The sequence below is a fragment of the Dermacentor variabilis genome, chromosome 3 (assembly GCF_050947875.1).
Source record: "Dermacentor variabilis isolate Ectoservices chromosome 3, ASM5094787v1, whole genome shotgun sequence".
Taxonomy (NCBI): domain Eukaryota; kingdom Metazoa; phylum Arthropoda; class Arachnida; order Ixodida; family Ixodidae; genus Dermacentor; species Dermacentor variabilis.
In genome coordinates, this window is record NC_134570.1 from 108,456,380 (window position 1) to 108,528,468 (window position 72,089).

At 46.5% G+C, this 72,089-nt stretch overlaps 2 protein-coding genes across 2 annotated transcripts; both read left to right on the forward strand.

The window, feature by feature from the left end:
- Window positions 1-4,248: 4,248 nt before the first annotated feature.
- Window positions 4,249-31,819, forward strand: LOC142576161 (uncharacterized). The gene is made up of 6 exons (XM_075686134.1): window positions 4,249-4,826; window positions 9,281-21,903; window positions 23,411-23,518; window positions 24,835-25,030; window positions 28,006-28,135; window positions 29,943-31,819. Exons 1-6 carry the CDS (start codon window positions 4,691-4,693, stop codon window positions 30,157-30,159), a joined length of 13,410 nt encoding a protein of 4,469 aa, XP_075542249.1. The 5' UTR covers window positions 4,249-4,690; the 3' UTR covers window positions 30,160-31,819.
- A 123-nt stretch (window positions 31,820-31,942) lies between these two features.
- LOC142576162 (uncharacterized) lies at window positions 31,943-52,764 on the forward strand. Its single transcript, XM_075686135.1, has 5 exons — window positions 31,943-34,438; window positions 43,903-43,981; window positions 48,609-48,717; window positions 49,813-49,916; window positions 50,394-52,764. Exons 1-5 carry the CDS (start codon window positions 34,416-34,418, stop codon window positions 50,790-50,792), a joined length of 714 nt encoding a protein of 237 aa, XP_075542250.1. The 5' UTR covers window positions 31,943-34,415; the 3' UTR covers window positions 50,793-52,764.
- The last annotated feature ends 19,325 nt before the right edge of the window (window positions 52,765-72,089 follow it).

A 72,089-nucleotide genomic window follows, 5' to 3' on the forward strand; every position in this document is an offset into this window, starting at 1 on the left:
GGCCGTTGGGCTAGCTATAAGAACTGCCAACGCTAAATTGCTTTCCCTAGGTGTGCACAACACCCTGGAGGAACTTGTGGAAGCACACCTTATATCTCAATACGAAAGGCTAGCTCAGAGTGCCGCCGAGCGAAACATCCTCCAGAATCTCGGCATCAACTACGAGTCGATGCAAAGCACTAAAGTAGACATTCCTCACGATCAGGGGCGCCATCTCAAGATTAATCCACTCCCTAAAGACATGCACTCCGAATTCCACTAGGAAAGGAGGGCCGAGCGGTCCAAAGCACTACATGAGAAATTCCACGCCTTCAAAGACGTAGTCTATGTCGACGCCGCAGAATACACAAAACGCAACTGTATGTCCACTGCAGTGGTGGAATACTCAGGTCAAATACGCGCTGGTGGTTCAATCCGCACCAGAAGCTCTGAAACAACGGAAGAGGCGGCTATCGCTCCGGCAATAGCCTCCACACGTTTTCATTACATTATTAGTGATTCCAGAGCAGCAGTACGCAATGCTGCGAAAGGTCGGGTCTCGGCTCCCGTAAAAAACATACTAGACACGAACCAACACCCACGACCAATCCAGATCATTTGGGCACCAGTACACTCCTCCCTACCCGGCAACGATGCTGCCCACACCACCGCTCGAGGACTCGCCAACCGAGCACCCGTGCGGCTCATGCTAGGATCAGAGAGGGATCGCATGGTCAGTTACCAGGAAATAACTGAGCACTACAGTTTAGCCAGGGCAGTGTATCCGCCAGCACACAAATCGCTTAACAAGCGACAAGAAGTAGCTTGGAGACGCCTTCAGACGAACACCTACCCCAACCTTGTAGCCTGTCACTACTACTACCCGGACCAATACCCTAATACATGTAACCATTGTAAGAAAAAAGCGGATTTGTTCCATATTATGTGATCGTGCCCAGCGGAAAATCACACAAATCACGAAATAAGTAATACTGAGCAGTGGGAGGCCGTGTTGCTCAGCTCCGACCCTGACCTTCAGGCCAAGGTCATCAAGAGAGCTTAAGAAGCCGCCCGGGCCCAGGGGCTCGTGGCTGCTTAACAACAAGGTCATCCGTCAATACCTTGTTTTCAAATAAAGTCTTTACTCACTCACTCACTCACTCCTATCCTAGCTTGGAATAATCCACGCAATTGTTGGCTCATCCACCATAGCGGGTACGAGACACATTTTCACTGGACAGCAACAATACCAATAGCTGACATTAGCGAAAGCCTTAAACGATAACATATAGGCGGAGGCAGGGACATTTGCCTACAGTCCATTGATTTTGCATTGCACGTAATCTTTTTATAGCGTGCACAATTTTTGTTCGGTTTTGGGGAGAACAAGTGGAGTAGGTGCATGTCTTCGTAAAATGTCGCTTTCGCTGCTTGCGAAATTCGTGCATATGGGCGAGGGTCAATTAAGTTTGGAATTGCGCCTCCCCCCCCCCCCCCCCCACCCCCGCAAAAAGAAAGAATTGTATCTCTCAAACAAGTCCAAAGCAAGCGTGCATGGGCGGAGAGCCCTATAATATTCCGAGAATTAGCAATGAAAAACAAAACAAAAAAGAAACGCAAGCTATCGCAAGTAAATCTAGAGATGTCCTCGAAACGGTTACCTTCGAAGCGGTGTTCATGGTTACTCTGACGGAAGCGAAAGGGACCGTCTTGCAGTTTTGTCGAAAGCCGATGTGCGAATCACAGAGCGAAGTTACCCGGACAGAGCTTTTTCGCATCTGGCTGATTATGCCGACCTGCGATGTCGTACGTGGAAGGTATGCTTACGAAAAGACAGTCTTCGCTTTCCGGATTATTCATTGTAACATGCACAATGACACCACGTTCTTCGGGCATCACCATATGGAGATACTAGTACGAATATGTGTAGCGATACTTCTGAATATCATAGTGCACTATCAGCCAGTCTGGAATAGGAATTAGGAAATAGATTCGTGTTATCACAATATCGTTCTTGTATACAGCGTTTCTGAATACAAAAATACAACGTTCTTCAATACGTACAACGTTAACGAACCAGAAGCAATTGTAGCGCGGAGGTATGGCTGGCTTGGCTGCTGCTTGCCTAGCGTTTGCTTTCCTACGTTTAAAATTAGGAACATATGCGCAATACAAAATTACCTACGCCCACGATGGATGAAGGGGCGCACAGATTTTATGAGCCATTAAAACTTCTTCTGCTTGTGCTTCTGCCGCGTCAGCCGTCAAGGTCCGTGGTTTGTGGCAACAAGCTATTTAATCCTTAGCCATTTTTGTACGCCAAGCCAAACCAGTATGATATTCAGCTCATTGACTGTTTTTTCCTACCAATGCGTTGCGCAACTCTCTAGCCATCTGTTGCCAGCACCCACTACAGATGTGTTAATGAATTTTTCCCACTGGGAAAATTTTCTCACTCGACTCTGCGTTCAAAAATTGACATAAAAGCGTGCACTGCAATTATACGCGCTTTGCTCGAGGTTTTAACTTCACCCAAATAAAGCCCGAGCACCATTCCACATCAAAGAAATTTAGAACTGTTTGACTGCCTTGATTTCCGGCCATGGAGAGTGCATTCGTACAAAAATAAGAAAGGTTATTTCAGTTGCAAATTATTTTGTGCGCTAATTGATTTGTCATTAATTTGTTGAAACTTCGTACTGGAGCGAAAATTTGTAGCATTTGTGACACACTGGAACGAAGCCTCCTATGCGTCAGAAATGCTACTGTGTCTATCCCGTTATGTTTCGCGTGATTAAATAAGGATGTTTGATGTGTCAAACTCTGCGCATCAAACATTATATGTCGGGCTGTGTGGGGCTAAAAGAAAGCTACAATTTTGTCCCAACGTACGGCTCTTATTATTCTATGCCGGCTGCGCTCTCCACACGGCGCCATCGCAGGTTTCTTCCGCGTCCTGTTTCCCTAGCCCCTATGCAAATAAGCAGGCAGTTTCGCGAATTGAGAAAAGAAAAACCAAAGGAAGCTGGATTTCCCTCCTCCTCGATACTTGTTTTTTATCTTAAAGCGATCGCGTCCAGTCACGTCCGGCACCGTTCTATGGTAGCACAGTTGCTTCGCCCAGTATAGCAACGCCACACTGCAGACGGGCAAAAAAAAAAAAAAAAAAAAGGGAAAAGAAAAGAAATCGCTGTTGCGGGAATTCTACACTCAGCGCGCAGAAAAAAGTGGCGCTGCCGCAAGGACGGCTTTCTCTCACATTCCGTAGTTGAATGAAGAGGACAACTGATCTCGGCGACTGTCGAAGGTTCCTTCGGTAGCTCTGGTGGCACTTACATTGTGCCTCCTCCCCCCCCCCCCCCCTTCTGCTATAGTGTTCTGGAGGCATAAAGGTTTGCTGGGAGGAGGGCAGGGAGGTAGGTGAGTGGGAAAGGTGCTCGTGGTGCGGAGGCCAACGCAGAAAAAGCGCACGCTTTGGTGGCGTTCAATTGCCGTGGGCTCAATTTTCGCCAGCACGGCGGCGTTGCGGCCGTGCTCTCGGCCAGAGACCGGCGTTTGCCCCCATTCCTGCGAGTGGACGTAAGACGACGACGAGGAGGTGGCGAGATCGCATTGTTCCCCGGAAGGAGGGGAATAGCGAGAAGGGGAGGGGGGAGGGGTCGATGTAGTGTGTAACCCGCCACGACGGTGGTGCGAATGAGGCGCGACCGAAACCGTGCAAGTCGCGAGACAATTTCCGAGTACCGCCGTCTGCAGCTCGGCGCGCGGTGTTGTTTCTTTTTTGTTTTCTCTCGCTAGAGCGCCGGGGTGGCAGTGGTGTAGCGAGAAACGGTACAGTGGCCCGTATAGCAGACGATACACGACGGCGGCGGCAGTGTTTTTCGTCTGCTACAGTGGCGAGTCGTGCAACTTCGGAGATTTCAGAAGACCGGCGGCAGTGTTGCTTTGCTGCGGTTACAGCAGCACCGCGGCGCTTGTAACGGACCATCTTCGACGGTCGCCGCAGCATTTGTCACTTGCTACAAAGTAAAACGGAGCAAACCGAGCAGGTTTCGGAGGATCTCCATACAATCTGCGCTCTGCAAGCTGCGTTCTTCTCCTCCGTCTGCTATATTCAATCTCAGCAGCAGTGCTTGTAGCGGACAGTACGTGCCCCACGGCGGCGGCGCAGCGACGGTGTCTGTCGTCTGCTACAGCGCGACAGCACAGCAGTGCGCGCTGGATTACAGCTCCTGTGTGCAGCTGTGCTCGAGGGGGGCGCCTCGTCATCGTCGACGCCGCCTGTTTGCATCGCGTGCGCTGCTTGAGTTTCGCCAGTTTCCACGCCAGTGGTCGCGGCAAAGAGGCGAGCAGTCGCTGCAGGAGAGGCAGGTGCCGTGAAAGGCCGCGTTTGTTTGCCTCTCTCTCGCCCTTTCTCGCGGACACTCGGGACCGCTGTTGCGTGCGTGTTGGTGGTGCCCGCGCAAAACCTCCACGACGTCTGCAACCGTCACACCGTCAAAGGACCTATATACATGCTGAAGTGGAACCCTGTGGAGATGCGCTACCATCCGGGAGTGTTCCGGGGGAGTACCGATTACTAGTATCAAATATCGCGTTAGAATCACGCAACGCGGCCAGCTGTGCTCTGCACGCGAGGTGTGAGTGTGTGTGCGTGTGTGTACGTTGAGCGGGTTGCCTCATCGCTACCTGTACAACTTGTTTCGCACGCATGGCGCTGAACCGGCTGAAGGCTGGTCGCGGTCTTCAGCCGGTTCCCGAGGAATCTGCGGCCAACGGTACGACGGCTGACGCCCACCCGGATGCTGCCGCCGTTCCGGTGAATCCATTGGAGCAGTGTGTCAAAAGTAAGTGCCTAATCTCTTCCCTGTTTACATCGAATGTAATCGAATCACTGCCTATTTCACTTTCCTCATTGCCATTTCGGAGTAGCACTAAATGATTATGTGAAGAAGACCTCGAATGTTGACGCCGCGTCTAGTAACTGCACGTTGGCCAATCTGACGTGAAGCTACAACGCTATGCATATGCGGTGCGTCTTTAGAGAGCGTCTATGGCATCTACGGTAACGCAGTGAGCTACTCCGCAATCTGCGGGCAGAAAAAGAAGGAAAGAAAGTATACGAAAGAAATCATTGACGGAAAGCTGGCTGGAAAGTCAGCCAACGTTGAGCTAAAGAACAGCTGGAGAGTTTTTTTTTTTTTTTTTTTTTTTTTTTGCAGCCTTATGAGTAGCGCGAGCGTTTCAAATCCCATTCGACGGTATATGGCGATCATCTGCTGCACAGCGGTCCGCAAACGCCGAACCTACACTTCTCGGATCGTTTCGTTTGTTCAGCGCGATTAGTCACACGCAGCCTTTCCCGAAGGTTTTTTTGTCTATATCTTTTGCACCGACAATAATGCCGAGTCGTGCTCCTCCACAATACAGCGGGAGCTTTCTTAGGCGCCTTGATAGAAAGAAACAGCAGCAACTGAAGAATAACAATAGTTCCCATTGCTTCGTGTTTCATTGTCTGGAAAACAAAAAAAAAATAAATAAATATATATGATATTGCGGGGATGCAGGCGCAGAAGAATAATCCGCAAATAAAAAAAATACTGTGAGGAACTCTGGTTCTGCGATCGTTTTGCTACCACAGGTACGACTATTAACATACGGATTTGATGTGGCTTCAAGCGTTCTTGCTGCGTTATGTATTACGCTTTACCTTTCTAAATTTCTGAGTATTGATATTTTTCTTTCTAAACGCTACAAGGCAGTAATTATCCGTGCTCATGTTCATTTATTGCGAATTGTCACATTTATAAAGCAATCTTTTGTCGAAAATGATCAGTTCGCAAAGCCACAAAGCAATTTCGAAGTCAGAAGGGCGAATTTCAGGCCAATACACGTATAGACTAATAAGCATTCACAAATTAAGTTTTTGATTATACAGGGTGCCCCACGTAACTTGAACCAAAATGCTACGTAGCTGGTCAGGACCAGGGTGATGTTGCTTGCTGCCGCTTGCAGATACTCAGATTATATTTTGCATTCCGCATAATTACATAGTTAGTCTTAATAAATCAGCTTGTCAAATATTATTTCTAATTATATTAAGCGTGTCAATCAGGAAATTGCAGAGAAACAGGAAGAACTCCCGATACAGCTTTCTCTTGCTTAATACGTGCTACATAAAAATCTTGGAGGACGCTTAATTAAGCTTCGACTCGACCGCGATAGCATTCAAAGATCCCTGAGTGCTTCTCACGCTTCCTGGGAACTGCAGCTTATGTAACCGTAATGTTTACCGGGAAACGCTGGCGGCGAACGCTATGCACGGAGGTGAGCTTTCTGGTAGAAACGCGGCCCCTTGGGTGGGCCTATCCCGGAGGTACCGCAAGCCGCGCCAGAAAAATTACGTCATTTTCAGGTTTCTGTTATTTTTTCGCACTTTCAATATTTAAGTCTGAGAACATTTAACATAAGAGGCATGCGCTTTCAATCTTTTGTTTCATGAGTTTTGTTTGTGGGCTGTCAGTCTCAAAATTCGGAGGAATAACTTTGTCGAGAATGTAAGACAAGGTAGGAGCAACTTTGGGGATAGAATGGTGTGGCAATACAACCTGCATGTACCGCGTGCCACATAGCAAGGCGTGGCATATACACGCACCTAAATACATATGAAAATTTTCGCTCGCGAAGAACTCCGCCGACGCCGATACCGGATTTTGTGGAACAAGGACCCTTAACGCTATCGCGTTAAGAGTGTTTTTCCCAGCATGAAAGAAGCCCGCGAATACACGTAAAGTGCTTCGAGCGGCCACTCGCGCGGCAAGTTTTCGTGTATTCGTGGGCTTCTTTCATGCTTGGAAAAAAACATTTATGTAGAACCTATTGAACAATAGAAAGCTGTATCAGGAGTTTTTCATGTTGCTCTACAATTTTCTCATATACACATTTAATATAATTATAATATTAGAGTTGTCAATTAGTTTAGACCAATTATGGAATTAGGCGGAACGCAAAAAATAATCTTAGTATCTCCAAGGGACCGCAAATAACATTACCTTGGTTCTGTCCAGATACGCAGCATTTAGATATTTTTAAAATTTCGGCTAAACTTACGAGGGACACCCTGTATATTTGATGGCACAAATTGCAGTTTACGAATTGTAGTGGGTAAGTTCGCAAGACGTATCCACTTAGAACGAATTTTCAGGAACCCACCGTGACCCGCCGTGGTTGTACATTGGCTATGATGTTGGGCTGCTGAGCACGAGGTCACGGGATCGAATACCGGCCACGATGGCCGCATTTCGATGGGGGCGAAAACACCAGTGTACTTAATTTAGGTGCACGCTAAACAGCCCCAGGTGGTCGAAATTTCCGGAGTCCTCCACTACGGCGTGCCTCATAACCAGAAAGTGTTTTCGGCACGTAAAACCCCGTAATTTAATTTTCAGGATGACACCAGTTTCGACATATTCATTCTCAAAGGTGTGACGAAATGAATGGACGTTCCATTTATTTCGCGCTTCAATGCATGAAACGGCGCTCATAAAATTAAAGCGGAACGATAGTTCAAATTTACCGCAAGTGTCACGCCGCGTATCTCTCAACACGTGCAATCCTTAGAAGTCGTTCTAAGTGAACGTGCCTTGTAAACTTGCCCGCTACAATTCGTAACATGGCAGTATGTACCGTAAGTTAACCATTTAAAAATGTTAGCGTTCCCTTTTTTTAATTTTTTTTGCGGTTAGTCCACCGCGCGTTTCGATGTCTCGTGTGAATAATGTCCGCCCCCTTCGAGTTGAATCCAGCCCAGAGGCCTACACTTTCGCCATCTGCCACATGCGACTTAATCTTTTTTTTTTTTGTAGGGTCTCAAAAAAGAAACATCCCGTACAGTTAGAAAGTCCCGCGAAGACGGCGATGACGCGTTCCGCGCTGCGTGCGTGAAATGCGGGCGCACACATTACAGGTTAGCGAACCGGTGTGCGAAGAAATCCGGGTTTTAAGTTCTCCACAGGTTAGCACCTTTTCTGCGCCACGAGCGGCGGAAGTTGGGGGTGGGGGGTGGAAGGGTTCGTGCGCAAACCCGATGACACGTGCCGTGTAAAACCGCGGTGCGTTGCAATGCTCGTCCGCTGCGTACCTTGTAAAAAAATATAAGGAGAGAGAGAGAGAGAGAGAGAGAGAGAGACCGAGATACAGAGAGCATGAAAGAATGGGGCTGTGAAAAATAACGGTCGTATAGCTTGTCGCATGTTACCCAGGTTTTCTGAGTCACTACTACGCGCAATGAAATTGATATTAACAAACTAGACGAGAAGGTATCTCTACTGCCACTTTATTAGTGCCGCCCGCTTGCGTTATTGAGCGTTCTATATTGCGCCATGCAATATTGTAATGTAGGAGCAGAGTGTATCATACCGACGTTAGAGAAAAAAAAGAAAGCTTGCGTTCTGTCTACACTTGTAAGCATCCAAACACGGCTTCCTGCCGCAGGACATAGGGCGGAAGAGTTGAACCTCTTGGAAAACTTAATTTTCACACTTGTATTCAGCATCTGTGCCTTCGTACTATAGCCACAAACTGTTCTATTCTTGGGAGCGTTTCCTGCTTTCTGTCTAATGCAATATTTGTTGCTTAGCTTCTCTTAAAGCAGCACGTGAGCGTATGTAAAGCTTTAACTGTCTCGAAACGTGTCCCGAGGCGTTTCGAAACACTTTTCTAGATTTAGCCGACAGTGGTTCTCGTTTCTGCTGACACGTGTTGGCAGTTTACTGTAACGGTCGAGTAGAACTTCCGCGCATTATCTCTTGATGTTGAATTCGTCGTCGTACACAATCATGCATATTATGTGAACGTGTTAGCACGCATAAGCACGCGTCAAACTCTAATTAGGTCTTTAACTCCACGTATCTGCAAGCTATACGGACGCTTCGCTCAAAACAGAAATACGCTGTGTTGCCTTACACAATGCAGGTATGAAGACGGCATTTTATTCCCGTCTTGATTCATGTAGACAAGAACATCGGCAGCGTTGCCTGTACTACTGCAATGCACCTACTTATTTTAGTGTAAGCTGTAGAGCAGGAAAACAATTTGTCTTAAAGTTGAGCGTAACTATATTTGCAGCTTCATCAAGTACTACATGCGATCTTTGTTAAATTGAGCCAGTACGCACGCTGCATCTGTGACGTATACCGTCTGGAGGGTACACAGTCAAGTTACTTTTTCATATTGCTTGCATGCAGTGCAGTTAAGCGAAATTTGTGGATAAGTCGTGTGTTTCTTTGCATTGCGCCCGCAGGTGCTGACGGCACCTTCAAGAACAATGGAAATGACATCGCGGACCGTCGCCTCCGAAGGTGGTTCTCTGAGGACGCAAGTGCAGAGCGGCATCCACCTGACGACGTCTCCGAGAAGGAGTACCGCATCTGGTTCCCTCGCGCCGAGGTCTCAGATGAAGACGTCGCAGGCCGTGCTTCGAGCGACTGGCGAACCTTCCGGGAGTACCGCTACACCGAGTGCTCCCAGGCCGGCCGGCTGGAGAAGACCCTGTCTGTGGATGAAGTCTTCAACAGCAAAGGCTCCCCCCGGACTGCCGCCGTTAATCCGCCCACGTTGGCATTCCACTGCGTCTCTTGCTCGAGCAGCGACGAGGACAAGGGAGGCCCGTTGGACGTGGCAGAAGAAGGACGCTGCAGGATGCTGTCATCGACCAAGAGCGAGCTGTACAGGGAGCACCGTAGCCAGCTACTCTCGCGGCTGGAAGATGACGACCCCACTCAGTGGGAAGCGTCGTCGCTGAAGACCGACAAGAAGCCAAAACTTTCCGAAGCCTCAGGGGATACGGGTTCGGAAAAGGAAGCACGGACGTCAGTGTGCCAAACGAGCTCCAAGAAGGTTGCCTTCGAGGACGAAAATGCCAAGAAAGGTAGCGCGAACATTCCGAGTTCGAGCGAGGAAGGACTGGCTTCGGCACCAGCGCCGAGGTCTCTACCAGGTAACGAGAGCAGCAACCGTGAGGCTGTAAGCGCCGGCCTACAGGATGCAAGCCTCGTGTCCGAGGACGACGACTTCGACGACTCGAAGTGTACTTACGTGAAGGTGGACAGCGTGGACTCGGAGGTGGAAGACGAAACCGGTGTGACTAGGGAAACTGTGATAGGGGCACCGTCGCTTGACGATTTGGGGTACATAGCAGAGGAACCGGAAGACGAAGTGGACGAGATCACTGGAGATCTTGGGAATCGAAACTCGTCTGCCATCACGACGCATGAAGCTGCTCAGTCTGAAAGGAGCTCTATGGTGTCTTCAACTGCAGAAGCCAGTCACCAGGCACCACTGTCTTCGAAGTTGGGCGTTAAAGAAGAATTGAGCGAAGCTGATGAAAGAGGAAACGATTTGCAATTTAACAAAGTCACTTTGGACAGAACTGTACCCTTTGCTGCCGACGTGGATGCGCTAGCAGGTGGAAAGTCTCTGAAGTGCCATAGTGATGAATCAAAAAGCTCTCGGGTCGAGGAGCAATATGCTAAGCAAATTAGCCATCATCACAATGAGCCAAAAAATACTGTTGAAGCAGCACCACATCACGCTGACTTGTCTGACACAGAAACGAATGAAAGTGATACCAAATCGGAGGAATCTGTTATCACAGTGAAAGGTGACGTAATATTTTTGCCAAGTACAAATGACCAAATCACTGACGAAGTGCTTGCAGACACTGTTAGTAGATCTGCGAATAAAAAAGAAAATGGTTTAGACACTCGCGAAACATTCATTACTGGCGAGAGACACAACCCAGAGCTGATTTCGGGCAAAACTGTCCATATACATGTGCCCAGTGACACTGTGAATTCGCAAAACATACTTGGCGAGGCTAATGGGAGTATCACATCTTTTTCGAATGTGACAGAAGAGCTACAGAAAACTTCGAAAAATGTTTCAGTCCTTGTAAGCGAAAGTTCCTCTAACAGTGGCGCATCTCAATTTGGAACATCCATTGTCGACAACAAAAGTGGACAACTGACAAATGACGCAATAGAATTTCAAGAAACTAAATATTCTCACAAAGACCTAAGTGAAAGTCTGGATCGCGCAGCACGCGAGAGCGGGCAAGTGTTCACTGAAGCAAATGCTTGGCATCAAGAAGAGATCGGAATGCTTCGAGAGAGTCAAGAGCTAACAAAAAATGCAGCTGCGCATATTCTTGATATCAGTGATCGTATGGAGGAAATGTTGGACACTGCTTCAGCAAATGTCACGAATTTACTATCATCGAAATGCACGTTTGACAGCGAAATGGAGGCTAATGATGAAGTTGGCAAGCGGCAGCACGCAGGAACCATAGACGAACGTGACCAAAACGATACCCAAGAAAGCATGAATGAAAGTCCGAAAGGTGCATCAAATAAAGTTTCTGGACTGAAAGAGAAAGACTTTTTGCAGTTTCTTAAAGGCGGAACATTGATGGATGAAGTATATGAGCTGGAATCAGTTACGTGTCTCAGCAAAGCGGACAATGTCACAGAGAACACACAGGAAAGTGTTACTGTCATCACGGACGACTCGCTCTTGAGTAGGGTATTTCCTAGTGACAAAAAGAGCGCTGCTGATAAACGCGAAGACCAGCAACAAAATTCAGACGTCTGCCAAGATGTCAAGAACAGCGCAGAAAACAATCTGCAGATTGGAGAACTACTAAAACAAGACACCTATCAAAGTGCCGAAATGTGCTTTCTAAAAAACACTGAAGTTAAGACACAAAATGTGTTCATGTGTTTTACAGGTGGCGAAGAGCACACGAAGGAAACATTGAAAACTGTTTCAAGCATTCTAAGTGATTCGCTGCCAAGAAAAGACATCCTGCAGCATGACGTAGCGCATGTCGTGGGAGGCGTTAAGAAAGGAGACAAACATTTAGCAGAGGGTGGACTGAAGGATCCCCGAGAAGACATGAGAGAACACTTCGATGACCTGGCGCTCAAGAATAGTCACGACTTTCGTGATGAAGGTGCCTCTCATCATCATCCAGCTGGGATGCCAAATGAAAATGTGAATACAATTCAAGATACCGGTGTAATTACAGAAAAAGGGAGAGTAACCGACCATGTTCCCATGATATTGCCAGACGATCATCATCTTTTTAAGGCACCAGAAATATCTTCGGTTCAAGGACAAGAAGGTACGGGAGTTACGAGAGAAAGTAACGATGGGCTACAAATTGACAGTACTGAACAAGGTGCTACCCAGCATTGTTTGGCGGAGCGCGCTGTTCCTCAGGAAAACTCGCTCTCGTCTTCAATAAAAACCAGCATGCTAAAAGATGTCATCGCCCTGAACAGGACTGATGACGCAACCAGTTTTGACGATGCGTCGCTTCAGGACGACAACGACCAAGGATTCGAGTCGCTTCCTTGTGACCAAACGCTTGACCAGGAAGATTTGAATGAGAAGCAAGTCAAGGATGAATTATACAATGTCGAAAAACACCTGCCCGCGGACAATAATGATAACAGAGGTGCGGATGAATTGACCGCTTTATTAGATGAACTTGTTGAGCATGGGAAAGAAACACCCGTTAGCCTCCAATATGACACTGGAGTACAAACTACGCCGACTGACGCCACTGGCCAAAACAATGAGCCGCTTTTCGAGCATAAGCTTCGAAGCTCGGCTAGCATCGACGGATGTGACAAGGAGGGACGCGCGCAAAATTGTGCTCACGGTATGCGATCAGACGAAAACGCGCATCCCGCCTCGGCGATGAGCTCCGAAAATGAAGTACAAGTGGTGCCAAGCGTACAAACACCAGAAAGCAAATCAAGTGAGAGGGGTTCTGCAGATCCTGACGAACACAAGGTCGCTGAGATTGCAGGGCGCAACGAAGACAGCGAAGACATTTCAGGCGCTGGCATGGAGAACACAAGAAAAAGATCCGAATATAACATTGACCTTCATAGTGTCAACACATCGGGGTGGCAGGAAACCTTACAGGAGAAGGAGGAAAAGGCGAGCACGCAAGATGAAACGTCAGGAAAATTCGCTAGTGAACATTCCGTGAACCAGGCTACCGGGGACGACAACAGAATCGGCAAAGGGAATACTGAGACTTTAGAAAAAGAGCCGATAGACATTAGAGTGACTATTGAAGCTAGCGTGAAAGACGGGGATGCAAGATGTGAAGAGTTTGCAATGGAAAAGCCTGCTAACCAAAGCACTAGTGAAAACGAGATTACTGAAGTGAAGACAGGAAATTTGATGAGCGAATCGTTAAAGTCTGCCGCGTACCACGAAGAGAGTGCGCAATATGAAACATCAGAAACGTTTCTGAGCAATGCTTCTGTGAAGAAGAGTACCAATGAGAACGAAATCGTCAAACTGAAGGTAGAATCATCAGAAGCCATGTTGCGAAATATAGCAGTGCGTGATGAAGAAATCATGCTACACGAAACATCGGGAGAGGTTGTCGACGGGGCAACTACACATGTGAGCTCAGGTGACATTGACGTCACCAAACTGAAGACAGGGCGTTCTGTTGACGAGATTTCAGAGACCGTATGTAATGAAGCCAGCGGGCCAAATGAAACGTCTGAACAAACTGAAAGTGAAGCGCCCATAAGCCAGAGCACTGCCGACGAGGTCACCGTAGTGAAGGCTATGATACCAGTAAACGAGATTTCAGAAACAGCAATGCCTAACGAAGCAGACGTACAAAGTGAAACACTGGAAGACTTTTCAAGCGAAGAGCTTGTCAGCCAAGGGTCTGGTAAGAAAGATTTCGGAAAGATAGAAGAAGAGAGATCGGAAGACCAGCTGGTGTCTACAGAAGCTGGAGCACAAAGTAAAAAGTCTGATGAATTTGCAAGCGAACGATCTGCGAGCCACATCACTGATGACCAGCATATCACTAATGAGAAGGCAGATGCGCCAGGGAGCGAATTTTTAGAGTTCTTCGATGAATTGAGCGCACAAATCAAGGCGTCTGATGCACTTGCAAGCGAAGAATCTGTGAACATGAGCGAAAGTAACATCTTGGTCACTGAAGTGAAGGCGGAGGCGTCTGTAAGTGAACTGCCGAAAGTCTTAATGTCTACGGAAGCAAGCGTGCACAGTAAATCTGAAGAGTTCGCAAGCGGAGAAACTGTGTGCCAGAGCACAACTGATAGTGATGTCACCAAAGTGAAGGCAGATATATCAATTAGTGAGGTTCTAGAAAACGTAGTATCTACTGAAGCAAGCGAGCGAACTGTTACGTTGGAAGAGTGTGCAAGTGAAGCGTCTGTGAACGAGAGCATGAACGAAAAGATATCCAGGGTGGAGCCAGACACATATGTAAGCGAGTCTCCAGAGATAGCATTGTCCACTGAATTGAGCGTGGAAAGAAAAACAGCTGATCAACTTACAAGCGAGGAATCTGTGAACCTTAGTACCAATGAAAACGAGGTCGGCAAAGTGAATGCAGAGGCGTCTGTAAGTGAGATGCCAGAACTGTTAGTGTCTATTGAAGGGAAAATGCACAGTACATCTGAAGAATTTGCAAGCGGAGGAACTGCGCGTCCGGACACTAGTGACACTGAGATCACCATAGTAAAGGCAGAGACGCTATTTGCTGAGATTCCCGAGATAGTAGTGTCCGATGAAGCGAGTGGGGGAACTGAAACTCCTGAAGAGTCTGCAAGCGAAGCGCTTATGAACCTTACCACAGACGTAGGGACCAAATTGGTGTCAGGTGCGTCAGTAAGCGATGTGCCAGAGGTGGCAGTGTTCGTTGAAAACAAGGCGGAAAATAAAACATCTGGACATTTAGCAAGTGATGGATCTGGAAACCAGAACGTTAATGACGAGGAGAACACCGAAGTGAAGACAGTGACGTCGGCAAGCGAGTTGCCAACGTTGATAGCCTCTAACGAAACTACTGACAAAAGTAAGATATCTGATGAGCTTTCAAGCGGAGAAGCTGTGCACCACAGTGCCGGTGACGTCGCGTTCACCCAAGTGAAGGAAGGGACATCAGCAAGCAAAGCTTCACAGATCACAATAGGTGATGTAGCAAGCATACAAAGTAAAACATCCGCGAAGTTTGAAAATGAAGTGCCTGTGAATGAAATCACCAATGAAAACGTCACGGGAGGAAAGGCAGATACTTCATTCGAGTGGCCGAAAATCATATTGTCTGCTGAAATGAGTGACCGAAGTAAAATATCTGATCAGCTCTCAAGCAGAGAAGCTGTGCACCACAGTGCCGGTGACGTCGCGTTCACCCAAGTGAAGGAAGGGACATCAGCAAGCAAAGTTTCACAGATCACAATGGCTGATGAAGCAAGCATACAAAGTAAAATATCCGCGATGTTTGAAAAGGAAGTGCCTGTGAGTGAAACCACCAATGACAGCGTCACGGAAGCAAAGGCAGATACTTCATTCGAGTGGCCGAAAATCATATTGTCTGCTGAAATGACTGACCAGAGTAAGTTATCTGATGAGCTTTCAGACGGAGAAGCTGTGCACCACAGTGCCAGTGACGTCGCGTTCACCCAAGTGAAGGAAGGGACATCAGCAAGCAGCGTTTCACAGATCACAATAGGTGATGAAGCAAGCATACAAAGTAAAATATCCGCGATGTTTGAAAAGGAAGTGCCTGTGGGTGAAACTACCAATGGAAACGTCACGGAAGCAAAGGCAGATACTTCATTCGAGTGGCCGAAAATCATATTGTCTGCTGAAATGACTGACCACAGTAAGATATCTGATGAGCTTTCAAACGGAGAAGCTGTGCACCACAGTGCCAGTGACGTCGCGTTCACCCAAGTGAAGGAAGGGACATCAGCAAGCAAAGTTTCACAGATCACAATAGGTGATGAAGCAAGCATACAAAGTAAAATATCTGCGATGTTTGAAAAGGAAGTGCTTGTGAGTGAAACCACCAATGGCAACGTCACTCAAACAAAGGCAGATACTTCATTCGAGTGGCCGAAAATCAAATTATCTAATGAAACGAGTGTCCGAAGTAAAAGTGCGGAAGGATTTACAAGCGAGGAGTCTGTCAACAAGGGCAGCTGTAACGAGGAGAACACCAAAGCGGATGAGGAGGAATTGGGAAGTGAATTTCCAGAGACCATAGTCCCTAACGAAGCGAGCGTGCAGGTTGTCAGTGTAGAAACTGAGTTCCAGAGCAGCAGTGAGTATGAGGCACTTAAAGTGACGGCAGAGACATCAACAAGTGCGATTCCAGAGATAATAGTGTCCGACGAGGCGAGCATACAAACTCCTGAAAAGGTTGAAGATGAGGCGCTTGTGAACGATAGCCCATGTGACGACGCTATCCCGGAAGCCAAGTCAGAGGCTTCAGCTAGCAAGTTGCCATCTAATGAGGCTTCCCTGCAGAGCATAACGTCTGAAGAATTTGCGAGTGGAGAAAGCACTTGTGAAACCAAAGGGGACGTTGAAATCTCTACAGTGAAGGCAGATGTGCCAATAAGCGAAATGCCAGAGATCGCAGTGTCTAATGAAGTGACTCTACAGAGGAAAACATATGAAGAGCTGAAAAGCGACGCTGCAGTGAACGAAAACGCCAATGACAACGAGTTCACTGAAGCAATAGCCGGTGCATCGGTAATCGAGTTGCCAGAGGTCACAGTGCCAAATGAAGCGAGCGTAGGAAGTGAAATAACAGGACAACTTACGAGCAACGGACACGTGCAGCAAAGCAACAGTGATAATGAGAACACCGAAGGGAAGCCAGAGGCAAGCGATCTGCCCGAGGTCGCAGAGTCTGATAAACCGAGCGTACAGATATCCGAAGAATTTGCTAGCGAAGAATCTGTGACGCGAAATAGCGGTGGCAACGATGCCACCGAAGTGACGCCAGGGACTTCGATGAACAGGCCTCCTGAATTTGACGCAACGAGAAATCATTCTGATTCTGAGGATCTTGATAAGACCTCTTCAGATACTTCAGAGACTCGCATGGAATGCATAACGAAAGACAATACAACACCGTGCATCGTCTTGGATGGTGTCGCTGCACAAGGGCAACGGGAAGCTGCGTTCGATTGTACGAGCTTGCCAAGTAACATGACGAAAAGATTCGCAAATGCGGATTCTTATGATGAGATGACTGAGGACAACGAAACCGCCAGCACAGGCGCAGAGAGTGCAGACGGCGAACTACGCGGGACTGCACGCTCCGATGAATCGATCGAAGGTTGCAGCATTGAAGAGGTTGACAAAGTTATGAAAGACGTCATTGGGAACAGCCTGGAAAACACTACAAAGGAATGTGTAGAAAACAATTATTCAGAACGTGCACATGCGCTGGATGAAGAACGGCACCGGAGCCATGAAGCGAGTGCACAGGACAGCACACATGAAAAGTTCGCAAAGCAGCACTCTGTCTACCAATTCGCTGATGATGAGAAAAACGTGAGTCAAGATAGTATCTCAGAAGACAGCGCACTCGAGGGTGTCCCTGTGGAATTTCGGGAAGCAACCGATGATCGCCATACTGCAGAGCTTGGAAACGGCAGCATAGGCGTTTCACATATCCTTCTGGAAGACACAGCTGACGTCACATCGGCGGCTTCTAAGAACGAACGGAGCATGCACACGTCGGAGCCTGCGAAAAAACAATGCGAAGGAACGGGCGGGCACAATGAAACGCTAGCAGAAGCTGCAGACGAAGGGCTTGGTAACGTTGACCTCGACAGTGAAGAACATTTGAGACTTAGAACCACTGGATCAGAATCAGTGGAAAGCGAAGTGCTTCACCATGAAATCTCGCCATCTCAAGACGTCGTCGAGGCCAAGGAGCCCAGCACAGCTGAAATGTACAATACCAACATTGCCGGTATTTCACTGAACTCTTCTTTAGAACAAGAAAACAGGGATAACAGGTCGTCGTTACTGGCGTACGCAGAAGAGATTGTATCGACCGTTCTGACAAAGTGCGTAACGTACCTCGAAGAAAATGACGAGACATTGAGGAGAGCAGAGCTGGTGGGAAGAAATCGTTACGAGTTGAATGCCGACACAGAAAACGCAGTAAAAGAGAAAACTATTTCTGATGATTACAAAGAAGAGCTTCGTATTCCTTTTCTGCACTCGGACTCCACAAACAGGGGCTCTCCTGGTGATGCCTTCGAGCCGATTGTCTCGAGACAATCTGCATTCGAGGAAGATATACCGCCTGCTGACCATCAATACTCTGTTACCAGCCGTGATGCGAACCAAGCGGCAGTGGTTCTTCCAGTCGCTGCAGAAGATGAAATAAATTCTAACGAGGCGCTAAACTATCCGGCCATTAGCGAGCAGCATGACCAATCATTCAACATGGAGGCAATAGATGAAACGATAACAAACAGCACAGTGGCGGAGTTGGCGACCTCCGATGAAGTCTTCGATAATGCTAAAAGTGATGTGCCGCTGAACAGCGCAGAAGACGCGGGCCTGTTGCTAATAACCAAAGAGCGCCACGATGGAGACGCCAGTGACAGCGCAAGTATCTCCGAAGCGTTAACCGAAGATGGTGCGTCGAGCGAGCCTGAACCTCACAGCTCCGTTTCCGCAGTGAAAAGTAATCAAGAAGTTCCAGACCAGGCTGTAGAGCAAGCTGACCAGTCAGAAGAAAAGCTGGAGGAAGAAGAAAGATCGGCGGTAGCACGGTTGCTTGATGAAGCAGGCAAGGACCCTTCTGAAGGATCAGAGACACGGCGAAACTTCGTCGAGAGTGATAGCAGGGACGAAAACTCTGAACCTGCGCACAGCGTCGCGACAACGGGCCGTATAATACGCCTAGAAAGTAAGATAAACGAAGAGTTGTTTTCAGATAGCGCCGCTTGTGTCCACACGAGGCGTTTCGAACGTTCAGCATCCGATGTGGAAGCACGAGCAGGTGATGACGCTAGAGAAAGCGAAGAGGCCGAGAACGAAGCGACATCCAATAGTTTTAGCGAATCTTCCGCGACGACGGTTTCCACGAGCACGGAGGATTCCGCAGAAAGCGTGTCGGAGTTTTCCACGAAAGCGAGCGAGCAAGCATCAGACGCTGTTTCCGCCAACGAAGTGAACAGAGACAACTCGGACACTTCGGACGCGTGCCACACTGATGCTAAGAACGTACAGAATAACAAAGTCAACGGAACACATTCGCTGCATATGCCAGATAGCGTTGCCGACACAAGTAACAACACTGCAGAAGGGCGAGAAGAAAGCACAAGTAGACGCGAGAATCACGCCAGCGTTCATGGCTCGGATGGGCAATCCGGGATTCCGCATGATACAGAAGATGGTAACGGCATCGGCCATCAAGGTTGGGATCTGCGGAAACAAACCAAGAAAACCACTGTACCCGAAAACCACGACATGTTTTCGCAAGAAGTGCGTTCCGAAGTAGCGGTACATAACGGAGAAAATGATAAATCAAATGAACCTTGTATAGATACAAACTTCAACGGCTCTGCGAGGCCAAAGGACAAAGATGTCTCCAAGCACGAAAGCTCAGCTACAGCAGACAACGACATGGACAGCTTAGGTGCTCTTAGCACTGTCTACGAAAGCTCACTCGAATACGTTAGGTCTTACACTGACGAACACATCAGTGCAAGCGACGTCAACGCGACCGTAAGCGGCGGATATTACGCTGTTGGTACGACAACAATTTCAAATATTTCCCCCCTCAAAAATATCAGTGTCTTGGGTGGTGTATTTGAAAACGACGAGCACAGCGATGAAGGAAAAGCCGAGCTGAACTCGGATGAATCGACGGTGAGCGCCCCAAGCTGCCCGCTTCAAACAGACCGAAGTGGTGGCACTGGAGACGCAAGCATTCAGCATGTGGCAAATACAAGTGACCCAGAAGTAGCTTCCGGTTTCATACCTGAAGAAACAGCTGGTGCATTAGGCAGGCACGTCGACATGACTGGTTTGTCGGCTGGTAAAATGTCGACGATTACGGGAGAAGATAGAGGAACGAATGATTTCGAAGCATCTAACGACTGGATCACCTTACAGGAAACAGATCAAGCGAAGGTCGCTGTAGAAGATCACGGCGATCCAATACAACCGCGCAAACAACTGGAAGGAGACCAAGGCGGTTCACAAATCGATAGTGGTGAAAATGTTACTCAGTATATCAAGAATGTTTCAGCCATATGGGATCAGCCTAGCCTCACAGCTAACAGCCTAAGCGAGGGATATATAAAGGCAGGCGACACTTCGAGCAGGGAAAACGACACGGAGGATGCGGTTGTTTCGGAACTGCCCAAAACAAAGATTGCAGATGCACACGAGGCGCTCCATCAAGTCGAGCAGCAGGCACTGGAAGAAGACGAGGTGGCGACCATGGACTTCTCAGACGAAGAAGAGCGCTCTTTAGGCGATACGGGCGCGCACGAACACATCGTATTCGTGGACGTGCACGACGTACCCATTAGTCGAGAATCAGGCGACACGGGAAACGCCGAGATCGAGCAAGAAGGTGCCCGCGAGCAAATCGTTTCGTCTAAAACGAGTGGCTCTGCGGTGACAACCACAGATTCAAACGGCAAAAGAGACGCGAGTGGTACAGAAGACACAAATCTGGTTCAGCTTGACCCAGGCGCTTCAGCTCAAGATGTTGAAGCCGAGGCTGAAGGACCCAGTTCCACTAGCACACACGTTCACGCTGGAAGCCCGCATGCGGGAAGCTTGTCCGAGAAATTGCAGCCGACAGTCGAGGCTTTAAAGACGGCAGTGGTGGTTCACGAGGAAACAAAATTGGAAGCGCTGGAGTGCAGCGAGGACCTTCTGCACAGTGTTGCCACCGAGGCTGACTTCTCCAGCGACATTTACGAGCAAGCAAGCGATGGACTAGATGCAGATGCCGGGACTGACGAAGACAAAGTTGAGCAACCAACTACAGCCCGGCCGGCAGAGTCAGCGGATGTCTCTAGTGCATACGGAGATCAGCGAGTGCCCACTGAAGAATACAGTGGTCTTGACCAAGAGGGTGCACAGAACGAAATTAAAGAGCGTATTGAGGACGAAGCGGTACCGCACAAGAGATCTTCCAGCGACGCTGTTGAAGATACCATTGTACCGGAGCACATACAAAGTCCATCTAACAAGTCAAGCACGGAAAGTGAAGCAGGATCTGAAAAACAAGACGTCGTGGCGAATGGCGACTTGAAATGTGCCGTAGAAGATTTTTCTAGGTTGATTTCTTCAGACGGCAATGACATCCACGCCACCAATAGGAAAAGTGTCGAAAAAGGTAGAATTCACGACGAAGCTGTCATCACGGAGGCGTCCAACGAGAACGTCGTTCCTGAAGTTACCGAGGATGAAGGGGACCAGAAAAGTCAGCCGCGTAAAGCCACCGGCGCTAAGGAAGGCGATAAGGCCGACAATGACAATCAGGAGGACAGCCTCAAGACAGATTCAAGCGAGAGCTTTGACCTTTCAGCAGCGGGCGGGGAGGGTGTTGGCGAGAGTGGCTCGCGAAATGTTAAAGAGAATACCACCCACAGGGTCACCGAAGCTGTCGAGCAGTCCGAACGAACCGAAGGCGAAGACGGCGCCAGCTCTGGCGACCCAGTCCGGTCGACCAGGATCTTCCAAAGGACAGTGAAGCGCACCGAATCCACTCGAACCGTGCGGAGAACGCGTTCCTTCCTGCCGTACACGAAGTGGATGAAGGGTGAGGCGCGCCAGCGAGCTCGACAGGAGGCGCGGGACGAAGACGTCGCAGAGCCGGTGGAGGAAACGCTCGTGGCCCAACAAGCCTTTCCCGCAATGTCGATTCCTCGGCGCGGACTCTGCCCGACGTCTGACTGCCCCGATGGCAACGTCTGCAGCGTAGCTGTCCAGGCGTTTCCAAGCGTCTTCGACCAGGGAGTTCAGGTCGATTTTGACGAGCACGACTGCATCACCAGGCTCGTAGAGCTACAAATTGTGAGTACTGTTTTGATATTTTAGTATTTGCTAGGCATTGGGCGGGGAAAGAAACCTTTTGGCTATAAATCATTCCTCAACGGTACAGGGACCCATCAGCACGTGTTGCGCCTAGGTTGTCTCCTTCCCAAGGACTGATCAGGCCAAATCTTGCCTAGATTCAGTGGTTATTCATAGCGCCTGTTCCGTTCGTGTTTCTGTGTGCTTTTTTGTAGAGTATGCGCTAAAACACTAATAAGTATGGATTACCAACTAGCCCGAGCCCACGCTTTGTTCAGTGGTATGACGCGAACCGGCACAATCAGCGCCACGTGGCCCAAGGCCGGGGTTTGTAGGCGTTTTGTTGCGACTATTAAGCGCAAGGTGCACTAACAGTATCGATCTGTTTCTTCCCTGCGCTGTTCGTAGAGTTTTCTAGCGCCATGTTCTCTTGAACGCGACGGCAGCCCGTCGCATCTTCTAGTACACTTGTACCTCATCGTGTCGTATGTCAGAATGACCGGCTTGAAGTAGCAGTGCTTGCCTATTCATAGCGAGCCTGCTGCACTCCTTGCGAAGCCTCGGCCGTTCATATGAATTCGTTGAAAGCGACCTCACACTCTCGTTCTACCTCAGCACGGCGCAGTATAATCCGACGTTTAATATCTCGTGATGAATACGACATGCTACGACAATAAAGCGATGCTTTCTTTTTTTCGCAGTCGTGTAGGCGTGGTTTAGGTGGAGCTCATGGAGGAGATCTTCAAACAATGGCAATGGCAATCTAGGATGACAGACCGGTGTTGCTATTTTCGCCGCTGTTGAACTATTTCAGGGATGCTAGTTTGCTCAGTAAACAGCTTGTTTCTCGCAAACTGATTCCCTTCGCCCACGTGATGTTATCTCGGCGTGGCAGGTAAATCGTTATTGTGACGTTCTTAATGTGACTCTCTCGCCTGTGAGAGTGCTGTATCCCTTCTTCAGGTTACTTTGTTTCCCTCTGTAGCTTCGTTTTTAACTTGCAGACCCAGCGCGAGGTATACAACAACCATGATTGAATTCGGACTGGAATGCTATGCATCTGCTCTCTCTCATTGATAAGAACGCCTTTCCCACAATAATCGAGTGGGTAGAATTGGTTTTAGTCCATGTTGTGAAAAAGAAATGCTTTGCACAAAGTACTCTTTTTTTTATTTTGTATTGAAAGCAGCTGAAATGTACGGACTCTTTCTTTTACGTTTAACGCGCACATCAAGGAGTCAATGCCGGTCATACGCACCGCCTGAGGGAGTGTAGTATCAATCAGTCGGTCTTATTAACCGCACTCGATGTGTGCATTTATACGGTGTTACATTGTATTTATTCAATGAAGAGCTAAATTAACGAACATGGTATACCGCACTAACCAGTGGCGCATGGATGTTGCTGATAACGCGAAAGAGCGCTGTGTTCGTTAGCCCAACAGCTTTCGACACGCGCACATTCACGCGGGGACACGTAAAAGGGATGTTCTTGATGTGTTTCTCAGGCCATGAACGAGCAAGAGGAGGTTCGGCGCCAGGACATGAAGGCTGCCTGCGAACTGGTCGAGAAACTAGAAGCGATGCAGCTCTCCGAGTCACTCATGAGGACACAGGTAAGAAGAGTCACTTTGGCTGTACGTGTTCGGAAATCCGCGGTGCATGTTAAAACTGCCGTTTGTGTTTTGCGTCTTGATTGAGAGAGGGAGAAAGAAGCAAACTTACAACAGGGATGTTAACATATGAGCCATATTGCAACAACAACAAGACAACTGCTACAAAAGCGCCTCACCAGCACAAGAACAGGACACAATTAATGCTCGCGCAAGCGCCGAAAGCGCCACGCACTCACAGACGTGGTGGGACTGTTTCCACCTTGATAAAGACAGTCGCTCATGTTATAGTTTGCTATAGGGTCGCGACAGCTGCTCTGTACGACATTACAGTTCCTCTCCCTTTTTTGTTTTGTTTGTGGGGGGGGGGGGCTGGAACGAAGGGGCGAGTGCAATATTCCGGCATTCACTACTCACAACAAATTAGCAGCGTCAGCTTTTAGCGAGTCTGTAAGTGGATATGTACTCTCCGGGAGACAGGCTTCAAACCTCACATTAGCATCGATATCGCCTTACTGTCTTCGTTAAACAGTTAGCTGAATTTATAATTACTACTTCGACTGATTTTAAGCGTTTTTTCCTATGGTAAAGCGGTCCCGCGGGGAAGTCACCGAACTGCCGTTTCTCCTTACTTGTAAGAAATGCAGGGAGCGTCTTCTAGAACCTAGAACACCCCGTGCGGGGTCACAAATCTACTTTATCTTCTCATTCGAAAATTAATTGCGAGTTGGCATTTGTGTGCGCGCTGTCCCTCGTATTTTGTCTTTTGCGTTGTCGCATCGTGAACACCAACCAATCCGCCCAGTTGTCTGGTTCGCTGGGATTCAATGTCATGTATAGATACAACAAAGGTACTTGGAAAGCATTTTAGCGCAGGCATACAGGGACAAAAGAAACACGTAGACACCATGGCGCTATACACCGTGATGCTTACTGCACATGCGAGACATAGACAGAGACGTAGACGAGGACGTAGACAAGACAAAGACGCAGACATCACGGCACTGAACGTCGTGGTGTTTGCGGCTCATGCAAATTCAATTAGGAACTCATGCTTCAAGGACAGCGAAGCAGCATAAGGAAATTATCACACCCTTAGGAAGCCATGTACGGTGGCTTGTATCTGCCGGAAACCTGCCCAACGCTTTGCAGACGCTTTACTACACCCGAGCTTAGTATTTATACACTACTCACTATACCCAACGCACGTTCATGTATGCTGAGCCGGCTTCGCGCTGTGCGATACGCCCGTGGCGGGCGCCCCATGAAAACCCTTGCGGAGCTCCCAATTCGCCGTATACCGTCACCTTGCGTCACAGCTGCGTGCCATGGACGCCGAGCGCCGGGAGCAGAGCGCGCGTGAGGCCCGCCTCCGGGACGAACTGACGGCGTGGCAGGAGACGGTGCAGCAGCAGCAGCTCCTGCTGCAGCAGCTCAAGGAGGACCTGGACGACACCGAGGACACGCTGGCCGCCCAGAGGCAGGAGGCCAACAGGCTCCGGGAGCAGATGCTCGGTGGGTGGCGCCGCGTGCGGGCGCGGTATGCATGTAGGGCGCATGCACGGGGCAGCTGGTCTGACGCTGTGTGCAAGTACTGTGGACTCGACCATCTCGACACTTACGTAAACGCGCGCACTGACACTGAGCGCTTACGATACGACGGCGTTCGCTGACTAAAACTACAATTGACCGACGCCATCTCCTGCATGTTACAGCGTCTCCCTGTAATGTAGCACTAGAGGGTGCTGCAACCACGAAGACCTTCAACCACACAAATCGCAAAGCTCCCGATGGGCCTCATGCTTAAAAAACCAGGACACAGTGATTGGTGACGAGCGAGGCTGTTCTGGCTTGCTAAATGTCCTGTCGCCTACGCATAGCAACACTAAAAGAACGACACTTTTTGAGCTGGACAAAAAGCAGAGATCTTAGTTTCTAGTTTTAAGAAACTAAAATATGTGCACACACTGGAAGCAAAGCTCAATAAATGGTATTACTAATCAGGACATTTTCTTTTTTTTCAGTTAGGTTAGCCGTTTCAATAGTTTCTTTTTTGCTGGCGATAAGTGACGACGAGTTCTGTGTTCTCACTCACTGTCACCGTGTTAGGCAGCCTTTATTTTTTTTAAATGTTGCGCCAATTCCCAAGAAATACCTATTACCGACTCATCCAGCTTGAGTACATCAGTTAAGCCCACGAAGAAGGACAACCGAGCATGTCCGGCGTTTGAAGCCAGATTTAATCGGTATCAGTGAAGAACTCTGGCAACGGCTAACGTTAGCCAAACGGGTGTATGTCCGCGCATGCGCGCGTTCCCGCGTCAGTGCGTCGTCCGCTATGTCTCGAGTGAAATTTCGAGTGCCAGAGCGCGCCTCGTAGTTACCATTCCAGTTCCAGATTATTGTGGAACAATGGGCAGCGAGATTGCACGAAACGTGCTTGTTCTACGGTTCCGAGTGTGGCCGTCAAACGACAGTTGGTGAAGCTTCGAGTAGATGGTTAAGATGGTGAAGTTTCTCATGGAGATGAAGTGTCCAGGACAGGTGGGGCGTTGCTAATTGCCGCGAAACAACCCAAGCATACGGCAGGTAAGATAGCAGAAAGTTTTAGTATCCTGCTCTCGTACTATTACAGTATGCGGAATACCGGAACATCGGAGTTGTTTAGGGCAGAAACGGTGACGATGATGATGGTATCTGGTGGCAGCCCCTTTGTATCGGTGTGGCGACAAATAGTCATCTATGCCTGTTTGAGATACTTACGGTTTGATATATCCTAATCTATCACTCTAATCTACATATGCCTTTTACCTATCGCTGTTGTCCGGCCTCCATCTCATCTCTTCCCATTTTTTCAAGCAATACTCAGAAGGTCTGCTTGCTTGTCTTGACTGCTGACCGATTAACACTCCGATCAGTTTTGAACGCCAGCACTTCTGTAAGATGGACGGCAGGCTAGCAGGGACATCTTGTGACGTTTTATTCCACGACAACGCTTTACAAAGACGACGTGATTTGAACTGCGGGAGCATCCTGGCCAAAAAGAAAAAGAAAGGAAGAAATGAAGAAGTCACCGCGTATTACCGATTGTTGCTGCCGATACATTCATACCAGTAGAACATGTCTGTTTCAATTATAGCTACCTCTGCCCTAACTGAATTCGGCTTCAGAAAATGGCGCCCCCAGAGATGCTGCTGACGTCTAGCTGTCTACCCGTTATATCGCGAATGGTAATAAGCCCCCATAACAAACGAATAAAACTATTCTAGTCGTCTAGTCATGTGCGCGAAAACAGGGTAGCGTTGCAAAGCTATAGGAACGAATGTTCCCATGCTAGGCGGGCCTATAGGGCCTCTGCGGACTGCTTGTAGACTTCCGTCGAAAACAGCACCTTATTATTTGGTTACGTTTTCTGCAATAGCGTGGCCTCGCGGCGGCCGATTGTAGGCGGGATGAGCAGCCCAACCTGTTCCCACCGATGGTGCCTCCCTCCCACTCCTCTTTTTGTCCCCTTGAACCCTTCCCTCGTTGCAGGGTAGCCGACCGAGAGAGCGTATGGTGGTATCTCCACACGTTCCTTCTTCTCTTATCTTTCTCTATTCCAAAGCGACGTGCGTGTTCGATGGTATACCTACAGCGCGACAGACGCGGACAAAAGGACTAGAAGGGGACACAATGCGGCGCTTAAGTTTAACTGAAGTTTATTCGAAGAAAACGTCCAACATATACCACGCATCACATGACACCCTCCCCCCTCCCCCCTGCATACGCAGATACAGTATCAAAGAGAATCGTCACATCACAGAAGGCGCATGTTTCGACGGCGATACACAGGTAACGACTGATTAACCTCCGTAACAAATTGCTATAGCACGAGGCAACTCAACTACTTTACTCGAGATCTAAGGAGGCAGCCTCGCTATGCTGCGGCGAAATGGATGGCTGAGTGACACATATAATGAGCCTTTCTTAATTATGTGACGTAAACTTCATAATAATTTCAAATTTTGGATATAATATAATATAATAATACAAAATTTCTAATATAATAAACTTCAGTTAGCCCCGTATTATGTAGCCTTATATTTCTTTTGTCCGCGTCTGTCGCGTTGTGGCTACCACGATGCTTCGCCTACTCGCCCAATGTCCCACCTTATCGACTGCGTGGTTGTTCTGATTCCCGACAGACGTCATAGTCCTCGCGTCAGTAGATCCTCTAGAAGCAAAGGGAAATACTGTCCCCTTGTTGAGTGTCAGGTCAGGTGTACAGCGAAAACGAACTTTGAAGAAATCATCCCTTCAGCACCCAAACATCTGGACGTAAGCTTTATTCATCGAGACGCTTGTAAATTTCAGGCGCCCTTGTACAATTTTTTTTTTGTGCACGCACTGCACTGTCGGCATAATAAACATAAACCCTTCGTTCGCGCATCCTAGCCTCACGAACGCATCTGAGCAGCGCGCCACCGCTTGTAATCTCGTACGCGCAGTGCTCCAGGAGAGCTGCGACAGCGGCCTACTTATGGTGGACGTCCTAGGAAGGGCCGACAAGGAAGTCCAGACACCCGACGGTGGTGGGCAGCAACCCTTCTCCAGCTCCTCGCCTTACAAAGGAATCAGGTAGGGCGCACCACACGCCATGTATGGATCGAGTTACACGATTTTTTTTTTTGTGTCGCTTATTTCTCCAATCGTGCTTTTGCTCTTCTTTTCTTTTTATGAACCGGGAACAACATATTCTGCAAACGCGTGATTTCATACGCTGTCGTCACACTGGATCAGAAAGTTTCAGCGCTTACATTTGCGATCGTTTGTTTCTGGAGGATATCCTTTCTATTTCTATAGCACTACATACTATAATTCTATACATTTTCTATAATTCTATATATATACACTGTAATTTCTATAGCACTATATACGTGTGCGCCGGCTTTCTGCAGTTTTACTAATACGACGACGCGAAATGCGCCTCTGCAGTTGCAATGCTCTTGCGAACCGGATATCCAGCATCACCGCCTCACGTAGGCTCTACTTATAGCGTAACGGATTGCGGTCGCTCGTCGTTTGCTTGGACCGAAACAGCCGAAATCAAAGAACACACGCGCACAAGCAGACGCGTACTGTTAAGTGGCACGCGGTTCATATCGCTGGTACGAAGAGACTAATTCGAAGCGTCAAATAATGCGTCCAGGTGATGGGCAGGCTCCAGGACGTTGAATCGTTACGTTTTAGACAGCGCTATCTTGTTATGTGTACTAAAAGAATTTCTTAGGCATGCAAGAATATTTTGCAAACTTCACAACTTAGACAACGAGTACATCTACTTACATTATCTTTTCTTTTTCTGTTTCATTAACCGTATCTTCGCTTGTTCCCGATCCCTTAACTTATAAAAAACCATTCGATGATGGCTGGTCGACTTGCGCGCCATTCCGTTCGACCGAGTGACTTCTGGCTTCGCGGTGACCAACAGCGTGCGCGTGAGGGCGGAAGGACTCATAAGAGCTGGTATGAGATTCTGAGATGTTCGGTTCTGAGCAACGCACCGTGCCGGATATTTCGGAGGCACTGCAGCTAATTATGCTACTACTACCAACTTCTGCGGCAGCTATCGTACGCGTATCTAGGTCCTCGCGTTCCATACAACCAGCTAATGTTGGGGGATCATCTCTCTAGCTTTTGTAAAGGAAAAATAAATGCAGGTGCAACGTACATGTTGGAATCCATGTGATGCGTAGTCTCAGTCAAGCCGCGCGTAATACTATACAACTAACGGCGACGAGTACAATTGTGTTCACTTCCATCCTAAGCAGTGTGCAACCTTCGGCAATGTTTACTTTTTATCCACCACAAAAGTAAAAAATAACGAAACTTGTGCTTATGAAACTGCGTCACTCACAAGCTATGCCGAAACGGAAGCACCAAATCGCGCTTGCGCGCAATGTGGTAATCTTCTTGGCGATGTCACGAGGACGAAGGGGAAGTGTGACGCTTGTCAAGGAACAAGTGGTGACGACAGGTGCGTGCGCAGTATAAGTACGACACACATGCCTTGCGACATTTAAGGATTGCGTAACTATACTGTGTCACGAGTCACTATACTGTTTCTCGAGGACTTACCGCGAATGGGCACACATACATTAGCACGTGCCGAATGGAGAATGTATTGCGCTACTCACTCTCCCATGTCGGTCAGCATATAGTGGTTATATAAGCCCGTTTGCTGGTATACCAGCATTCACAGATACTTCTGATCGAGCCTGCAGCAGACGGCAGGGTAAGCAAGGGTAGGCAAAGAAGGTTTCGCTTTAGAGAGGAACGGATCGATCGCGCTGTCTTGCGCGCAACGTTTGATGACACCGACGTCTCTCTGTGGCTAATGACGCGTTGCGCAATTCACTTTTTCTTTTTCTCTCGTGGGGCGCAGGTTGGACAACTCCTCGCCGGTGTACCTGGACCAGCTGAGCCAGCACCGGCGGCTGTCGGCGCTGGTGAGCTCACAGCTGGAGGCCACCGCCAACAGGATAGCCCAGCTGCGGAGGGAGGCGGCCGCCAACCGGCCCAGGGGATCGGCGATTGACGAATACGTCCAGGACCTGGCTGTAGGCACCGACGTCAAACGCTCGGGCGCGCCGCCGTCTTAAGCGCAGGCAGAACGCAATGCCGCATTATACGGCTGAGGAAACCGCATAGGAGAGCTGCGGTCGACCGAAGATTTAGTGACAGAAGGCCTGCGCAACAGAGATATTTATTGGAGAAAGACACGAGGAACTTTGTGTCGTATGAAAGAGCAGGACCTGCTTTGTTTCCTTTCTTTTCTTTTTCGTTCGTGGCCGCCGAGAGCGATTAAGAACAAGCGAGAAACGAAATTAATGTTTCGCTTGATTGCACTAAACACGGCACTATTACACGGCAGGCGTTGATGTCACCAGCCGATGATGTTATGTAGTGTGGTCGCGAAGAGATGAGCTCAGGCGACAGATGCAATCGATGCAATAGAGTGATTGCCTGGAAGGTAAGGGAGGTCAGGTCACGGAAGCGAGTATTGTCAATGTCAATGCACGCAGCAGTTGATTGAAGGATGACGAGTGGCAAAGGCTTTAAACAGAAAGAGTGCATGAGACGGCTGTATACAGAAACGTTTACTTTTGGTTCCCTAGGATGTATACTCACTGGCACATTCGCACATGTGGAGCCGAAGAGCTTTGCGGTATTCGCAAAGGTGGTTCCAACGCCAAAAATGGCCCATGAGCCTTGCGGTTATTCGAGATCTTTATCAATTCTTCCAGGCGCCGGCAAAGTAAGCGAAAGCGTGCAGAGGAACATTACCTTGAACTCTACTTTGCAAAAAATACGCGCTACATAGATTGCCCCGCAAACTACTCACTCTTTCTTTCTTTTTTCTTTGTCGGTTTTGCGGGCTGCTTGTTTCGGGAAGGAGTGAGAGTCATACATGACAAGAAGAGACGCAGCCCTGAAATGAAAACAATATTCCACACATTCGTCGGCAGCAGGATTAGGCGGTGTATGATACGGCCGGCAAACCTGACACAGTTGGGCAGGCTCTGCCGAGCTTCTGTTGCACTATTTTTGCATTCTAGATGACAAACCGGTGACACTATACGTGGTGCCCAAGTGTTGTTAAAGTGCTAATACGAGCAGATACGCAAATGAGTTGGTCGCACGCAGTCTGTAAAAGGGGGCCGCCGCTTTGGTCGTCGACGCTTAGTCAGAATTTAGTCACGTGGCTTTGGGATTGCGCTAATGTGAAAGACTGCGTTTGGCACAAACGCGCTTTTGTTTGCTGGAGGAGCCTTCAGTGTTCTGTACCGTCTCGTAAAAAAAGCTTCAGCTTGCAAATCTTGGCCGAAGACGAGAATCCGACGCCAAGGCCTCTGCCATAAGGAAACCAGCTGCCATTGAAGGCGCTCTTAGTTCCTAAAGCCGGTTTATTTTCTTGCACTATTTATTATATGTCGCAACTTAGTTAGGCTTGGCGTCATTTGTATAACTGTCCTTTTTTTTTGTAGGTATTTAAGCTTGTATTCGTTCCGACGACGCTGTGGACGGTGTGCGCTTCCTTCGCGAATGTGATTTTTGTAATATTAACAGAATTCTAGTTAGCGATGAACCATAGGCTATGAGCAACTATAGTCTTGTAGCCGATGATATTATTTTATTGATGCGAATTTCATGCGGGATAAAAAGGTAGCAACTTTCATCTGCTTCCTCGGCGACAATTCGAATGAACACTGGTTTAATGCATGGTAACTTTGATCAGATGAAATAAACGAACTATTTTTACCTGTCTCGTTCGAGGTGTGATATTACGCTTCTCTCATGTACGAAAGACATTTTTCCACTTTTAGAAGAACTGTCACAGTCTGCTTCAGAGCTATGTACGAAATGAAACGATTCGGCCAACTAAATTCTGCCACGTGGGAATATAAGAAACATGAGTTCATACAAAGATCACGTGGTGCGCTGATGGCGAATCATAAGGTTAATTTAAGTGAGTGATCACACACTCTCCGACATGGTATGGAAGAATACCGCTTCCTGAAAATGAAACAGTGATAAATTTAACCATGTCACATCAGCTGCGGACTCATGGGCACCAACAACGATTGCATAAATCATAGAAAAAGAAGCACGCGAGCGTGGGCATGCGCACGAGCACTGCTGCAAAATGGCCGCCGTCGCTGCCGCAATAAATTCGGAATTAACCGTCGCGTGTCCCAGTTTGCTCAATTCAGCGAACAGATAACACTAAAACATTCGTTACAGCGAATTCGCATCTCAGTGCGCCGATTTCCGGTACACGTAACGTCACTTTGCCACCTTTGCCGCAGTCTGTTTAGATGCTCGAGGCGAAACGCGAAATGGCATCGGCGATCGTACGCGTGGGTCAGTTGCATCGGTTTTATTTCTCCTTTGTCGCTGACCTGCCGACGTGAAAGAAACCGTTTGCTGTAACCGAGCATTGTGACACAAAAGGCTGCACTGGCGTACAGCCCGTAGCTCTCAGTCCACATCAACGTGCACAATTAAAAACGTCGGCGGCGGTAAACACGTCACATCTCATTACAAGGCACGCCTATCATTAAGGCCGCGTACGCGGTAAGCTCGTTCGGAATGCACCGCGGGTAAACTTTCGAGAGCTACGTGCAAGGAACAATCTGAAGTCGAGGTCGACAGCTTCAGGGTTGTAACGCGGCGGGGAGTTGGCGAGGTACATCAGCTGATCTTCGCTGTGACAAACTTAAGACACAGAAATTATGTCCCTTTCGATGTACCCGCAGCATATTTAATCGACTTACGACTCACGACCGCACGAGTGCGTGGCCCGCTCAGGAAAAGTGGAGGAAATGTGTATCCGTATTATGAGCCTTTCGCAATGGCTTTTTTCAGAGTCGCTAAGGATAGGCTCCAGAGCCCAGAAAACTGCCACTCATTATGTCCTACCGATTACGTTTTACCGTCTTCTTCACACCGTAGACTAAATTCGGCATACGCGGCACTAGCGTCTTTATAATCATGCCGTTCATTTGAGCCCTTCTTTCCTCTCGTTGCTCTCTTGCGTATAAACACATTCTTTGGTCTAGACCAGGTGTAATAAAAATGGTGTAACTCATTCGGTCGTCTATTGTATAGCAGCTAATGTAAATTCACTAAGGCGTTGACTAGCCTGTCTTCTTTACGTGTTTTGTAAATGGGGGGGGGATCTGCATTACGCACGCACACACACACGCGCGCGCGCTAAAGTACACACACACAAACACAAAAAGAACGTGGTTTGTTACATTTCTTGGAAACCATGTTTATACTTATACCCTACACGTTATACCCTACAGGGAAAAGGAAAGATCAGAAGAAAACTATAGAGTCACTTATACGCCACTGTGCATGTTTCGTCAAATATACGTTCTCCGACAGATCGTACTCTGAAATAAAGATCCTGGAACCTTGACTGAAGAAACCTAGTATGTACTGAGAGCACTGAGGCAACTGGGCTATACGAGAACTTGTGACTACGCGCGAGTGAACGTTTATATGAGGGTGCGAGCTTCAAACGAAGCAGGCAACATCGTTACGGCGACGCCAAGTGCCTTTGACCCTTTATGTACGGGAGATAAAAATACCCCTGGGAAATGTTCATTTTTCATCGAAACGTGCAAAGTACACCGAGATTAAGGATACTCAAAGAAAAGAAAAAAAAATATTTTTTTGCGGAATCTTTTTCATCAATAAGTGGACAACCGCAGGCAGTACTCTGGAAGGGAGAGGGTGTTGGGAGGCTTGGCAAGAGATTTTTTTTTTCGAACTTAAACTGCGCTAAGGACGATGACACCGGTGTAGATGAAGACAGGACGAACGTAGAAGGGAGCTTCAACCGGAGCCACCTGTGGCATCGCGTGGAACTTGTACGGACAGTTTTCGTCTAATCTGAAACATACCTGTACATTGCATTTTCTATACTTTACCTGTGTCACAGCACTGCGTCCGGGGATCTTGCATCGATCTGTCTCCTCTGACCACGCTATCAAAAGAATAGCGAGTCAAGCGTAAAACTTTTTCTTCCTCGTCCTCTATTCCTGTCCTAGGACAGCAAATGACGCTTGCTGCCTTTCATTCAGTGCTGGCCGACGGCGTCTAGCCAGAAACTCTGTTCTCAAAGGCGAATTTCAGCAAGAAAATGTATTTTTAAGACGTGCTACGTAAAGACAACACTCGTCCACAAGCGGTTAAATTTCTAAACGCCAGTGAGCGAAAGGACACCAAACATTGTCGCCAGCTGTACTCATACTGCCCTTCCCTTCCTCTTTCCTCTCATCCGCCACGCATTGCCACACAGGACAAGGAGGCCATCGTGCATCAACTCCTGCTGGAGCAGCAACAAATGGACGAACTCCTGTCGGAACAGTAAGCGTCATTTGCGTTCACGGCTCCACGCAACGCCGATGTGCCGGCCCGCCAGACGCACTGCTGCGTTCGTCGGCGCCCGTTTGCTACAGCTGCCACTTCACGGATGCGCTTTGTTTCCGCATGCTTCGCTCAAAGCGCACGTCCTCAGTTTTTTGCCTTTGCTTCGTCTTGTTTTTCGCGCACGCCATCACGCCCACCTTGCTTAGTTTCTTTCTTTCTTTCCCATTTTTTTCTATGTCACAGAGAGCAGCTTCATAGCCCATAATGCATTCTGGTTTTTACCTGGGTATGATATCTTGCCGATGCATTGGCGCGTTCACGGTGTACAAAAGTGAGCAAATGAGTCGTTCCTCTACTGGGAGCGATATCTTCAACTTGGAAATCATTTAAGGGGAGTAGGCAATCTGTCATTGGCTTAAAGCGGCATCACAACAGGAGGTTAACATTTAATTTAACTTCTGTCGCAGCGCACTGGGTAGCTTTCACAACTTCGAATCGGTTGACGAATTCTGTCCATGTGCTACGGATAACGTGTGCACTATTGCGGATGCCGCAACTACTTCGATACCGCACTTATATACGTAGATAATTCCACGGCGCCCCATTTTATTTTATTTTTATCTTTAACGTCTTTCACATTATCCAGCAAAATAGGTCTCAACGGAAGTTGCGATCCGGAGATCAACATGCCCACGTAGTGAAGCCGTTGCGAACGATTCACTTACCTGAAACATAGTGTTTTAAACACGCTGTCAGAGCGATCAGTTAATGCGTTGGCCCTCCCCTAAATAACATGTTCTGACGTACTGCTGCTACTATAATTAAATTTCATCGCACTTGAATGAATTCCTTGAGCAACGTGTATGCAATGGCAGTTTTCATTTCCCTGACGTCATTTAGTAGTCAGGTAAGTACTGAGGGCGTCAGAACAACCGCCAGTGCCGGAAAGCTGAACACTCTTTTTAATGCGAATCATTCTTTGCCTCATTCCAGTACTTTGCAGTATGCAGGTGTACGTACGTATGTAGGCTTCCCCTCTCGCCTCGTTTCGTACCCCTTCAATAAAAACATACGTGACTGATCTTGGAATCGAACTTCTGTCTTCTAGAACAGCAGCTCAATGGACTATTTATTTATTTATTTATTTATTTATTTATTTATTTATTTATTTATTTATTTATTCAGTATCAATAGTGCCAATCAGCATTGCGCCGAGGGGGGGGGGATTATAACAACGCAAATCCAGAAACAGAATGCAGGGAGACACAAACTACAAAACTATACTATGTAAACATCGAAAATAAACTAAACGTGATCTGACAGAAATGTAATAATTGACGCGCATTACACCCATAAAAGAATTTGTAAAAGGGTGCAGTAGATCACGCCATTCGACACAATAGTTGCAAGATCAACGGGCGGCTTGTTCCACTCCGATATTATACGTGGGAAGTTTTTATTTCTTTACTATCGGTCTTCGACATGTTACAATTTCATACAATCATCAAAATCAAACACAAACTATAAAAATATATGAGCATCAAATGCGTCAATTACGGTCAGAGGTTCAACCCTGTTCGGCCACTCCGACATGCGTCGTTGTATATATATATATATATATATATATATATATATATATATATATATATATATATATATATATATATATATATATATATATATATATATATATATATATATATATATATATATATATATATATATATATATATTTTGTAGATGGATAAACTATGCCATACACATTCCCTGAGGTGCATACGCGCTGGTCTGGTCACAGTGGTAGCTCGCCTTCTCGAAGCGCCATTAACAGTGAAGGTCTGCAAGCACAACAAAAGCAAATGGAAAGCCTCGCTAAGGTTGCTGATTGGGCCTGTTGGTGTGCCATTCGGACGTGTTACATTGCGCTTAAAGGACACGGACAGAAACAATGAACGAACAAACACACGCAGCACAAACTTCCAACAGTTGTCCACAACTTACGCTGCGTGTGTGACCTTCGTTCCTTGCTTCTGTCCGCGTCTTTTACGCGCAACCTAACACGTAATAGCGAAAGCCATCGTAACAACCAAAGCCATGTTTATTGCCAGATACCCGATGTCATGTGAATCTATTGTAAATTCCATTTCTAACGTTCTCTCCGGGACGTCCTGGATGTAGGCTACTTCTCAACAGTGAACGCACTGGTTCTCGTCCGATTGAACCAGAATCGCACACACACACTTCTCTCGTGCCACGGCCAACTAACTTTCTTTTTAGACATTTAGCGTTTTGCGTCAGGTCCCAGCTCCTTCACTTGCCAGATTCTTCCCTCGTGCCAGCTAGCGCTTTGAGAAACTATGTGTCAGACTGCACCATCTTCGGGATCGGCCCACAACCTCCAGTCCTTTCCTCGTAGGCGACAACGCTACGTATAGACCGTGTGAGACATTGCACCTCCTTCGTGGTCAGCCCGGGTGAAACAGCTTTTCGAGGTTTCTTCTTCGGAGTACAAGTGCCAGCGTCCTTTTTAACGTAGATTTGATGACACGGACATAGGTACGTGCGTTTGTATAACACTGATGGCGTCAGAGTCCTTTAACTGACTCTCTTACGCCCGTCGTCAATCGCCTATTGTAGAACCCAAGTATCGGCACCTTGTAAACTGGAGTAGAACTACCGCAGTAGAAATCTTGCCGTTGGCCGTCGTACGATCGTCGTCACTGCCGTCCATATAATTTTACTACTGTCTTTCACACGTATAAGGCCGCGTCGCACACGCATCTGCTCGCCTTACAAAAGCAACTTGGTCTATGCGGTAACGCTTTGCGGTACCCCAAACGACGCTGAATACTCATCTGCTTGAAACGTGCTTGGCATAACATTGACTCCCGCATTGGGTGGGATCTGCCTTATTTTTTTATTTATCTCTTCACTGCAGAACAGGCTACATTGCTTGTGGAACAGAATGCTCTTAAGATTCGTATTTACAGCTACAACTTGGATGAGCCTACCTCTCGAACAAAAAAGCAAAATGAGCATAAAGGTCGTATTGTTCAACTAATTAGAAACCCGTTCAAACAAAATAAAGTTTGCGCAGTAACAAACAGCTCATCGACAGTAAGGCCTCTTCCGCATACAAAACGGTTGCTTGGGTGCAATGTTGTCATTTTAGCGATTTCTTTTGATAGATTTAACGATTTTATGATCGGTCAGCGGTAAACGTTTTAGTAAAACTTGTTGCTGAGCTAGTTGGTTCGTGACTTGAAAACAAAGGTTACGGCGCTAAGCAGACGAGGACGAATTTAGGCACAAACGACACATACGGGCGCCAACTTGCAACTGTTTTTTCACCCGGATCCACGCAATCTTATACAAGTAACCTAAGTGAAAACTAATCACCGCAGAGATAAGCAGGGGCGATAGGAGTTGACACTGCAAGCGACTTTCGCACACACCCGTAATAACGGAGGGAGGAAATCGAGCGTCTTCCAATCGGCTTATCTGATTACTAAAACCTGTAACGATATTGTGCTCGCATGACTTCATTAATGCCGAATTGAGGCATGCGTTAGCTATTCCCCTCTTGATCAGTTCAGGATGTGCGCCGTGAAATGGTGGAAGGCTTTTCTTATTCCTTCGGTTATACATCCAGCACACGCGGGTCTTCGTGAAACTATATTTAAGGTCCAGAAATTGAGCTGAGTTATCATGTGGCAATCCCCAGGGGAAATCTAGTCCACCAGACTCTGTCAAGAAGACGTTAGTTAATTCTGCAACGTCAAGGCTAGTCTCAGGTTTAGAAGCACAAGGTAGTCATCCACATGTCTGTGGCAGAACTCCATCTCGAGCATGGCTCGACAAGCTTTTTCCTGGACAGTGGATTGGTCGGCACGGACCTGTACTTTCCATGGCCTGCAAGATCGCCGGACATGACACCGCTGGACTTCTTCTTGTGTGGCGACGTGAAAGATGGCTTGTATAGCAGCGAAACTATCACACCGGACGCCCTAAAGGCAAAAATAAGCAGAGTCTACCGCGAGATTGCAACGTCGTTTGTCAAAGCTGCAACAGCACAAGTGTTAGAAAGAAGCAACTACTGTATTGGCTTCAGACGGTCACCTGTTTGAGCACGCGCTGTAAGTGGCAGTGGAAAATAACCGCTCGAAACTGGCGTAAAGCGTGACTGTTTAATGCACCTTCATGATGTCACCCTATCCTTACAGAAAAAAAAAAGCTTGCGACAGTGATAGAAATAGCTAAAAAACTGTTTTGTTTTGCCTTTTTCCGGAGTCCAAGAGACAGAAAGGGTAAATGGCTAAACCAGTTTTTGGGTGTTTCTTTGTGGGCGGCTGAGACGCTTTGCTTGCTTTTTGTTGATTTTTTATTGAATAAACTCCTGATTAGTTCTTTTATGCTCTTCTGAGAGCTGTCTTTTTGCTTGTTTCGTGTTCTATTTCGAACTGGTTTTTTTTAAAAAACATTGGTTGAATTTCTTTTGTAGCATTGTTTCATGACACGCGAAGGTTAACGCTATCCCGAATGCCTCATGATCGAGCACAACATTCTTGCGTACGGAGATATTGACGCTTATCGCACCACGCTAGTTAGGTGGTCGCGAAACCTCTCGAGCCGTCCTACATGACGAAGCCTTATACGATGCGGCGATAAACGAATGCAGCCGTATATCTTTCAAAATTTGCTTGGACGCGCTTGAGTAGCGGCGCGCGAGCGTGCATCTATTTCGTATTTCGCGTATTTCGCGGGCTTTTGTTTTTCTTTAGAAAAAACAACCATGCACTCTTCAGACCGATACAAATGCTTGATTCGGAGGTTATTCGAGGCGACCTACAACTTTGTAATTGACATGTTTGCGATTCAAGCAATAATTAAACATTTCACTAATTAAAAGCAATTAATGAATTAATACTTCGTGATTAAAATATACTGTCTGTAAGTGGACACGACTACCGCTACTATGCAGTCGGTACGATTTCCCTTGAGCTCTTGGTTTTTTTTTCTTGCTCGAAGTTAACTGAGACACTCTTTATAACAGACCGCCAACTTTTCAAGAACACTTTAACTATCAGCGACTGACAGTAACAATTTCTTGCTTTATTGCTTCTCAGTTGTTCAGCTTGTATTTGTTTTTACCTGCGGTATTCTTTTCCGTATTTATATTATTGTCTTGGTGCTATTGTTTTTGACCATTTGATGTATTTCTTGTTTTGATGTGTGCATTTTTCTTTCTTTTTTTTGCATTTTGATGCATTCTTTGTAATCACTCCCATCTAGCTTCGGCCCTGATGGTACAACAAATGAAATAACTAAAATGAAATTGTTTTTTCAATATGGTACTAAGGTAAATGTCTTCAACACGCTGCTTGTAAATTCACTGCTTAATGTTCACCTTCATGGACACTAGACGAACGTGAAACGTCTCAGTATATGCGTTGCGATATGTTAGCCTACATTACAGTGTTCCAAACGCGCCTACATTATGTAAAATTCCCCATAATTTTAGCGACATCTTTAGCTACACTGGAGGGAAGCTGAGCCGAAATTTAGCTACTTCCATGTCCTGGTTTAGCGACACGCTCGAAAAGAAAGTCGACAACACTGTTTGGGAGATGATGTTTTGTATCAGTATCGCCATGTTCATCTAGATAAAAATATTTCCGCGTGCTTTAGTTCTTTAGTATTCCAACGCTTATAAAGCACACTTGTCGGCAACATTGCCGTTCGAAAGTACAAAAGAAAGTTAATGTGACTGTGTTTTTATATTTGCCCCTCAATCGTCATATTAAGGCGAAGTCACATAAAGCATTCAATTCGAGATTTAGATCGAGTATTTCATGTAAGTAACCATGCAGCCACACAACAGAAGTACGACAATCAACGCGTTGCATGCAACAGGAGGCTGAGGACCTTAGCCGACAAAGTGCGAGACTAGGCCTGAAGATTAATATGCCGAAGACTAAGGCAATGTGCAATAGCCTCGAAAGAGAACGAAAATTTGTGATTGGCAGTCAGCCATTGAAACGTGTGCAAGAGGGCGTTTATTTAGACCAATCAGTCACAGATGACCCTGATCACTAGAAGAAAATTGTCAGAATAATAAAGATGAGTTGAAGCGTGCACGGTAAACATTGCCACCCGCCGTGGTTGCTCAGTGGCTATGGTGTTGGGCTGCTGAGCACGAGGTCGCGGGATCGAATCCCGGCCACGGCGGCCGCATTTCGATGGGGGCAAAATGCGAAAACACCCGTGTGCTTAGATTTAGGTGCACGTTAAAGAACCCCAGGTGGTCAAAATTTCCGGAGTTCTCCACTACGGCGTGCCTCATAATCAGAAAGTGGTTTTGGCACTTAAAACCCCAAATATTATTATTAAACATTGCCAAGACATGACCGGCAGCTTACCGATGTCCTTGAAAAGAAAAGCGTACCAATCAATGCATTGTATGTATGTTACAATGCAACTGTATGTTAACCTCAAATGATTAAACATTAAAACGTTAATTACGAAAACATCAAACATTAAAACAGCGGGTTGTTCCTTGTTCGTTTAATCATTTCATTTTATCTGATGAGATTCAGACAAACACGAACAGCATTGAAAAGGCTGTTCGTAATATATCGTCTGCATTACAAGCACAGTTACTGCTATGAGCAATGCAGTAATTAAGCATTGCGTTCCTATTCTGTCAAGCTCGTTCAGTTTCATTAATGACTGCACATCGATAATTAGAATACTAATATTGCCAATGGTGACTAAAAACTTGAAATAATGATACACATCGCTCAGAAGAGGACCGTTCGACTTGACTACGACACACAGTAATCGAACCTGTTTCTTTTGACAGGATATGAATTCAGCTGCTGCTCTGTAAAGCCATACACTGATTAAGCAAAGCTGCGACTGCTGGATTGCGAAATCCAAATACTCTTGAGAAAGTATTGCACCGGACTTAAGTGTCCCTTATCGTTTTTTTTTTTTTTTTGCGCACGTTTCTGCACAAGTCTCCTTTAAACTACGACACCGTCTGTATCTCGTCATTTCAAACTTTTCTTATTGAGAAACAAGTTATCCCAACGCAATGTCGGTGGTATTAAAAAGATTGCGAAACGTTGCAGACATGACATAAAGCATTTCTGCGGCGTAGCTGCAATCATTGCTGCCTAGATAAATTGCGGTCTGCGCTCGGTCATAAGAAAAACATTGTGCGCATGTAAAAGCTTATATGGCTAACAAAAAAAAAAACAGTCGCAGTTTCGCCCGAAAGGCGAAGCATCGATTGCGATAGCAGATTAGTAGACAGCTATACGAAGTACGGATAGTAGCTTTATCGGTCGTATAAACTTGGTGCCATTCGCTTACTAATTGAATTAACAAGCGCACGAGCAAACATAAACACATCACACTCAATGAACGCGAACACTCGCTGTCAAAACGCTGGGGTGAGCAAGCGCAGCAGCAGCAGCGAGCGAACTGGCCTTCCGTGCGGTTTATCGCTTCAACGCAAGAGCGGCAAGAACACAGCGCACACAAAGGTATGAGCCTCTGCAGATCCCTTTCAAAGTACGGCGCGCGCGACCGCTCGCGGCCATGCAATGTGCGCACTTGTGGGCGGAGTCGAAGCCACCCTCGCGCCCTCCCGCGCTGCCTCCCCGCTTTCCTCCATATATGGTGGGGCCAGATTGAGCCGCGATCGTCGGCGTCACTCGCGTGCTTGCACTTGCACATACGGCATACGACACGCGGCGACGGTGTTATCGCCCCTTGGACTTTATACGGAACATCACGGCGACGGCGACGGCAAAAATGCACCTAGAGTGTCCATATTATTGTTATCGCAATAATAAGTGGGAGGCAAGGGAGCCCTGTCGCTATTATTGATTTGTGGCGTTTCGCGCCCCAAAGCAACACTGGGGTTAAGAGGGACACTGTAGAGATAATATAGGCGCTTCTCCAGGTTGACTCCAGGTTGACCAAAATGCAAGCACGCAAGCGTGCTTGTAATTCGTCTCCCCCCCCCTCATATATGCGGCCTCTGCGGCCGACAATCGAACCCGTGACCTTGTGCCCTGCTGCTTTTAAAAATTAGATTAATTGTTTTCTCAATCTCTTCCGGAATACATACTTTCTATGTTTTTAAGAGAAATAAATTGGCAGCACGTTACATTCCTGTAACACGTGAAGGTGAAAGCATGCTGCACACGTGGTAGTGCATTAAGTTATCCGATCAGAGGAGTCAGACTTTTTGCAAGACATAACGAGCTGCAGTGCGAAGTAAGCGTATTGCAGTGTAGGTCGATCTCCTCAGCCGTACATGCGAGCACCTAATGCACTATCTAAACGTTCTTTCGTTCTATCTTTCGTTCTCTCTTCTGTATTTTTTCTTCCTTTCGTTTGTCATTTCTTTGTTCTTTCGTTCGTCCTTTCGTTCTTTCTTTCGTTTCTTCTGTTATATTCAGCCATTGCATATTTGCTTGCATACGGGGGTATGAGCCATTCCTGATGTTGATATTTTTTTTACGGCGAAAGCTGCGTATGACTAACCATCCGTAGTTTTTAGACGTCTAGCAACATAAATGGACTTAGCGTTCTTTAACAAACCCATACGGGTGCAGTGCGGTAACGCAGGTGTCAAAATGCGGAATAGATTAGAACGCTCGCCGTGAACAGCGTGACGTCAAAGTTATCGCAGTATATAAGTAGGAGAGGTATCGGCGCTAAAAACAGCTGCGTTATCGATGGGGCGGATACGTATACTTCGTACACCCGAAGAACAACATGCGGATGAGGAGCGCCGGAGGGAAAAGCAATGAGAATGTAAACGGCGCCGGCGCGAAACGACCACCGACGAAGAACGTTCCCGCGATGCTAAACGAAAACGACAATCGCGAGCTCGGGCACCTCCGAACAAGCAACGACGCCAGACTCGCAACGCACATGACAACCGTTCCAATCTGTGAAGATGGAATGGCAGGGAAAGCTCTTTGCTTTTTTGTTTGAGAGCTTTCACTGTCATTAGCTTTCTCTGCCATTCCGTCTTCACAGAGTGGAATGGTTGTCATTCTTTCTTTCTTTCCTTCATTCTATTTTTCTTTCGTGTCTTCATTCATATTCAGGCATTGTACCTTTGCTAGGTTACGGAGGTATGAGCCATTCCAGATTATGTGTTTTCTTTTGGGGGGGGGGAGGGGGGGTGTATAAGCCACTGCTGCTGACGATATCTGTCTACCTTTCTGTGTGTGACTGGACCAGACGCCGTTTTTTCGTGTACGAGTCATTGCAACGAGCCACAAGGCTTAAGCTTCGCCTTAAAATAAATATGCACAGCAACCTGTCAAACGTAGCGGCAATTTTACTTCATATTCCTCGCAACATTTGGTTTAGTGCACCGATTATGTCGTCTGTGTAGAACGTTTTGAGCGTGGTCTTTGCTTTTACTCACATAGCGACAAGATCCTGGCTCACACCAGAAGTGAAAGTTTCAAGTCCAAGGAAGGACAGATGACCCCCACCTTGCAGACAGAGGTGAGTAGTACCGTGCAGTCCTTCGATAGTCCTTCGGTGCCCAGATCAAAAGCTCTGATCAGAAGGACGACGCGTTGAGGAGTCCATATACCTATAGAGATATCATATTTTTCAGATAAGCGAAAGTACACTGCATCCCGGTGCTCAAAGGGTAGCAGCACCTCGCTTGCTGTTACTCCGTAGGTGCGCCAGCCAAGAAAGTGCGCCGTAGCGCGTGCTGTAGTGCAGTCCGCGCTCTGATTATTTATTTTCCTACCAACAGAGCCGCGAGCGTTTACAGTGAGGTGTCCACACAAAGATGAGAACTAAATAACTCAAAATAACGGGGGGTCTCAAAACAGCACGAAATGCAACCAAGAATAAATGTACAAGATTCACATTCAAGGATATAAATTACGCATTGGCTACACCCTACACAAAAGCAAAGAAGAGCATCAACAGTTTCACTTGCCCGTTTAAAAAAAAAACGCAGATCATGATTCCAGGCGGTAAACAAGATATATCGTCACAAAAAGCTACTCGCAATAACCGCAATAACCACTCAACTAAACATAGGGCTGCGACAGTACGCATAGAATGGAAACATTACTACGTAATATCAACTTAGCTGATATAAAGAGAGGGGGAAAAGAGCGGAGGGATAGACGGGAAGGAGTACCTTCGTCATCGCCAACATGCAAGTACCAGCGGCTAGACGGAAATGCTCTGTAGGCATGGGGTATTGTATCAGTATGTAAGATATTACTTGCTGCCTAATCTCATAGCACATTGTGTAGTTCTGCGCCTATGTACAATATTGCATTTACCGAGCTGTTTATATTTCAACAGCGCGCCTTCCTCGTATCGAGCAAGCGTCTCGGTTCATATATCCGTAACGCTCTATGGACAGTGCATAACTTGCGGCGCGCGATTTCATTTGCGAACCAATCATTTTGAACATTTTGAATCAGTGTGTGTGTGTGTGTGTGTGTGTGTGTGTGTGTGTGTGTGTGTGTGTGTGTGTGTGTGCGTGCGTGCGTGCGTGCGTGCGTGCGTGTGTGTGTGCGTGCGTGCGCGTGTGTGTGTGTGTGTGTGTGTGTGTGTGTGTGTGTGTGTGTGTGTGTGTGTGTGTGTGTGTGTGTGTGTGTGTGTGTGTGTGTGTGTGTGTGTGTGTGTGTGTGTGTGTGTGTGTGTGTGTGTGTGTGTGTGTGTGTTACCCATGCCAACTATATAGCTCGCACCCAAACGCTTCTAAGTCATCATTAGCAGATAATATTTTTAGGTGCCAAACCAATCAATTTCGTTGGTTTACTGCTGTGTACACGAGGTCAACACCAGAAATTAAGGGACCGAAGCTGGAAAGCGGGGCTTTATGTGGCGTATGTGAGAAAGTTGCTTTCCTCTGCAGAAGAGCATGCATAAGAATTGCCGCGCGACTGGCCGCTCGAGGCACTTTGGTGTATTCGCGGGCTTCTTTCAGGCTCGGAAAAATATTTTTATTGAGCAACAGAAACCTGTATCGGGAGTTTTTCGCGTTGCTCTACAATTTTCTCATTGGCACTTTTCATAGAATTACAATATTTGAGAAAACGATTAATTAATTAAGACTGATAACGTAATTAAGCCGTATGCAAAAAAAAAATAATCTGAGTATCTCCACGCGACGTCAAACAACATTACCTTTGTTCTGTCGAGTTACGTGGCATTTGCATATTTTTAACGTTTGGCTGACGTTACGTGGCACACCCTGTATTGTCACAAGCACGCTATATACCCTGCGTGACAAGTGCCATGGTGAAACGGAGTCTTTAGCGCCCGCTAGCTTTTGTCGCGTTGCAGGCGTTCTGACCTCGAGAAGCGCGGTCATTGTTTCCTGTCACGCTTGGCCGTCACATTGTTTACTTCCGCCAAGAAGAAAGGCCTGCTTCCGAGGAGACTTCCGGGGCACGTGCACGCGCCATCGCACGACACCCATGTCGTTGTATGCGCACGCTGACCTGCGCGCTGCCCGAGCCGTTCTATTAGGCTTGATCTATAAGCCAGGCATGGCGGCCTCCGGCACGAATGCGCCTAAGCAAACGAAGTTCTGCAAAAGAGCCGCAAAGTGGAAGAAGGCGGTGCGTGGGACTGGAGCAACAGCCCTGGAAATGCGGTGGCACTCTATGGGTTCAGTCCCCGGACTGGGAAGATCTTTTCTTTTTGAGTGCGACACTGTATCTCGATCCGGGGGAACCATGCGAGCTTCCTTTGCATAGCTTGAGCATAATATCGAGTGGGTGAGTGACTGTTGTTGTAAACACCGCCGAAATTGGAAGTTCCGGCTGCTATATAGTCCCCTATCCCAAAATATCAGCTAAAGGCAAAGCATTACGGATGACATAAAATAATAAAGTGGAACAAATAATGAGCACCTTTTACAAATACAGTCGAACTCCTTGATAACGAAGTGCTTTGGGGACTCCGAAATCATTCGTTATACGGGTCACTTCGTTGTAAAGATCGCGCACCGCGCAGCCCGCGATAGAACCGGGACAGAACTTTTCCTTCGTTATACAGGTAATTTCGTTGTACAGGTGTTGTAGAGGGGCTCGACTTACGAAACGAATAAGAAAAAAAACACACACACGATAATTATGACCCTTTCCCGGGTGGCTCTCCGAAGAACTCTGTGGGCTATGTCGCGCATCTCTGGCTCTCTGAAAACTATTTATAGCTTAATCGTAGACCAGGGAAATCATATCTCATGCTCTGCAGTACGGGCGGCCGCTATAAGTGTGTGACCGCGATAATTCCTACAATTGCTGCCGGCGTACAAAACGTCGTACCCAGCAAAAGTTGCACAGGAATCGAGTAAACAACGTGATAGGATCCTGACGAGTATCTTAACGTGTTTTCGGTAGAAGCGTGAAGCTTAATTGTATTCAAGAAAGTTGCGAGGATCCTTGGAAGCGCGGTTAAAGCAGACTGGGCTGAACATTCGGCTACACACTCCGTTCCAGAAGCCGCTGGAGATTACGTTCGTAGACGCATTTACCGAGAACACTCACAGGCAGAAGGCTAATCCTCGTAATCTATAGAAGTTACCTTCACTCGACACTCCAACTAGACTAGATAAACTGAATAGCAACGCTGCCCATCGACTCGAGTGAAGACTGCGTGTCAGATACACTCCGTGGCTATTCCTGAACGAAAATGTTGTAAACAGCTGCTCCTGACATCTATCTGTTCGAACGCGCTAGCAAAACGGTGCGTTTCTAAAGCAACTCTCTGCCGTGTTAATTAACGAAGATCGTTATTCATGCACAGGGTCGTCGCTTTCACAATATGGAACGGCAAAATAAATCATCAGGGAAGAAAATTTTATATTTCGAGGGGCTCTCCTGTTCAAAGCCTGAGCAGTGTGTCGTAGATATAGGAGCGAATTTTGGGCGAAAATGTCTCGCGCATCGCACGAGGAAATGGCGGAGACACCACTGAGCATATTTCGTCAGGACGTCAGGGCATCCCATGCAGCTATAAATTCGGAAAGAGTCCATAGGCTCGACCGAGGCGTTATGTTTCCAGAGGCAATAGGGAAACGTATAAAGAAACTGCCGTGGTAACTAGAGAAATACGGTTCAAAGCTTGGTGACACAAAGGAAGGGATAACACGCAATAAAGCCAGCTGTCTACATTGAATAATGTAGCTTAGAGTTTATTGATATATGGAGATTTAAATATCATCATCATCACCACCGCCATCCCCACAGAACCGAAGAGCAGCTGCAAGTGGATTTACAGTGGTGAATTCGGAAGTGTATATCCAGGTGGATACGTAGGGATAGGCTCGTCCTCGTCTTCCTGAACGAGCTCGGTGAAGCGACCATATCTTTCTCGAAAACGCGGTCGAGTATCGTCGGTCAAGATAAAGCCCCGGCACAGCGCCGGTGACATGGGCATCATCTTGTCCAATATCTCGAATTATCAGCACTTCACGTTCTTCGCAATTAATAAGAAAGAAGAAAATCAGCAATCGGTTAATTTACAAGAATTTCTCAAGTGGAGGAAGGCTTGTAAAATCTGTTCCTGGGTTTCAATCCACCAATCTTAGTAGGAAACTATATTGTTCTGAGAATCACCCTAATACATGTCGGTGTAGATACATTCCCGCGTTTATTCTACGTTGATAGCTGATAAAAACGTATTTCTCGAGCTTCCGTTGCATCCTTCGCAGGTGTCATCATCATGCTTACCATTATTGTCTTTTTTTTAACAGAAAAAAAACTCACGCTTGCAGAAGATAAGCCTGTTTCTGAATGTAACCATGATTCGACCTCAGCTCTGCAACGAGTGAGCCATCGTTTTGTCGTCGTCGTTTACACTGCCCATGCGTCGTCGTTGACAGTGTCAACGCGTCCTCTCGACAGCGTCTTTCCATCTTTCGCTGCCAGCGCCATCTTCCGCCATTTTTCGTCGTCCTTGGTCACTTTATCGGCTAAACTTATATCGCCTTTTTTTTTTCGATTGGCGACTCATGATACTTATCATAACATCTCCCTCTCTCTCTCCCTCTCTCTCCCTCCCCCTCTCTCTCTCTCTCTCTCTCTCTCTCTCTCTCTCTCTCTCTCTCTCTCTCTCTCTCTCCTTCCTCATCGTTGCACCAACGCAGGAAGAAAAGCTGTGCCTGGTGGGCGCCCGCTGCCTCCACGAGAACCACCCCGAGGTGATCGCGCGCCAGGCTCGGCTACTGCAGCGCCTGCAGGTGGACAGGATCGGAGGTGGGAAGGAGACGCGCCTTTGCTGTCGCGAAATGGCATAGAAGAAGGATACTTCAACCCGGTTGTTATCACTGGCTTAACTCAACAATAAAATATAACAAAAACATAGACGTTTCGCCACCTATGCGGGTGGCATCGTCAGTACGCAAATGGTAACAAATGAGCAATTTTTATGTATTAAATATTAAAATAAATATTTATGTATGATACTGCCGTAAACATCCGACAAGGGGCCACGGTTAGAATTGCATGCAGATTGAATGCAACAGATAAACCATGATTCCAGAAATTTTCTTGGGCACCATCGGTGTTCCCGTGCTAACGTGCTTACATTATCAAAATCGAACATGTGTCCTTTTGTTAAACAATGACCCATCAGTTCCGTCTTTGCATGTGTGGCATGGGTGTCTTTCGTAGCGTCCCTTAAGTGTTTCTTGAGTCGAGTGCGACGTCGCCGCCCCGTCTCGCCAATGTAGCTGGCACCACAGTCCGAGCGGTCAGCCTTGTAGGTGACACCAGTTTGTTCGTGCGGAGGTGTGCGGTCCTTTGGCTTCGGGAACACGTTTGCAAATGTGTACGAGGGTTTCAACAACACGTTGAAGTATGAGTTCCCCCCGGCTTTTGGAACATTTTTTCATACAAGAAGGATGCACAACGGTGAAAACAAGTTAAGCATTCTCGTGGTTATCAACAAAGTTCAAAAAAAAAAAAAGTCATTCATTCATAAGTGTCATCCGCGTTCCAGAGCATGGCTTGAGTCACGAATCTAATTGAAACTTAACAGAAACGCGCAACGAAGAAACTTTGTATGTGGGGATTCTCCTGCGTGAGCAGTACAGGTGGGCAGAAAGGTCTTTAAGTTATGTAAAGAGCAGCGATAAGCGTCTGCAGTATGTCGAGGACATGCACGGTCTGGAGACCAATAATCACGCATAAGTTTTCTTTAACCAATTTGTAACGCAGTTACTGCATATTTACGCTGCTAGTACACTTCTCTCTCTAAAAAAAGAAAAGGAAGCAGAGATGCTGGGACTGGTGGCAATAAGTATATTCCAACCTTAACTCGCTTGCACAAATCTCTTCCTCTTTTTTCAGTGTTCAGAACGCCTACGCCGATCGACCGCTCGTCGGCGGGATCCTTGCCTAGGAGAGCCGAGCCAACGCAGAGGCCGTACCATGCCCTTCTCACACAGTACCCCGTGAGTTTGACATTGAATGCGTCGCATGCCTGTAGGGTTCGCCTTATGCTATAGATGCTTGAGCAAATATATCACATCTCGTTAAATACAACACAATTCAGTAACTCTGGTTTGATTTGCGAACACATCACCCGATCCCCCGGTGACACTGCCGGTGGGTTGTAATGCCACGAGACCTCCACAGCAGACAACAGACGACAAGACGCAGCATTATCATCTGGAACATTTTGCGTTGGCCCGATTTTCTACAGTAACACACACCTTGTATCTAGAGCTTAACGGTATATAAGAACTTTGCCAAAGGGCCACGATATAAACCAGTGCTTTTTGCTCTGTAACAAAAGCAACTTATCATGCTTTAGGCCATGGCTGGCTTCATCGTCTTTTGTTGTTGTTGTTGTGGTTGTTTTGTTCGCTTGGACTAATTTCAACCGCATGGTACTACGTAAAGAAGAAACAAATCGCGCTCCTCCGCAGGTTCATCGACACGGTCCCAGGCCGGGCGCGCGAGCTGCGGGAGCCCCCGGCGCGAGCGGCGGCAGCAGCGCGGGCGGCGCGTCCGACGCGTCGGCCGGCGTCGGCTCGTCGTCCGACCAGCGACGCATCTCCTTCTCGTCCACCTCGACCACGGCGGTCCACTCGCGGAGTCACGGCGTGCTCCGCGTCTCCCAGCAGCGCCAGCAGCAGGCGCGGCAACCGCACGCGACGACGACGACGGCGCCACTAACGGCGGCGAACCGTGGCCATGCGAGGCAGCCGCAGTCGCAACCCGGGTCGAGGCCCCCGGTCGCCGCCTCCCCGAGGAAGACGGCGGAAGCGGAGCGCTTCAACCGCTTCGTCAACACTTCGCGCGGAGCGAACGCTTCGAAGCGATGACTAGGCGGCGGACGAACGGTGTGGCTCGGCGTCGTTCACTTCTGGAAGCGAACGTTCGAAACCGATTCGGCGGTGGCCGTAGAAAGCGCGGCCTGTGGTTGGTCGTCCTGGGAATGCGCAGAACGTCGTCTCTGTAGTAGCCGCGTAAGGGAACACTATTGGCTGACAGACCGCGTTGTCCGCGGTAGTGGATCGACGCGCGGAGACGATGGCGCGTGCTCAGTGTCCTGAAAAAAAAAAAAAAAAAAAAAACTTGACGAACGCGAAATGTAAAGAAACTGGGAGAACGTCGAATGTCGGCGTCCCTTGGTCGTGAAAAAGAAACATAAGTCGTATCCATATACTGCGGCATAGTAAAAAAAAGGGAGAGAGAGAAATACCTACCATAAAGTTGTCAATGGTAATTCGAGTTAACGCATTTATTCTTTAGAGTATATCGTATATGTCGTGGCCTTTTCTATAATGTACGCCTAGTTAGCGTAAACCTCCATTTGTCTTTTCCCAGGTCCATTCGCTCTTCACGCTCTTTTTCCCTTCCCCGAGCGTAGGGTAGCCCACCAGGAGCTTTTCTAGTTAACATCTCTGCCTTCTCGCTTTTTTTCCTCCTCCTCCTTGTCAGGGTATTGAAGCTGTGTAATATGTTTATTCCGCCGCTGGGTCCTCCTCTTTGACTATATATGTCGTTAAAAAAAGGCCAATTTCGAACCGTATGTGTACCTTGTGGCGTCAAGGTTGCGTGTGCACCCAAAATGCGGCATACGATTGCGGGAGGGACTTCCCGCAGCTTTAAAAAAAAAAAAAAAAAGATGAGGAAATGTACATCAGGTACCAAGGCGATTCGCAACTATATGAACCTGGTGGGAGCGTGGTATAACGTGTATTACTGCGTTTGGATAGCTGGATTTAGTAACAGGTGCTACGAGAAATTCTTTATCTCGTTCCCATTAACCTCTCAATCATGTTCACCGTGTTCAAGCTTTGCGGCGTGCATTTTTCGCAACGAAATCGGGCTCCAAACGAAGCCTTTTTCTTCTGTGCCTCTCTTACACGTTAGAGTATGGGCTATCAAATAGATATAGCCCACGAGTAGGGATTACTCCGAATCATTCACCGTTAATTTATCTTTTAAGTTATCTGCAAAGACGGCCGTAAACGTAGGTAGCAATGACGCATTCGAGTTAAAGCCGGGGGTTCTAGCATCTAACGTCTACTTACCATATGTTAACTTACCGCTATAGTCTGTTAAATGCCTCAACTCCGGGCCGCTGTATACCAACGGCTCCCCTTGGATTTTCTTTTTTTCTCGGAAAGAAAAATCACTTTTCATGTGCACATCGAAGCAAACCACATGAACCCTGATTTGCGCTGTAAGACGAACTTTCTAATTTAGAAAGAAGTAACTGAGGAATCCTCTTACCCAAAAGAATGAAGAGGAAGCACAAATTGTCACCCTAAAGGTTTCGCGATCTCTAATACATCATTTTTCACCTTTGCCGTATTTCAAGTAAGGCTTTTATTGGCCTTAACGTTTTCTCCATTCCTTACGTGTGTCAATTGATACCCGCCTCACTATAGCGTGAAATAACGTTTAGCTGTAACCACTTCCGTCTTCACAATGTCGATTCTTGACCGTCTATACGAAGCCACGCTGACTGCGTTCACAGGTCGTCTAAAGCCGCTGGCTGTGTTTCGTATGCGCACTGTTTCTGTCTTGGGCCTGAAGCATTCGCGCAAGGGCAACGCCTATCACGGCGAGTATATAGATAACGCCGAGGTGCGTCGCCAACTGTGAAAGCAAGATAACTTGTTCTCGGGCTAGTTGGTTGGTGCTCGGTGAGGTCATCGTAGCGCAAAGAAAAGAGACACAAAAAGACAGGACCCTGCACCATGGGCACAACACTTCCAAGTTATTCAATACAACTCCCAAAAAGACCAGAAGAAAAAGTACAATAGAATGCGCATGAGCACAGGTTCATCACAAGGGGGGGGGGGGGAGGAAGAATAAACAAAATCACCAACTCGCTGCCATATAAAAAAAAAAAAGATATCGCCGACGCAGTCCTCGCCTAGTTTGGGTCTAGCACGTTTGGTGTCCGGTCTTGTCTTTCTTGTGTCCGTTTTATGGCTTCGCCCAAATGGGAAAGCCACTGTCCGGCGCGCCTTGCTCAGCACCAATTAGGGATGCGCAGTCGAGCGGCCAGCACCTCGCGCTATCTTCCACTTGGCACTGCAGGAAATTGTGCTCCCTTTCAATGAAATGCTTTGCACTCCAATAGTGAAATTATGCACTCCAACAGCACTATATATGTCCTTCGCACGGTTCTTATATATGTATATATATATTTGGACACGAACGAGAAAAACTTATCGGACTGTTAAAGTGAGTGCGTAGCAAATGAGGCATGTCCCAGGAACCTGGGGCCGAATTAACCAGACATTGTGTTCTCAAGTGTTCTTCGCTAATGACGAGTCCAGTATCAGGATTGGCAAGAATATTTTTTTCGTAGGAACAATTTTAACACAATAGTTCTTTTCTTTTAATTATGGCTCCTTTTTTTCTTGCCTCTATTTCGAACGGCACGCGCAGCGTTGACATATTTTAGCCGATTTCCCGACACATCTAGCGTATTAGAGACTTGTTTAGTAGGAAAATATTTCGCCGGATATCTGGGGCGAAAATCACGAAGTTCGTCTTTCGTGAGCGCTGTTTGCCATTGGCCTGCTGCCGCCTTCGCGCACGTGACTGGCTGCAGCATTTGAGCTTACGAACAGTTCTGGCGTAAGAAGTTTTTGTGAACACGAGCACTGATGTCTAGGGACCTTTATCGCTATTTTAAGCAGATCGGTGCAGTATCTTGAAATAATATTTATCCCACCTTAGCAGCTACCGGATGTTACCTAGAAGAACCCCTCCGAGATAAAATGGCAAAAGTCATTTGCTGTGCCGACGAATGGTAGCATAAAACGTTGCGAAATCACTTACGTTCGTAGAACTTGTCTAGCGTACTGTGTTTCTGAAAACATGGAGTAATTTTTTTTTCAAAATGCATTCAATTGGCGATTTAATGTTGGCATTACCATTTGTGACGCCGTAAGAGCGTAGGAGTCTAACTTACGTTTTTTTTTTATATCGTAAGAAGTGAGAAGTGTTTCTGGTTTGTTATCCGCTTTCGCTAATAGAATATTTGCTGTTGCTACCAATCGCATATTGTTCTAACGAGCCATTTAAACGTATACGAAGAGCATTTTGTATATGGGCCCAGTGTCCTTAGAATGCCTCAATCTGGTACTCGCTGTGTTCCAACCGCAATTTAATCGCTTCTTCAACTAATAGAATATGCCTGTTAGTTACAACTGATTTCGTTTCTTTACCCTTTCCACGAAAATTTCGTCGGTCCTTCGTAGTCCTGCTAGGGTAGCCTTTCTAATTTGCGGTAAAGAACGTTCTAACGACGGGTTAAGTGCATGACTACCTTGCACGAAAGCATCATGTTATTTCCGTTGATCCGTCGTGACATGCTGAGGTATACCGGGGGTGGGGGGGGGGAGGGGGTATTCTGTAAGAGTTCACCTTGTGGACTGTCCATTTCGGCCGCTGCTGATTGGCTACGACCGCTCGACTCCTCCTCGCTCGTACAGCTGCATCCAATCAGCAGCGGCCGAAATGGACAGTCCACTATAGGTGGACTCTTACAGAATACCCCCCCCCCCCTCCCCGCCCAGATATTGTAACATATGAGATCCAGTTATCTCGAACACAGTGAGGGGGACATAGTAAAATCTTTCCATCGGCGGCGCATTACTATAGATAGTTTTCACGTGACGTCACGAACGAAGCCTCTCGCGTGTCTGTGCTAGGACATGCATGGCGACCCCGAGGACGTTGGCGCAACATATCATCACGCGTACATCGTTGTGGTTTTTGACGATGACCGTTGTTCACCGGGTTATCAATGTTGTCGATTTCTCACTTGGCGCAAGACCGCCTGTTGTGCTATCACGTTTCATGCTTCCGCAGCTTCTCGGCGTGCTCGTATGCCCAAAGATGGCGGCCAGGATGGCGTCGATGCAAGCTATCTATATAGGGCCGGTGGACATTAGTAAATGTGCGACAATCACTGACAAAGCAGTCACATAGCGGACATTTATTGTATAACTTTTTAATCGATTAGATTTGAGAGATACGTCGTACTTGTAGAACTGGCGCCGCCTAGTGGGCAAGGCACGTCGACTATGTAGAAGCTCAGAGGCTGTAGCACCAATTTAGAGATAATAGACTCCCATAATTTCTTTTTCTGAACTGCATTGGTGCGTCGAGCAGTTTTTCATTGCAGGCCATCAGCGCAAACGCTTATTGCTATCATCGTTTACTCACTGAAAGAGAAATGTAGACGCGTGGTTTTGTCCACACAGGTCAAAGCAAGGGTTCATTGGAAAATAATAAATAATAAGCCGAACGCCTACGTCTTCTCGCCGCGAGATTGGAGCGGAATACCTAGTAAACATGTCCTGATCAGCGAACGGCTTCGATTTTGCGATAGCGCAGCGTGTGTTTCAGAGTAGGTAAATATTATAACTGATGCATGCTCGCTTATAAAAAAGTCACTTGGTGGTTTCGCTGCGCCCGCCGATTTCTTGTGCCCGCGGCAGAGACACTATTACGTCGTCGCCGAAGAAGTAACCTTTCTCCGCTGCGCTGTTTTTAAGGGTTACGTGTACGTTAGGTGTTCTAGGAAGCGGCTGGCTCAGAAGCTGCGGACGATCTCATGGCTGCTACCTAAGGCTTCGTTATTAAAGTATTAACGAAAGTGGCCACCGTAACAACCATTTTACTGCGCAGTCTCAGCCCGTGATGAACCAGATGGTGTACGCGTCGCGTACGCGATGGAAGACGGTTGTAATTTAGACAGGATGTGGACGCAGCTGCCCGTTTCGGATTCTACGAAATGTGAAGAAACCAAGATTGCCGCGTGGTTGAGACACTGTTCCATTAAATTATGTTCTTTAGTCATTTCGGCTCACCTGCTCTTTCAATGCTTTGTGTATTGTACATGCGTAATCATCAAAAAAAGTAAAAAAAAAGAGAAAGGGAGGGGAAGGGGGGGAGTCTTGCCTTCAACAGCAAAGAAAAAGGAATGACATAGACGTCATCGCAGAGAAGCAGCTTTCTTAGAAGAGTTGTTTTGAGGCACCCAGTTTGTTATCTCAAGGTCGAGAGAGATAGAGAGGAGTTTAATTACCCCGTCGTTGTATATCATGAATGTTAATAAATGCTTGTGATAAGCACAGTCGCGTGGGAGTGTGCTCTCTGCGTTGTTTTGAAGCTTTCTTCTTACAGCGCTTAGTTTCTGTAGGGAAATGTTAATACTTGGCAACATGTTGACGAACACCGAAGCTGCAACGGTTGTTATGACTCGCTTTCGCGTCGTGCGTTCAAACATTTCTTTTTGCATTTGTTGATTCTGTGTGACAGAGGCGCTGGGAAGCACGCTACTTATGAACAATGTTCACTAACTAGCTACCCAAGTGGACAGCGTCCTTAAAATTCCAGTGGCAGCAGTCTGCTGCGCTACTTTTCGACGGATACATGCGTCAGGATACGCCAATAACAAATAAAACAGCAAGCTAAACTATTCTGGTAGACTGTGCTTAGTGAATGGCAAATAGCACGGATTTACTAGAAGACAAAATATTTTTTTTTAATTGACCGAATGCTGGAATGCGAGTAGCGGGAACTATCTAGTGACGCCTCATTCGGACTTCCGGATGAGGCTTCACTGCTTGTGACGACATAGATTGCGGCAGTAACTGTTAGAGACAAAATATTTATTACTAAAAAAATTAAATGTGTGACCGAGAACAACATATCCAAATGAGCAGTTCTGGCGCGATCTCCACAAGAGGAAGCCACATGCGTGAAATTATATTTCAATCTTTGGGGACGTCATTGTTCAAGCGACGGATTTCGCGTAAGATATAAGCTAATAAAAGGAATCAAGCTAACCATTGACTTTTTTTTTTGCGGTTAGGCCATCACTTTGCACTGAGCAGCTATTGGGACATTGTCAATTATGGAAACAAATAAAGGCCCAACTACAAAAGGGAAGTTTATTGGTGTGCTGATGAGAATAAAATTCAAATTCAAGTTTATTTGCCAGACGATATGCTGGTCTTCTGGGCTAAAAGCCGTGAAAAAGGCTTGACGGGGCCTAGGTGACCGTTACATGGCAGCAGCTATACAAGGTATTAAGGTTCAGACTAAGATACACCGTGACAAAGGCAAAAATGAAAACATGCCAATTACAATACGTAGTACAACATATTCATAAATCACATGAATACACTTGAGATACGATGCGCATTGAAATGCATATGCAAATTACAACACATAGTTCAACGTATTCATCACTCACACTGAAAACGATAAAAAAATTTGATGATATTAATGATTTATTTTGCAGGCGGTATAGTAGATATCATTTATAGACGCTGAATCTTTTGCTAGCAAACAATAGCACAAAAGAAAGAACGCAACTGCTTTTTACTCCAACTGGTTGGGTTTTCTTATGTGTTTAGTGTTGTTGGGACGTCGCAGGCCAAAGTTTGATATTTGTAAGTTTTACGAAATCGAGGTACAGACCATATATGGGTGTTTCTTGTAGGTACTGCAATAATACAGCGCCCAAGACCCTATAACGCTGTAATGAAGTTCAAGAGTACTCTGTTTGAAACGTAGAGTGTGTTCGACAAAAGATATGACTAATTGATGTCAGCCTGTATTATACTGAACCCTTCAAACGCTTTGCAGGTGGTTCCCAGACGTTCAATGTTTCCAATGTAGTGAATTATCCTTTTTTGTGGAACAAGTATTTTATTTATACATTTTGTGTGTGCCCCCTTTAACGTACAATAATTTAAGTGCGAGTTAAACAATGCGTGACATATTTGAACTTTGGCCCTGAGTGGGAGCTGAGTACGGCAGGGAGAAACGACTCCCGTTACAGACGAGATTTTCCTACAGAGGTAGTTAACGTGACCATCTCAACTTAAGTTTGACGAAAAGTAAGCCCCAACCATTTTATGCGTATCAACAATATCCGTGCGCTATGAATCAAGAATTAAAGGCTGGTGAGTAGTTACTATTTTATTTTTAGCAAGAAATATAACAGCTTTAGTTTTATTTGCATTGGTCATAAGTCGATTAATTTTTGACCTCGAGGAAATCTCCGAAAGCCCGTCGTTAGCTTTGCATATTGAATGATGCAGGTTAACGTCAGAGCAAATATCGATGAATCATCTGCGTAAATTACGTACTTAACCGTTGTGCCCATGTTCACGATATCGTTGATTATAAACACCAAACATCAGGGGACCCAGAATACTCCCTTGCGGTACACCGCAAACGAGAGGCAAGAACGACGTGCTACATTTATTGATGTGTTCACTCTGGAATTTATTTTGGAGATAAGATTTAAGCAGATATAAGCAATTCCCGCTCGAGTTCACGCTGCTCCTCTGGCGGCCATCTTTCAAAGAAATTATGCCTTCCAATCGACTGTCGCGGACAACACCAGCCCCTTTCCACATAGTTATGAGGCTCGGAGCAGGAGCTATGGCGCTTGAAAGTAACCGCTGGCTTGACGAACCAACCGACTGAGCTACCTTTCCGGGCAACATTGAAGGATCACGAGTTCAAATCACAAGTTATGTTCCTTTTTTCTCCCTTTTTTCTTTCTTTTAATGTCTTTTCCATCATTTTATCACTGTACGGAAACCCTCCTAAAAGAAAAAATTATATATCCTCAATTATGTGTGGCCACACATGTGCAGGTCATAAATACCAGGTTCTCTAGCCGAGTGCCATCCATGCGGTATAACCGAGCTCAGATTGGCCCACCTTGACTGATCAAATTGGGCACCACTGTAGGTTAAATGAGGCGTACAACTCCTGCGGGACCCGCCGTGGTTGCTCAGTGGTCATGGTTTTAGACTGCTGAGCACGAGGTCGCGGGATCGGACCCCGGCCACGGCGGCCGCATTTCGATGGGGGCGAAATGCGAAAACACCCGTGTACTTAGAATTAGGTGCACGTTAAAGAACCCCAGGTGGTCGAAATTTTCGGAGTCCTCCACTAAGGCGTGCATAATCAGAAAGTGGTTTTGTCACGCAAAACCCCATTCTCCTATTTTAATTTAACTCCTGCGGGGACGGTAGAGTATCCGTCTCCAGTGCAAAAGGACCGTGATTCAAATCCCGGTGCAGCGCAAATCTCCACCGGAAAATACAAAAAAAAAACGTGTGTTGAGAAAATTGCACAAACAGGCCTGGAGTGCGGCCTGATCCCGGTGACCAGAACCGGTAACGCACTCTCTCACCAGAGCAGGATTGGCCACCCTGGTGCAGTACTAGGCCACAACCTCCTATATGAATACAACAATCAAACCCCGGCCCTCAGTCCCCAGCAGCCGCGAAGCAACTGACCACGGCGGCGGTCAGATCTGTGACGCTGCAGAGGGTGCTAAGAATACCTGGCTCCGGACAGGCCGCCTTTGGAATCTGAACCTGGCAACGTTTAACGTTAGAACGCTATCTAGCGAGGCGAGTCTAGCAGTGTTATTGGAGGAATTAGAGGGTAGTAAATGGGATATAATAGGGCTCAGTGAGGTTAGGAGGACAAAAGAAGCATATACAGTGCTAAAAAGCGGGCATGTACTGTGTTACCGGGGCTTAGCAGAGAGACGAGAACTAGGAGTCGGATTCCTGATTAATAAGGAAATAGCTGGTAACATACAGGAATTCTATAGCATTAACGAGAGGGTGGCAGGTCTTGTTGTGAAGCTTAATAAGAGGTACAAATTGAAGGTGGTACAAGTCTATGCCCCTACATGCAGTCATGATGACCAGGAAGTCGAAAGCTTTTATGAAGACGTGGAATCGGCGATGGGTAAAGTCAAAACAAAATACACTATACTGATGGGCGACTTCAATGCCAGGGTAGGCAAGAAGCAGGCTGGAGACAAGTCAGTGGGGGAATATGGCATAGGCTCTAGGAATAGCAGAGGAGAATTATTAGTAGAGTTTGCAGAACAGAATAATATGCGGATAATGAACACCTTTTTCCGCAAGCGAGTTAGTCGAAAGTGGACGTGGAGGAGCCCGAATGGTGAGACTAGAAATGAAATCGACTTCATACTCTGCGCGAACCCTGGCATCATACAAGATGTAGACGTGCTCGGCAAGGTACGCTGCAGTGACCATAGAATGGTAAGAACTCGAATTAGCCTAGACTTGAGGAGAGAACGGAAGAAACTGGTACACAAGAAGCCAATCAATGAGTTAGCGGTAAGAGGGAAACTAGAGGAATTCCGGATCAAGCTACAGAACAGGTACTCGGCTTTAACTCAGGAAGAGGACCTTAGTGTTGCAGCAATGCACGACAATCTCATGGGCATCATTAAGGAGTGCGCAATAGAAGTCGGTGGTAATGCCGTTATACAGGAAACCAGTAAGTTATCGCAGGAGACGAAAGATCTGATCAAGAAACGCCAATGTATGAAAGCCTCTAACCCTACAGCTAGAATAGAACTGGCAGAACTTTCTAAGTTAATCAACAAGCGTAAGACAGCGGACATCAGAAACTACAATATGGATAGAATTGAGCAGGCTCTCAGGAACGGAGGAAGCCTAAAAACAGTGAAGAAGAAACTAGGAATAGGCAAGAATCAGACGTGTGCGTTAAGAGACAAAGCCGGCAATATCGTTACTAATATGGATGAGATAGTTCAAGTGGCTGAGGAGTTCTATAGAGATTTATACAGTACCAGTGGTACCCACGACGATAGTGGAAAAGAGAATAGCCTAGAAGAATTCGAAATCCCACAGGTAACGCCAGAAGAAGTAAAGAAAGCCTTAGGAGCTATGCAAAGGGGGAAGGCAGCTGGGGATGATCAGGTAACAGCAGATTTGTTGAAGGATGGTGGTCAGATTGTTCTAGAGAAACTGGCCACCCTGTATATGCAATGCCTCATAACCTCGAGCGTACCGGAATCTTTGAAGAACGCTAACATAATCCTAATCCATAATAAAGGGGACGCCAAAGACTTGAAAAATTATAGACCGATCAGCTTACTGTCCGTTGCCTACAAAGTATTTACTAAGGTAATCGCAAATAGAATCAGGAACACCTTAGACTTCTGTCAACCAAAGGACCAGGCAGGATTCCGTAAAGGCTACTCAACAATAGACCATATTCACACTGTCAATCAAGTGATAGAGAAATGTGCAGAATATAACCAACCCTTATATATAGCTTTCATTGATTACGAGAAAGCGTTTGATTCAGTCGAAACCTCACCAGTCATGGAGGCATTACGGAATCAGGGTGTAGAGGAGCCATATGTAAAAATACTGGAAGATATCTATAGCGGCTCCACAGCCACCGTAGTCCTCCACAAAGAAAGTAACAAAATCCCTATAAAGAAAGGCGTCAGACAGGGAGATACGATATCTCCAATGCTATTCACAGCATGTTTACAGGAGGTATTCAGAGGCCTGGAGTGGGAAGAATTGGGGATAAAAGTTGATGGAGAATACCTCAGCAACTTGCGATTCGCTGATGATATTGCCTTGCTTAGTAACTCAGGAGACCAATTGCAATGCATGCTCACTGACCTGGAGAGGCAAAGCAGAAGGGTGGGTCTGAAAATTAATTTCCAGAAAACTAAAGTATTGTTTAACAGTCTCGGAAGAGAACAGCAGTTTACGATAGGTAGCGAAGCACTGGAAGTGGTAAGGGAATACATCTACTTAGGGCAGGTAGTGACCACGGATCCGGATCATGAGACTGAAATAACCAGAAGAATAAGAATGGGCTGGGGTGCGTTTGGCAGGCATTCTCAAATCATGAACAGCAGGTTGCCACTATCCCTCAAAAGGAAAGTGTATAACAGCTGTGTGTTACCAGTACTCACATATGGGGCAGAAACCTGGAGGCTTACGAAAAGGGTTCTGCTGAAATTGAGGACGACGCAACGAGCTATGGAAAGAAGAATGATGGGTGTAACGTTAAGGGATAAGAAAAGAGCAGATTGGGTGAGGCAACAAACGCGGGTAAACGACATCTTAGTTGAAATCAAGAAAAAGAAATGGGCATGGGCAGGACATGTAATGAGGAGGGAAGATAACCGATGGTCATTAAGGGTTACGGACTGGATTCCAAGGGAAGGGAAGCGTAGCAGGGGGCGGCAGAAAGTTAGGTGGGCGGATGAAATTAAGATGTTTGCAGGGACAACATGGACACAATTAGTACATGACCGGGGTAGTTGGAGAAGCATGGGAGAGGCCTTTGCCCTGCAGTGGGCGTAACTAGGCTGATGATGATGATGATGAAGCAATTATCACGAATGCCATATGATTCTAGTTTGTGCAACATAATACTATAGTCAAGGGAATCAAAGGCCCCCCCAAGCTGAAATAAAAAAAAAATACCGAGTGTGAATTCATTTTTTTTTTCAATGTGATGAACTACAGCTTCTTTCCATGTCAGCAGTGTAGACCTGCCGCTTCAAAAGCCAAATTGTGCATCTGTTAGAACAATAAATTTATTGGAAAATCGCGTGATTCGAACAACGATAATTTTTTCTACCCGCTTAGGACAGAGAGGACCAAGGACAGAAACCAGGCCTGTAACCATTTTCCATATTACGATCTCCTCGTTGAACTCTAGCTCTTTTGCTCTTTTCGTAGCTTCTGTAAAAACTCCAGATTTGATAATTAAGTTAAAGATATATGTGCAAGAACTTCTGGGATTAAGTGTAAGACACGTTTTATTGGTGAGAGCTGCAAATTATCGGCATCGAGTGATTTAGTATTATTTAAGCACATAAAAGTGTGATGCACTTCATTTTTATCTGTTGGATCAAGAAAGATGCTGTGCTTCATATTATTGCATACGGAAACCAATGTTCATTACATGGAGTTACTACATTTAAGAATTGGGTGTTGAAGCGATTTGCGAGTGGTGCGCCGGTTAAATCGCCAATTGTTAAGGTTTCAGGCAGAGCATCTTTATTTTCCCGCCCAAGTATACTATTGACGAGCTACCATGTGGCATTAGATCGTTGTCGACTAGCATTTTCAAAGAGACGACGATATAATAGCCTTCTTTAGCACGTCAAAGTTCAGAATTTACTCGATTTCGAATTTTCGTAAGTTCTTTCAACACTTCCGTAGAGCGTGTGCGCAAAGATGAATTATACCAGACATTTTTACTTTTTATCATTTTCAGATGCTCACGGGTGACCCAAGGTTTTTTACCCTTTTTTACGGGTTCAAATTTTTTGAAAGGAAAATATTTTCGCGTAGATACGCATAAGAATTTTAATGAAGTCATCATAAGCGTCATTTGCAGTTTTCTTGTTTACAATCGACCAGCTTTGATTCATTATGTCGTTCTTGAATAATTCAATACTACGAGTTGTAATTTTTTGATTAATGAGCTGCTCCTGTCGGTGAATTTCTATCTAGTGGTTTGTTATGATAATTTAGAAAGACAACAGTGGTCACTAATATCAGATCTGATAGTACATGCGCTGTAGACTATGGTGTCAATATTTGTCACAATAAGATCTAGCGCCCATACTGAGGAGCATGTAATACGAGTGGGCGATGTAATAATTAAGTTAGTAAATCGAGTGGAATGTAAAAGGGTGTTTATATCACGGGTAACATTGCTTTCTGCCATCACATTAATATAGAAATCTCCTGTATAAACTGTAAGCTGTCATTGCAAACATATTCCAAAAACGTTTCATATGACAGCAAGAACCTGGCAATAGTTCCACCTGGGGGTCGATACAGTACGGAAAACAGCTCAAGCTTACATTGAATTGTTAGTATTTCATAATCATCCGTTACTAATGTATATCGAGGGATGACATGGCAATTTTTTCTTATCGTAACAAGCAGGCCCACACCCCCGCCTCGTTTGTTAGGACGATTGAGGGAAAATACGTTGTAACCGTCCAAATTAATGTCTGATCCTCATTTCTTCCCCAAGTTTTGGTTAACATGATAGCGCTAAAGGTTAACTGAAAGTTTTCAAGCAGAAATGCGGCATCATCTTTCTTGTGGTTCAGTGATCTTGCGTTAATATATAACACTGAGTCGCTTGTTTGGTGACGTGAGCTAACGCACAGGGGAAAGGCAAGCTCTAGATAATCGGTATCAAAAAAAAAGTAAAACGACTATAAATACAGCCAAGCGCGGCACTCTTTCTCAACTTACGTGTAGGCGAAGAACCGCCCTGCCTTGCAAAAGCCTTATCGATGTCGCATTCGCTCGGTATGTGCACAACAGGTGTTGCGTCGGAATGTCTACACTCTAAGAACAGTTTACACCCTTTGGCGTGCCCCTTCTGCCACACAACAACAATCGTAATCTGCCTTGATGCGCTTCCTTTCTTTAACGCTGCGAGCCCGGAATTTTCCAGTAACGAACGGCGCGCGCGTTATCAGCAGGGGCACTCCAAAGGGTGTAAACTGTTCTGTGCTGATAACGCGCGTGCCGTTCGTTACTGCAATGTCCCGGGCTCGCAGCGTTAAAGAAAGGAAACGCATCAAGGCAGATGACGATTATCGTTGTGTGGCAGAAGGGGCACGCCAAAGGGTGTAAACTGTTCTTAGAGTGTAGCGCATATCCTTCAGTTAAAAGGGCACACTGATTTCCACTTCATTTTATATTTCTTTTTCACCGCAAGTGCCAGCATGGATGATCGTAACTTGGAAAACCGTGTACACTAATACTTACAGGTAACGCTAACAATGGTTCCAGCTAATGAGAGAGAGAGACGGGGCAGGAAATGCAAGGAGGTTAACTGGACGAGGTTCCGGTTTGCTACCCTACACTGGGGGAACGGTAAGGGGAAATGAATTGCGGAAAGAATAGCAGAAAGATAAAGCAAAGGCACGAAAGAAAAATAGAGGAGGTGGGGAACGTCTGTTAGAACTATAGTCTGTCTAATAGCCCACTCGAACGCAAGAAATTAAAGAGTGCCAGGTCACTAGTCACTTTAACTTCTGGAGTGGCAATCGCAGCCGCCGCCTACGGGAGCGAGTGAAGTCGCCTGCGGCCATATTGCTAGAGGCAACAGAGCGCGGCTCCAACATAAGCTGCCGCGGCATACGCGCAGTGCTCCTTGCGTTTGCGGTTCCGCGATAAAAGATAAAAATGAAACCCCTTTAAGAATTGTATCAGACCGTGGTTGTGTGTTTCTGTCGTCGAAAAAAAATTACTTCTGCGTCAATTTACAATGTATTGCCGCAGGCTTTGAGAAAAGCTATCGCGGGGACGCATTCGTCAATCGCACGTACTCGATCGGTTAAATTACGAACGATCTATCCACACAAACTAAAATTGTCTAATGTGAATGCTTAGGAAACATTCACCACCCTTTGCCTACTTATTGACGTGAAATATTATCAGACACCTGAATACACTTGCCATCCGTCAACGTTCGACTAAGTGGTGACACCGCACCACTTCATCTTTCGTGGCCGCAGTAACATGGTTGTTGACATGAGGAGAAACTGTACTGAATACTTTATATGAGCTGCGGGTAGTTTCAAAAAGGAATTCACGCAACTGGAGGCCTTGCTGGCTTAAGTCGCAGGGTTATATTACCGCATTTACACGAATATAATGCAAGATTTATTTCGAAATTCCTGGCCTCGGAACGCGCCTCGCGGTGTAGTATATAACGCGGCTTCTTTGTTTTTTCTTGATGTCATAAATGTATCAGCACTCACCCTTTTAGGCTATTTGCGACGGCACTTCGCAGTAACAAGGAATAAAGCCATCCGGCCATCCTCGTTTTAGCGTTGTTTCCTGTTTCTATAGTAATACTCCCTCTCTGCATGGTAATTTCTGCTCAATCATTTTTTTATCTTTTAACGAGGGACCAAAAAGGCCCTGGCATTATATTCGTGGTCGCATTATTTACGTGAAAATGCGGTAATTACTCTTTGTTCTAATACGCAACGTTACCAGTTGGGTTACACAAGGCGCTAGCGAGCTATATATGTGTTTAGCATCCTGAACAACCTGATATTCATTTGCTGAAGCTAGAGCTCGAGTCATGAACTTCACTGTGGACGTTCTCCTATGTTTCGTATGTGCTCAAAAAATTTATGCCACTTCGTCGAAGAGAGCGCAACAGGACTCGGTCGTCAACAAGAGTGCAGTCGGAAGCGCAACAGCTGGCGGCGCCCAACCATCGCCCCGAGGACAGGGAGCACTCACGCTCCAGGACTCAATACCTGGCGAGAAGAAGACGCCAGGAACCACTTGGGCTGACAAAGTAAAAGGTATGGCGAGAGTTGCTGGGGGCGCCTCGGCTGCTGTGGGTGATGACAATGATGCCAGAATAGAGCAATTAATTAAAGAAGTAGCTTCTTTTAAGAAAAGCTAATGAAGAATTGACCAGGCAGGTAGCAGAGCTTCGTAAAAAAGAGCAGTCGAGCCCTGCTAGAGAAGAAATAGATAGACCTGTAAGCGAAACCAGCGATCCAGGAGAATCCAGCTCTCCTGCCCCTAAAAAGAGGGCGGTGAGTTCCGAGGATGAGTCAGTCTTCTCAGCCCTCAGTGAAATAAAAGATGCAATTAAAGCGATATGAGAGACAGTGGAAACGACCAACTTTAAAATGGACAAATTGTGGAAATGGAGGCTAACGGCGGAGAAAAGACTTAGGAAAATTGAGACGAGAGGGGATGACGACGATGAGTATCTGCCATCGGAGGTGGATAGTATAAAGTCCATTCCTGGATTGTCGGGGGCCATCACAAAGAGGAAAGTAGCGGGTAATAGAAAGGCAGCCTCATTTAATAACAATGGACAGTAATCATGGATTTAACGTGTGGCAATGGAATTGTCGCGAGTTTCAACACAAAAAAAGCAGCACTGCGACAGGTGATCAGGTCATCTGAGGCCAGGTGAAAGGTAATTATGCTGCAGGAAACCTTAGCGGACGAAATTATGCTTACTGGGTACAAAGTCATATGTAGAGACAAAAAAACGGGGAGGGGGTTGGCGACCCTCATTGACAAAAAGTTGCCATACATTGAGCATGATATTCATCTTAGACATTCCAGGTTTGAATTTATTCTAGTTGAGATGATACTTAAAAGGAACAGAGGTAAGGCGCAAAGCATTTTCTGTTTGAATATTTACAGCAGTCCTAACGACATGAGACAGAGGTTCAGAGCATACTCTTCAACAAGGTGATTTCGGTTGCCAAAAACTCCCCGCTCATTATTGGAGGAGACTTTAATGCTCACTATCACACATGGGGATACACTTGGAACAAAAAGAAGGGAGAGGAGCTATGGAGTCTTGCCGTGGATCTGGGGTTATGCTTGATTACTGATCCGGCGTATCCCACCCGTTGTGGCACGTCCACAAGCAGGGACTCCATGCCAGATCTTACTTTTGTAAACAACTCAAGAGGAGCGAATTGGGAAAATTCAAACATGGATCTAGGGAGCGATCATTACATCATACACATAACCATACGCATACCGAGACAGGAAACTAGAATCTTCAAATTCACTGATTGGGATCAGTTCAGAAAAATCAGGGTGAACAGAAGGAAAGTGGGGCCTCTAGATGCCGAGCAGGATCCCCTTAAGACGTGGGTCATCCAGCTCAGAGAGGACGTCAAGGAGGCCACTAAAGAAATCAGGACAGAGGAAAATATTGAGGCTATGGACAGAAGGCTGGCGCATCTGATTGAGGCTAAACAGTCTATATTACAGAGATGGAAAAGGCAGAGACTTAACAGAAGGCTAAGGAAAAAAATAGCGCAATTAAAAAGAGAAATTGATGATCACTCGAAGGCCCTCGTGAAGCAACGGTGGGATGAGATCTGTAATTCGGCTGATGGTCGACTCAAACATGGAGGTAGCTGGAACCTCCTCAAGCACTTGCTCAACGAGAATGAAACAACGACAAGCAAGACAACAGCTATATCTAAGTTGGTTCATCAGGAAAGCCAAGATAAAACACAGAAGGATATCATGGATAGTCTCGCAGCCAAATATCTCCCACTTAAACAGCCAAACGAAGAAGATGAGAGCCCCGAATATACGGGAGGCATATGTGAAGAACTTGGCCGGGACTTCACTGAGAGTGAAGTGAGGGCGGCTCTTCACAGTCTTAATGGTAGATCGGCGGCTGGACCTGACGGAATAACTAACAAGATATTAAGAAATCTATATGATGAATCAATCTTTTATCTAACTGAACATTTCAATGAATGTTGGAGAAAAGGGGTATACTCAGAGGAATGGAGGGTGGCCAATACTATCCTCATACCAAAGCCAGGAAAACAACTCACTCTGGAAAACCTCCGTCCTATTTCCTTAACGTCATGTCTAGGCAAAGCTATGGAACATGTCATCCTAAATCGACTCACTAAATACGTTGAGCAGAACGACATCCTCCCATACAACTTGATCGGCTTTCGTCCCGGGCTGTCAACTCAGGATGCTATGCTGCTAATCAAACACCAACTTATACAGGCCCGCCCAGCGCATGCCAAAGCTCTTTTGGGATTGGATGTGGAAAAAGCTTTTGATCGTATAAAGCATACGGCAATACTTTGCGTGCTCTCGGAGATAGAGTTGGGTAAGAGACTTTTTAACATGATTAAGGACCTTAGAAATCGAATTGCGCAACTCATGCTGGGTGAGCTTAAATCAGAAGCTAAGAATTTGGGAAATAGGGGCACACCACAAGGGACTGTGCTCTCACCCATGCTATTTAATTTAGCAATGTCCAAGGTTGCAAGAAATCTGGAGAAAATTGAGGGTATACATTATTTTTTTTTCTTTATTGCCCGATTTTCAGTACACAACTATTCACAAGAGGAAACAATCACCGAAACAAAAAACAAGATACAACATACGTTTGCTGTTGGGCACGTATTCAACCAGTATCGTACTGGCTGAGTCTAATCAAAATTCGCGCAAATTAACCAACGGCTCTACTCTTGGGAGCCACTCAGGTGGTTCCTCTGTCGCCTTATGGAGAGCGACAAACCAGTGCATCTGTTCCCTGAAATACATTCGTGCAGGCCGCGCATCTTTATCAACATGGTATCCCGCCATTCTCGCGCGCCAAATACAGTGGAGGCCCAAGAGCATAATTAGGTCAAAAGGCACCCCGTCCTCGTTATCTATGCTTAAGTAACGAATGCCATACGCGTCTAGTGGAAAATCTTTCTTTAGTGTCCTCTGCAATACATCCCAGAAGAACACGCCTCCCCAACAGTTTAAAAAAACATGATCTATTGTCTCTGGCTGCTTGCAAATTAAACAGTGTGTTCCCCACGGTAAATACACTCCCTTTGCCTCCAAAAACTTCTTAACTGGTAATGTTCCCGTGTGTAACTTAAAGAAGAAGGTCTTTGTTCCTGGCGGGACCTGCATTTTCTTTACTCTTTTTAAAACATCGCTGCTTGGGCCTCCACCGTACAAGGACCTGTACAGTGGCACTGGGAAAAGGACGTCGCACAAAGCACAATACAGTTTCTTTTTGTTCACAACGGAAAGGAAATGTGGTATATGCCGACGACATAACCATATGGAGTGCCAAGGGTAATGTAGGACAGACAGAGACCAGATTACAGGAAAGTTTATATGTTGTAGAGAACACACTGAAAGACATGGGGTTGAAATGCTCGGCAACCAAATCAGAACTCTTGGTCATTAAACATCGCAGAAAAGGTCGCAAACCAAGAGGTTACATTCCGGAAGATGAGCCAAGAGTGTGCTTATACACTCATGAAGGATGCGCAGTCAGGCTAGTTGAAACAATCAAGGTTCTTGGGTATCACATAGACGGAAACAATACTAACTACGGAACAATACAACATATCTCGAATAAAACAGACGAAGTCATTAGGTTACTAAGGAGAATTACCAATAGACACAGAGGCTTAGGAGAAGACAGCGCTTTGAGGCTAATACACGCCTTTGCTCTCTGTCACTTCACTTATGTGGCTGGATTATTCAAACGGATGCAGGCAGAACTTAACAAACTTGATGTGATACTCAGGAAGCTCGTTAAAGTAGCCCTAGGGATACCCAGTAACGCTGCAACTGACAAACTCATAAGTCTAGGCGTGCACAACACAATGGAAGAAATCGCGGAGGCCCAACAGCTAGCTCAACACGAAAGATTGACAAAATCACGAGCTGGCAGGAACATATTACAGGCAATAAGTGCGGAACTGAATACATCAAGGAGCCCAATAGAGGCAGAAGTAGAATTAAGGACTGACGTTAGGAACAAGATCAGAACCAACCCTCTCCCCAGAAACATGCATCCAGAATATAATGTCGAAAGGAGAAGAGCAAGAGCTAAAGCACTCTTGCAGGAAATAGAACAGCAGAACCAATTGGCAGCTATAGTTGACGCAGCCTGGGTGAAAGGTAAAGAAGCATATACGGCCATTGTCTCAAATTATCAAGGGAAGGTGCAAGATGCTATCACTATTTTTACCAAGGACCCCATGGTGGCGGAACAAGTGGCAATTGCTCTAGCCATCAGGTGTAATAAGTGGGCCTGCGTTTACAGTTATTCGAAATCCGCTATAAAGTGTTTTAATAAAGGCTACGTAGCTGGTGTTGCAGCTAAACTTTTTGAAAACATTGGGGTTATGAGAACTGAAACCCGATCGTTTTCTGCGCGTATGGGTAAAGTGTACGACACTCGGGTGAACCTCAATGAGGTTGCTCTTAACTTGGCACGAGGACTTGCTAACCGTGACAGTCACAACCGAGCCGTTCACCATCAAGCCAGGGAATCTAGAGACCATTTAATAACATACAATGACATTATCAAACACTACTATTTAGGACGCAGGCAATTCCCATTGCCACATTCAAAACTGAACAGGGCTCAGGCAGTCTCACTGCGCTTATTGCAAACAGGTACATATCCCACACCGTACACTATTAATAAAATATATCCAGATAGGAAGATTAAGATGGACTGCAACGATTGTAATGGCATCATTGGAATCAGACATATGCTGGCGGGGTGCCCCGCGACTCTCCCCAACCTCGTTGAAGAATGGACACAGTGGGAGAAAAGGATTCAAAACCCATTGTTTCAGGACCAACTAAGGGAAGTCCAGAGGGCCCATGATGTCGCTGAAAGGCTTGGCCTGACAGTGCCAACGTGGGAGCGGCCCGCCTTGGCTGAAGAAGCCGAGCCTCCGGACCTCATTACGATAAATGTTTTCACACACACACACACACACACACACACACACACACACACACACACTTATCCATCCAGCCGAAAACTTGTTATTGTAACACATGCGACAACTGAAACATATCAATCAGAAATGCTACACAGCAGAAAACATTTACGATTGACACGGGAACTTTTACAATGCAAGGTATTCACACACAAGCTCAGTTTGAAATTCAGGTTCTGTGTTAATTACCCTTCGAATATTACGATCTTGAAAGCATGTGTTCACGCTTTTTCTTCACCATTCGCTCGTTTTGTTTCTTAGCGATGTGGTGCACCCAAAACCTTAGATATCATTCTGAAATATTCTTGTAATAGGGCTCACGTTCTTGTGTTCATGCCCAGCTTTTACAACAGAATTTCTTGCTCGGCGAGTTGGCGCATAATTAACGAAAAACAAATACAGGACACATAAAGACACGCACGCAAGAGAAGCGGTCAAAACGAGCACTCAACTCTTCGCTTGCAAATCCAGCGCTCGTCCTGTTCACGTCTTAGCCTTTGTATGCGTCCGTCTCGCTGCTTTCGCTATTAAAACATAGGCGCCGCGCGGAACGTACACGGTATACAAGTCAAACAGAGTATGTTTCATCGTACAAGCACACAGCACGTGTATTCGAGCACAACCCGAGACCGCTGCAAGCCAGCGCCGAAATCCCATCCTCTCCTTCTAACATGTAGCTATATATATATATATATATATATATATATATATAATTTGACGTAAATTTATTATTGACGTACGCGTATACTTACGAGCACCTTCCCAAACCGTTGCCAACTGAAGCAAACGTACGCACGACGTACGACAGCCCTGAGCAGACGACGACAGCTTATGTTACGAGTGAAACGTTGCACCCGGCGTTACCTTTACGCGACTGGTGCAGCTGTGTGCTACTGAGGTGGTGTAATGCCGTCGGAAAGCACGCCACGATCAGTTAAACACTGTTGCAACAGCGCACAACCTATAAGCACGA

Bases quoted from the DNA above. Each gene is read 5' to 3' on its own strand.
- LOC142576162 (XM_075686135.1), top strand. From the start codon at position 34,416: ATGGACGAACTCCTGTCGGAACA. The intron at 48,718-49,812 runs GTGGGAAGGAGA...CTCTTTTTTCAG, and splicing joins GCAGGTGGACAGGATCGGAG to TGTTCAGAACGCCTACGCCG. The intron at 49,917-50,393 runs GTGAGTTTGACA...GCTCCTCCGCAG, and splicing joins CCCTTCTCACACAGTACCCC to GTTCATCGACACGGTCCCAG.
- LOC142576161 (XM_075686134.1), top strand. From the start codon at position 4,691: ATGGCGCTGAACCGGCTGAAGGCTGGTCGCGGTCTTCAGCCGGTTCCC. The intron at 23,519-24,834 runs GTAAGAAGAGTC...CTTGCGTCACAG, and splicing joins AGTCACTCATGAGGACACAG to CTGCGTGCCATGGACGCCGA. The intron at 28,136-29,942 runs GTAGGGCGCACC...CGTGGGGCGCAG, and splicing joins TCGCCTTACAAAGGAATCAG to GTTGGACAACTCCTCGCCGG.